The following is a 72,089-nucleotide window of genomic DNA, read 5'->3' as shown; positions in this document are numbered from 1 at the left end:
AGTGTGACTGGTCATTTTATTCACTTTTGACCACTGATTCATGTGATATATATTTTGTTTATATTTATTACACAACATTGTCCAGTTTATTACACAAGTTTTGATGTCTGTTATATGTTGATATTACAGTATGGAATGACACCATTAATGTTGGCGGCTTGGGGAGGACACCTGGAGGTAGTGATGTACCTGGTCACTCACGGCAGTCAGTTAGACAACACAGACACCACGGTAATGATAGATATAATCACCTTACTCTGACCAAACATCATTTTATACAGAATCTACACAAAATCATGTTGTTAATCAGACAGGTTTAATGGACAACAAATATTTGTTAGAATTATATAAAGTGTGGTCTCATTTTATTCGTAACACAGAACTGAATCAGATAGTTGAGGTTTTATTTTGTTTCCTGACGAAAAATTATTTTGTAAACATCTGATTTTAATGAGAAGTTGATGAGAACAAGTTGTGTTAACATCTTTAGTCAGATAATGTTAATTCTACAGATCTAATGTAAAACATCTTTTAAAAATAACAAATACTTGACAGAATTATATAAAGTGGGGTCTCATTTTTCTTGTCTCTTCGTACTGAATCAGAATATATAACTCGTTTTAATGTTTCTTGAAAAAAAGTTTTTTTTTCTCACTTTTGTCATTTTACGTAATCATTGTTTATCAGACAGATTTAATGGACAACAAATATTTGATAGAATTATATAAAGTTGGGTCTCATTTTAATTGTTTTGTCCAGCTGAGTCCATTGATATAAATATTGTTTATGTTTCTAGAAAAAAGTTATTTTTTTAACCTAACAGTTCTGATGGAAGTTCTGACATCTCACAATAAAACATGTTGTTTATTTGTTGTTTTATGTAGAATATAAATAAAAGTGTGACTGGTCATTTTATTCACTTTTGACCACTGATTCATGTGATATATATTTTGTTTATATTTATTACACAACATTGTCCAGTTTATGACACAAGTTTTGATGTCTGTTATATGTTGATATTACAGACTGGAAGGACACCATTAATGTGGGCGACACAGGGAGGACACCTGGAGGTGGTGACTTACCTGGTCACTCACGGCAGTCAGTTAGACGCTACATCCAAGGTAATGATAGATATAATGACCTTACTCTGATCAAACATCACTTTATACAGAATCTACACAAAATCATTTTGTTAATCAGACATGTTTAATGGACAACAAATATTTGTTAGAATTTTATAAAGTGGGGTCTCATTTTATTCGTAACACAGAACTGAATCAGATAGTTAAGGTTTTATTCTGTTTCCTGACGAAAAATTATTCTGTTAACATCTGATTTTAATGAGAAGTTGATGAGAACAAGTTGTGTTAACATCATTAGTTGGATAATGTTAATTCTACAGATCTCATGTAAAACATCTTTTAAAAATAACAAATACTTGACAGAATTATATAAAGTGGGGTCTTATTTTTCTTGTCTCTTCGTACTGAACATGCTGAATCAGAAAATATTACTCGTTTTAATGTTTCTTGAAAAAAAAATTTTTTTTAACTTTGATCATTCTACTGAATCAACATAAAATCATGTTGTTGATCATACATGTTAAATGGTCAACAAATACTTGTTTGACTTATATAAAGTGAGGGTTGCTATTATTTGACTTGTTACACTTATATAATTAAGAGTTTATTATTTTTTTACCTGTTTTGTTTCACTGAATTAGAAAATATGCATTGAATTTATATATCTTAATCTACCATTTAATAGTTTATACACTAATATAATTGGATATTTTCTTACCCGATGTTATATTTCTTACATTTGGTAAATTGTTTGACTCCTCTCATGATTTTGTTATCACACACTATTAACATGTTTATATTTTTATATTGTTATAGCATGGAGAAACAGCTTTACATCATGCTGCTGAGTATGGACAGATTGATGTAACAAAATGTTTAATAGATCAAGGATGCAGTCCTTGGGTGAAATCAAAACAGGTAACATTCAGTTTTATTCTTATTAGATAGATAGATATTTTATTCTCCAAAAACTAAATACAAGCCAACAGAGAAAGTACAATTACAATATAAATACAAATACAAATAGTTGAGGGTAAACAGATGCAGATAAAATATAATAAAGTACAACTTTATGATGAAATACCTGTATAATAAACAGGTTAAACTAAATATGAAGAAATCAGTCTGTGCTTAACGTTTACATGGAGGGACTAACCTTTCTATTAATACACTTAATGAATGAACACAGTTTTCTTAAGGAGGCTCACGGGTATAAGATTTTCAGAAAAAAATTAAACAATAATTTTTCATTACAAATTTCATTTATTACCTTAAGTAGTAATTACTTTATCATTATGGTACAAGAATCATTCCAAAAAATCAATTCTTGTTGGCCTCAGGTGACTTTTAAAATGTAGATATCATTGAAAAAGCTCCAAATTATTTCCCTTTGGTGCAAAAATGCCATTTTTAACCGGATTTTTGTGACAAAAATTTCGGTTACTGATTTGGGGATGTACGGCGGGCGGCCAGTCGGGCGTGCGGGCGGCAATCAAATGTTGTCCATGCATTAACTCATGAACCGTTCAACCAAAGCTTTTAAAATTTTAATATGTTGTTACTGACAACTAAATGAAGGTCAAGTTCAATAACAGCAATTTTTACTTTTACCGTTCAGGAGTTATGGTTCTTGAAAGATTGAAAAATGGAGTTTCCAGTCGTGTCCATGCATTTACGCATGAACTGTTCTACCAAAGCTTCCCAAATTTTAATATGTTGTTACTGATGACAAAATGGAGGTCAAATTCAATAATGACCATTTTGACTTTTACCGTTCAGGAGTAATGGTTCTTGAAAGATTAAAAAATGGAGGTTCCAGTCGTGTCCGTGCATTTACGCATGAACTGTTCTACCAAAGCTTCCCAAATTTTAATATGTTGTTACTGATGACAAAATGGAGGTCAAGTTCAATAATGACGATTTTGACTTTTACCGTTCAGGAGTTATGGAAGATTGAAAAATGGAGTTTCCAGTCATGTCTGTGCATTTACGCATGAACTGTTCTTCCAAAGCTTCCCAAATTTTAATATGTTGTTACTGATGACAAAATGGAAGTCAAGTTCAATTATGACGATTTTGACTTTTACCGTTCAGGAGTAATGGTTCTTGAAAGATTGAAAAATGGTGTTTCCAGTCGTGTCCGTGCATTTTCTCATGAACCATTCAATTCAACCAAAGCTTTCGAAATTGTTATATGTTGTTACTGATGACAAAATAGAGGTCAAGTTCAATTATGACGATTTTGACTTTTACCGTTCAGGAGTAATGGTTCTTGAAAGATTGAAAAATGGTGTTTCCAGTCGTGTCCGTGCATTTTCTCATGAACCATTCAACCAAAGCTTTTGAAATTTTTATATGTTGTTACTGATGACAAAATATAGGTCAAGTTCAATAATGACGATTTTGACTTTTACCGTTCAGGAGTAATGGTTCTTGTGATATTGCCAGGACACAAATAAATGTTAATAAATCCGGTTTGCTGTTGTTGTGACAGCCTCTTGTTTGGCATTAAAATAGAAATATCTTAAATTTAATCATTGGCGACCTATATTTTTTATTGTTGTTTTCGAAAAAGCTGTACATAAACTAAATAACTGTAAAATTTAAGCGATTTCTGTAATTTAGTTCTTTTTTTATTTCGATATTACAACTATTTCCACTATTAGGTCAACAGAAAAAAGGACATTAACAAAAATGTATACTTCTTTCGAAGGCAGATTGTGAGCGTAAATGAACGGTGACCCCATTTTTTTAAAATTAAAAAAATGATTTAGACCCGCGAGCCCCCTTAAAACTGATTATTTTTGTCGAGCCTGCGACTTTAATCTCAGAAAGTTCGGCATAGGGATAGTGATCAAGCAGTGGCGGAGGCGTTAGCTAACTTCTTAAAAGCTTTATATTTTAGAAAGAGGAAGACCTTGATGCTTCATACTTTGTATATGGATGCCTCATGTTACGAAGTTTCAGCCAGTCACATGTCCAATGTCCTTGACCTCATTTTCATGATTCAGTGACTACTTGAAAAAAAGTAATTTTGTAATTTAAATTCTCTTTTATAAGTAATAGTATAACTACATTTGTTATACTCGTACCTTGCAAGGTCCTCATGCCCGTCAGACAGTTTTCACTTGACCTCGACCTCATTTCATGGATCAGTGAACATTCAACAAGGTTAAGTTTTGGTGGACAAGTCCATATCTCAGATACTATTGGAAGGACTGTAAGGTGTACATGTCCAACTGGCAGGTGTCATCTGACCTTGACCTCATTTTCATGGTTCAGTGGTTATAGTTAAGTATTTGTGTTTTGGTCTGTTTTTCTTATACTGTATGCAATAGGTCTACTATATTTGGTGTATGGAATGATTGTAAAGTGTACATGTCTAGCTGGCAGGTGTCAATTGACATTTTCATGGTTGAATGGTCAAATATAAAAAAGAAGATGTGGTATGATTGCCAATGAAACAACTGTCCACAACAGACCAAAATGACACAGACATTAACCGTACGGCCTTCAACAATGAGCAAAGCCCATACTGCATAGTCAGCTATAAAAGGCCCCGATAAGACAATGTAAAACAATTCAAACAAGAAAACTAACTGCCTTATTCATATAAAAAAATGAACGAAAAGTTAAGTTTTTGAGTTTTGGTCTTTTTTCTAATACTACACAATGTATATACAATAGGTCAACTATATTTATACCCCATGCAACGAAGTTGCGGAGGGAATATTGTTTTTGACCCGTCCGTCCGTCCGTCCGTCGGTCAGTCCGTCCGTCCGTCAGTCCTGTTTCTTGTCATCGCAACTCCTCTCAAACCACACAACAGAATTTCACGAAACCTTTTCAGATTATAAGGACATACTATGTAGTTGTGCATATCGACAGGAAATTGCGATTCAATTTTTTTTCTAGGAGTTACACCCCTTTGAAATTATTTAATGTAATGTACTACTGCAACAGTTTGTCATCGCAACTCCTCTCAAACCACAAAACAGAATTTCGCGAAACCTTTTCAGATAATAAGGACATACAATGTAGTTGTGCATATCGACGGGAAATTGTGATTCAATTTTTTTTCTAGGAGTTACGCCCCTTTGAACTTATTTATTTTAATGTACTACTGCAACAGTTTGTCATCGCAACTCCTCTCAAACCACACAACAGAATTTTACGAAACCTTTTCAGATAATAAGGACATACTATGTAGTTGTGCATATCGACTGGAAATTGCGATTCAATATTTTTTCTAGGAGTTACGTCCCTTTGAACTTATTTACTTTAATGTACTACTGCAACAGTTTGTCATCGCAACTCCTCTCAAACCACACAACAGAATTTCACGAAACCTTTTCAGATAATAAGGACATACTATGTAGTTGTGCATATTGACGGGAAATTGCGATTCAATTTTTTTTTCTAGGAGTTACACCCCTTTGAACTTATTTACTTTAATGTACTACTGCAACAGTTTGTCATCACAACTCCTCTCAAACCACACAACAGAATTTCACGAAACCTTTTCAGATAATAAGGACATACTATGTAGTTGTGCATATCGACGGGAAATTGTGATTCAATTTTTTTCTAGGAGTTACGCCCCTTTGAACTTATTTACTTTAATGTACTACTGCAACAGTTTGTCATCGCAACTCCTCTCAAACCACACAACAGAATTTCACAAAACCTTTTCAGATAATAAGGACATACTATGTAGTTGTGCATATCGACTAGAAATTGCTATTCAATTTTTTTTCTAGGAATTACGCCCCTTTGAACTTATTTACTTTAATGTACTACTGCAACAGTTTGTCATTGCAACTCCTCTCAAACCACACAACAGAATTTCACGAAACCTTTTCAGATAATAAGGACATATTGACAGGAAATTACAGTTCAATTTTTTTTCTAGAAGTTATGCCCCTTTGAACTTATTTGCTTCAATGTACTTCTGCAACAGTTTGTCATCACAACTCCTCTGAAAACACACAACAGAATTTCATGAAATTTTGTAGATAATAAGGACATACTATGTATATTGAAATTATTATTCTATATTTTTTCTTATGCAATTTTTTTTCTTATACTTATTTAATTTCTCCAATGACAATGTGGGGACATGGGGTATGTGAGCATGCTCACTAAGGTTCTTTAATATGTGTATGGAAATGTTTTATGATCAATATGTCAGTCGCGTAGGTTTTATTTGACCTTGACCTTATTTTCAGGGTTCATTGCTCAGTGTTAAGTTTTTGGGTTATGGTCTGTTTTTCTTAAACTATAAGCAATATGTCAACTATATTTGCTGTATGGAAGAACACACCCTACACCAATCCTAAACTACTGACACAACTACCATCTCATCATACTCCAACAACACACCCTACATCAATCCTAAACTACTGACACAACTACCCCAGGAGTAGATTACCTTAGCCGTATTTGGCACAACTTTTTGGAATTTTGGGTCCTCAATGCTCTTCAACTTTGTATTTGTTTGGCTTTTTAACTATTTTGATCTGAGCGTCACTGATGAGTCTTATGTAGACAAAACGCGCGTCTGGCGTATAAAATTATAATCCTGGTACTTTTGATAACTATTTACACCACTGGGTCGATGCCACTGCTGGTGGAGGTTTCGTCCCCGAGGGTATCACCAGCCCAGTAGTCAGCACTTTCGGTTTTGACATGAATATCAATTATATGGTCATTTTTATAAATTTTCTGTTTACAAAACTTTAAATTATTCGAAAAACTAAGGATTTTCTTACCCCAGGAGTAGATTACCTTAGCCGTATTTGGCACAACTTTTTGGAATTTTGGGTCCTCAATGCTCTTCAACTTTGTATTTGTTTGGCTTTTTAACTATTTTGATCTGAGCGTCACTGATGAGTCTTATGTAGACGAAACGCGCGTCTGGCGTATAAAATTATAATCCTGGTACTTTTGATAACTATTTACACCACTGGGTCGATGCCACTGCTGGTGGACGTTTCGTCCCCAAGGGTATCACCAGCCCAGTAGTCAGCACTTCGGTTTTGACATGAATATCAATTATATGGTCATTTTTATAAATTTTCTGTTTACAAAACTTTAAATTATTCGAAAAACTAAGGATTTTCTTACCCCAGGAGTAGATTACCTTAGCCGTATTTGGCACAACTTTTTGGAATTTTGGGTCCTCAATGCTCTTCAACTTTGTATTTGTTTGACTTTTTAACTATTTTGATCTGAGCGTCACTGATGAGTCTTATGTAGACGAAACGTGCGTCTGGCGTATAAAATTATAATCCTGGTACTTTTGATAACTATTTACACCACTGGGTCGATGCCACTGCTGGTGGACGTTTCGTCCCCAAGGGTATCACCAGCCCAGTAGTCAGCACTTCGGTTTTGACATGAATATCAATTATATGGTCATTTTTATAAATTTTCTGTTTACAAAACTTTAAATTATTCGAAAAACTAAGGATTTTCTTACCCCAGGAGTAGATTACCTTAGCCGTATTTGGCACAACTTTTTGGAATTTTGGGTCCTCAATGCTCTTCAACTTTGTATTTGTTTGGCTTTTTAACTATTTCGATCTGAGCGTCACTGATGAGTCTTATGTAGACGAAACGCGCGTCTGGCGTATAAAATTATAATCCTGGTACTTTTGATAACTATTTACACCACTGGGTCGATGCCACTGCTGGTGGACGTTTCGTCCCCAAGGTATCACCAGCCCAGTAGTCAGCACTTCGGTTTTGACATGAATATCAATTATATGGTCCTTTTTATAAATTTTCTGTTTACAAAACTTTAAATTATTCGAAAAACTAAGGATTTTCTTACCCCAGGAGTAGATTACCTTAGCCGTATTTGGCACATTTTTTTGGAATTTTGGGTCCTCAATGCTCTTCAACTTTGTATTTGTTTGGCTTTTTAACTATTTTGATCTGAGCGTCACTGATGAGTCTTATGTAGACGAAACGTGCGTCTGGCGTATAAAATTATAATCCTGGTACTTTTGATAACTATTTACACCACTGGGTCGATGCCACTGCTGGTGGACGTTTCGTCCCCGAGGGTATCACCAGCCCAGTAGTCAGCACTTCGGTTTTGACATGAATATCAATTATATGGTCCTTTTTATAAATTTTCTGTTTACAAAACTTTAAATTATTCGAAAAACTAAGGATTTTCTTACCCCAGGAGTAGATTACCTTAGCCGTATTTGGCACATTTTTTTGGAATTTTGGGTCCTCAATGCTCTTCAACTTTGTATTTGTTTGGCTTTTTAACTATTTTGATCTGAGCGTCACTGATGAGTCTTATGTAGACGAAACGTGCGTCTGGCGTATAAAATTATAATCCTGGTACTTTTGATAACTATTTACACCACTGGGTCGATGCCACTGCTGGTGGACGTTTCGTCCCCGAGGGTATCACCAGCCCAGTAGTCAGCACTTCGGTTTTGACATGAATATCAATTATATGGTCCTTTTTATAAATTTTCTGTTTACAAAACTTTAAATTATTCGAAAAACTAAGGATTTTCTTACCCCAGGAGTAGATTACCTTAGCCGTATTTGGCACAACTTTTTGGAATTTTGGGTCCTCAATGCTCTTCAACTTTGTATTTGTTTGGCTTTTTAACTATTTTGATCTGAGCGTCACTGATGAGTCTTATGTAGACGAAACGCGCCTCTGGCGTATAAAATTATAATCCTGGTACTTTTGATAACTACTAACACCAATAAAATACTACTGACACAGCTACCATCTCATCATGCTCCAGCAACAAACCTAACACCAATCGTACACTACTGACACAACTACCATCTCATCATACTCCACCAACACACCTAACATCAATCGTACATTACTGACACAACTACCATCTCATCATACTCCACCAACACAACTTACACCAATCCTACACTACTGACACCAATAATACACTACCAGCTCATCAACCATCTAATTATACTCCAATTACACATGTAATTGTATCAGTAGTGTAGGATTGGTGGTAGGTGTGTCAGTAGCATATGATGTAGTAAATTATAATCCTGGTATCTTTGATAACTAACTCCAATAATACACTACCAGTTCATCAAAACATCTAATTATACTCCAATTACACATCTAAGTCCAATAAAACACTACCAGCACATCAACCATCTAATTATACTCCAATTACACATCTAACACCAATAATACACTACCAGCACACCAACCATGTCATCATACTCCACCAACACACCCTACATCAATCCTAAACTACTGACACAACTACCATCTCATCATACTCTACCAAAACACCCTACATCAATCCTAAACTACTAACACAACTACCATCTCATCATACTCTACCAAATACACCCTACATCAATCCTAAACTACTGACACAACAACCATGTCATCATACTCCACCAACACACCCTACATCAATCCTAAACTACTGACACAACAACCATCTCATCATACTCCACCAACACACCCTACACCAATCCTACTTTACTGACACAACTACCATCTCCTCATACTCCACCAACACACCCTACACCAATCCTAAACTACAGATACAACAACCATCCCATCATACTCCACCAACACACCCTACATCAATCATATACTACTGACACAACTACCATCCCATCATACTCCACCAACACACCCTACATCAATCATATACTACTGACACAACTACCATCTCATCATACTGTACCAACACACCCTACATCAATCCAATTACACATCTTAACACCAATCATACAGTACCAACACATCAACCTTCTAATCATACTCCAATTACACATCTAACTCCAAAAATACACTACCAGCACATCAACCATCTAATCATAGTTCAATTACACTTCTAACACAAATTCTACACTACCAGCATATCAACCATCCAATCAAACCTTACCATCATAACTACTATCTAATCACATTCAACCAACATACCTTACACCAATTATATACTACTAACAAAGCTATGATCTAATCCTACTCCAGCAACACATCATACACTACCAACACAACTACAATGTTATACTTTACCAACACACTTGATACCAAGCATTCACTAATTAATCAATTAGCCAATATATATAAAAAGTATAAAACAAAAATAGTGTTGCCCACATATTTCAGGCTTTTATAATGCAGATACAGCACAAACAAGAAAAATGACATATATTACAGTTTTCTTCATGTGTCATTAATATTATATTGAAAAGAGCACAAACAAGAAAAGTGACACTCCACAGTAACATAATATGTTAGCCTTTTATTTGTGTGTCATAGTGGTTGTCAATGAAGCACATTATAGAATAATGATATTATTATTCATGTGAATCGAACACAAAGCACAAAAAATGATACTCTGCAGTAACATGTGTCAGCCTTTTACTCATGTGTCATAGTGGTTGTCATAAAGCTAGTAGTAGAATAATAATACTCTCATTGTCAATGTGAATCGAACAAAAATCACGAATAATAACACTCCACAGTAACATATGTAAACTTTTTACTCATGTGTCATAGTTGTAAATAAAGCACTTACTAGAATAATATTACTGTCATTGTCAATGTGAATCAAACAAAAATCACGTGAGTAAAGAAACAATCCCAGCTGTATTTTGCAGAATGTATTTTAATATAACAGTTGTACCAGTAATATGAGATTTTTCATATGTTCCAAATATGTAGAGTTAGTAAAATCCCTTACACTCTGTTGTTACTTATTACAAGTTAATGACACAGACAAAATTAAGTGTAGTTTCCAGACAGATTGTTGAATTATCATAAAGATAGATTGATTTCTCGTATTTTTTTTGGTTTTAATGTGATATTTTACATACTGCAATAATTTCTTTAACAGTAAAATCTCAAATACTATTCATTGATTTCTTTATAATGTTACTTCATATTTGTTGTTGGTTTAGGTTCACTGTTCTTTATGTCAAGTATAAATAAGACTATTCTGCATTGTATAAATAAAATTGATGCAACAGTTACCTATTACTTTATTGCATTATACATGTTATAAAGGTAACATTAGTGCATTAATTTACCTATTATTTATCGTTTTGAATTATACAGGTAACATTAATGCAACAATTACCTATTATTTATCGTTTTACATTGTACATGTTGTATAGGTAAAATGTATTCAACAGTTTTACAGTTTTTGAAATAAAAAATATATATGTGTATAATTTGATTGTATTTCAGGGTGAGACTCCTTATGATCTGGTAACAATATCAAGATACTGTTCTGAAGAGAAAAAGAAAGAAGTGATAGACTTCCTTAAGGTAAATAGTCTTGTCTTACTTTAAAAGATATTTACAGATTATGAGAGACAAAACAGACTTGGTACAAAGACATTACAATTAAACATTTGCCTGTAGTTTTCAATGTCATTGTAGTAATTTTTGTCAGTTAACAATGTAAGTTAGATTTATGAGTTTGACTGTCCCTTTGGTATTTTTCGTCCCTCTTTTTTTAACAATTCCAAGCTTGTTGCCTGATATACATGTTGGCATATGTGAAAGACAAATGTTTAAAATCTGTGTTTTCATCTGTTGGATGTCTCTTATTTTTAGCTCAACTGGCCCACAGGGCCAAGTGAGCTTTTCCCATCACTTGGCGTCCGGCGTCATCCGGCATCGTTAACTTTTACAAAAATGTTCTCCTCTGAAATTAATGGGCTAAATTTCACCAAACTTGGCCACAATCATCATTGGGGTATCTAGTTTAAAAATTGTGTCCGGTGACCTGCCAAACCAACCAAGATGGCCGCCATGGCTAAAAATAGAACATAGGGGCAAAATGCAGTTTTTGGCTTATAACTCAAAAACCAAAGCATTTAGAGCAAATCTGACGTGGGTAAAATTGTTTATCAGGTTAAGATCTATCTACCCTGAAATTTTCAGATGAATCGGACAACCCATTGTTGGGTTGCTGCCCCTAAATTGGTAATTTTAAGGAAATTTTACTGTTTTTGGTTGTTATCTTGAATATTATTATAGATAGAGATAAACTGTAAACCGCAATAATTTTCAACAGAGTAAGATTTACAAATAAGTCAACATGACCGAAATGGTCAGTTTACCTCTTTAGGAGTTATTGCCCTTTATAGTCAATTTTTAATCATTTTTCGTAAATTTTAGTATTCTTTTACAAAACTTTTCTCCTCTGAGACTACTAGGCCAAATTTAAACAAACTTGGCCACAATCATCTTTGTGGTATCTAGTTAACAAAAATGTGTGGCGTGACCCTGCCAACCAACCAAAATGACAGCCATGGCTAAAAATAGAACATAGGGGTAAAATGTAGATTTTGGCTTATTACTCTTAAACCAAAGCATTTAGAGCAAATCTGACATGAAGTAAAATAATCTATTAGGTCAAGATCTATCTGCCCTGAAATTTTCAGACAAAACAGAAAACCTGTTGTTGGGTTGCTGCCCCAGAATTAGTAATTTTAAGGACATTTTGTAGTTTTTGGTTATTATCTTGAATATTATAATAGCTAGAGATAAACTGTAAACAACAATTATGTTCGGCAAAGTAAGATCTACAAATAAGTCAACATGACCAAAATTTCAGTTTACCCCTTAAGGAGTTATTGCCCTTTATAGTAATTTTTTAACAATTTTCATAAATTTTTGTAATTTTTAGAATATATTTTCCACTGTAATTACGGGGCCAAGTTCATTATAGATAGAGATAATTGTAGCAAGAAGAATGTCCAGTAAAGTTAGATCTACAAACACATCATGATCACCAAAACACAATTTTGTCATGAATTTATCTGTGTCCATTGTGTAATATGCACATAGACCAAGGTGAGCGACACAGGCTCTTGAGAGCCTCTAGTTTTATATGCAAGTCAACATTTTGACGGGACATATTATGGGATACAAATGACCGGTGTCTGTCCGGCGTAAACATGTCGCACCATAACTTGAGAACACCTTATTTAAATTTCATGAAACTTAATATAGTTGTTTCTTATGATGGTCAAATGATCTGTATACTTTTTGGTGAAAATAAGATTTAAACTTTATGAGTTATGGCACTTTGTAACTAAAACAGTGGTGTGATTCTTTTCACATGTAGCACCATATCTCAAAAACGATTCTTGATTATTGCTTGATTATTGCTTAAAACTTTACACACGTCTTAGTTACATTAATCTTAATATCTGTTTATCACTTTTTGGTGATGATTCAAAATTTCATAGTATTTTGTAAAAAAGGGGGAGGTTTTTTTTACATGTTGCGCCGTATCTCAAAATTAATTTATGATTATTGCGTAAAACTTTACACACCTCTTTGTTATATTTATCTAAAGATCTGTATACTTTTTGGTGATGACTCAAAATTTTATTTTGAGTTATAAAGTATTTTGTAAAAAGGTTCTGTTGTAAATAAACTATTTTCATATTACTGACTCTTGACTCCGGATATATGTTCCATTTTTGTCTCGCCTGTGACGAAAGTCGTAGAGTGAGACATGGGTATTACTATCCGTTGGCGGCGTAAACTATTTGTATAAAACTTTATATTTCAGAAGGTAGAAGACCTGGATGCTTCATACTTTGTATGCAGATACCTTATGTTAGGAAGTTTTCCTCTGTCATATGTCCATTGTCCTTGTCCTCATGTTCATGGTTCAGCGACTGCGTGAAAAAAAAATGATTTTTTTGTTATGTGAATTTCTCACTTATGAGTAAAAGGATAACTATATTTGGTATATGGGTTCCTTGCAACGTCTACATGTCCGTCAGATAGGGGTCACCTGACCTCCATCTCATTTCATGGATCAGTGATCAAGGTTAAAGTTATGTGATTAGGTCCATTTCTCGGATACTATAAGCAGTAGGTCAGCTATGTATGGTGTATAGAATGATTGTAAGGGGTACATCTGACCTTGACCTCATTTTCACGGTTCATTGATCAATGTTAAGTCAACAATACTTGGTGTATGGATTAATGATTGTAAGGTGTACATGTCTGACTGGCAGGTGTTATTTGTCCTTGACCTCATTTTCATGGTTCATTGGTCAATGTTAAGTTTTAGTGTTTTGGTCTGTTCGTCTGTGCGTCTGTTCAGGTTAAAGTTTTTGGTCAAGGTAGTTTTTGATGAAGCTGAAGTCCAATCAACTTGAAACTTAGTACACTTGTTGCTTATGATATGATCTTTCTAATTGTAAATCCAAAATAGACTTTTGACCCCAATTTCACGGTCCACTGAACATAGAAAATGAAAGGGGGAGTTTCATGTTAAAGTTTTTGGTCAAGGTAGTTTTTGATGAAGCTGAAGTCCAATCAACTTGAAACTTAGTACACTTGTTGCTTATGATACGATCTTTCTTATTTTTAGGCTTTTGGAATTTTTGTTATGTGAATTTCTCACTTATGAGTAAAAGGATAACTATATTTGGTATATGGGTTCCTTGCTACGTCTACATTTCCGTCAGATAGGGGTCACCTGACCTCCACCTCATTTCATGGATCAGTGATCAAGGTTAAAGTTATGTGATTAGGTCCATTTCTCAGATACTATAAGCAGTAGGTCAGCTATGTATGGTGTATAGAATGATTGTAAGGGTTACATCTGACCTTGACCTCATTTTCACGGTTCATTGATCAATGTTAAGTCAACAATACTTGGTGTTCGGATTAATGATTGTAAGGTGTACATGTCTGACTGACAGGTGTCATTTGTCCTTGACCTCATTTTCATGGTTCATTGGTCAATGTTAAGTTTTAGTGTTTTGGTCTGTTTTTATAATACTATAAATAATAGGTCAACTATGTTTGGTGTATGGAATGATTGTAAGGTGTATATGTCTGTCTGGCAGGGTTCATCTGACCTAGACCTCATTTTCATGGTTAGTTGGTCAGTGTTTAGTTTTCCTGTTTAAGTCTGCTTCTTAGATATTATAAGCAATAAGGTCAACTTTATTTGATGCATGGATGATTGTAAGGTGTAAATGTCTGTCTGACTTGGTTTATATGACCTTGACCTCATTTTAATGGATCATTTATTATTTTAAGTTTATGTGATACTTGTAGTGAAACTTTATCTTTAAGACTATCAACATAAAACCAATCATGGTTAGTAAAGCAGGCGAGACATTTCAGAGGTGCACTCTTGTCAGAATTATTCCGTTTTACTTTTCTAAAAACCATTAATACTTATATTGGGTGAATGCCCCCCAGACTAGGCAAGTAAGTCTGGGTCAACAGACCCTTTGTCTATAATTTTGAAAACCATTATAAAGAGAAAATCTGACAAGAGCTTAAATGTTCAGGATGTTGAGCTCTGCCTATTGTCTATACTTGTCAAAACTGTCAGATGACTTCTTGTAGGATTTATTGCCCTCAAATGACAAATTTAACCATTTTTTTTATTTTTGCCTACTATCTTGAAAACTATAATAGATACAGCGGTGAAGATGATGAACAAGACAAGTTCTACAGATAGGTCAACATGGTCAAAATTGTCTATAGACTCCTTATTAGAGTTATTGCCCTTCGCTGACCAATCTTTCCGTATTTATGCCCCACCTACAATAGTAGAGGGGCATTATGTTTTCTGGTCTGTGGCTCCGTTCGTCTGTTCGTCTGTGCGTCCGTTAGTCTGTGCGTCTGTTCAGGTTAAAGTTTTTGGTCAAGGTAGTTTTTGATGAAGCTGAAGTCCAATCAACTTGAAACTTAGTCCACTTGTTGCTTATGATATGGTCTTTCTAATTTTAAAGCCAAAATAGACTTTTGACCCCAATTTCACGGTCCACTGAACATAGAAAATGAAAGGGGGAGTTTCATATTAAAGTTTTTGGTCAAGGTAGTTTTTGATGAAGCTGAAGTCCAATCAACTTGAAACTTAGTACACTTGTTGCTTATGATACAAACTTTTTATTTTAAGGCCAAATTAGACTTTCACCTCAATTTCACGGTCCACTGAACATAGAAAATGAATAGGGGAGTTTCAGGTTAAGGTTTTTGGTCAACGTAGTTTTTGATGAAGCTGAAGTCCAATCAACTTGAAACTTAGTACACTTGTTGCTTATGATATGATCATTCTAATTTTAAAGCCAAGTTAGTCTTTTGACCCAATTTCACGGTCCACTGAACATAGAAAATGAAAGAGGGAGTTTCAGGTTAAAGTTTTTGGTCAAGGTAGTTTTTGATGAAATTGAAGTCCAATCAACTTGAAACTTAGTACATATGTTCCCTATAGTATAATCTTTCTAATTTTAATGCCAAATTAGATTATTACCCAATTTTTACAGTCCATGGAACATGGAAAATGATATTGCAAGTTGGGCATCCGTGTACTTTGAACACATTCTTGTTTGCCTTCTATCTTAAAACTATATTAGACAGATACAAAATTAGCTAGACAAAAACGATCAGCAAAGCAAAATCTACAATGAAGACAATATGGAGGAAATGGTCAGACGACTCCTTTTTGGAGTTATTGCCCTTAAAAGATGATTTTCACCTTTTTTTGCGTTTTGTCATAAATGATAGAAAATTATAATAGATAAAGATACACTTTTAATCACAAAATGATCAGCAAGTCAAGATCTACTTACAATTTAAATTTTGCCGATATAGTTAAGTAGACTGACTCTTTATAGGAGTGATTGCCCTTAAATGAGAATTTTTTTTATCTTCCTTTTTGTTTTGAGCAAAAACTGAAGAAGTTAGATAGAAAGTAAACAGGCTAAATGATAAGCAATACAAGATCATCTAAACTGATTTTTGTCGTGAATTCTATTCTTGTCTGCAATGTTGGAGAGTGTCAGTTGTTGAATATGCACATAGACCAAGGTGAGCGACACAGGCTCTTTAGAGACTTTAGTTAAAAGTTATCTAGTAAATAAATCTAGTTAATCCTGCAGCCATATTAATTTTTATGGAAGGAGAAGTATTTAGATATATATTGAAATTCTCAAAACAGAAAGAGTTGTTCAACATGTTCAACAAGAAAAAAAAAGATATATATATATATATATCTGTCATTTGTGGATAGATGTCTTATTGGCAGTCTTACCCCAGATATCTATAGTTTTATACCATATTCATTATATATGTACCGGTATTAGAATATTCTTATTAGTATATTAGTAATACTTTATAAAACAAATTCTCTTAATTATAAAATAAATATGTCTCCTGTCTTACACACTTGATAATATATAAATTAATGCATAAATATATTGTCTTAATTTTTTCTTCACTGTAAAAAGTTAAGAAGACACTTTAAATATCACTATTTTGAACTAAATGTGCATACACACTTATTCAAAATGGTGGAAATTCTAATGCAATGTACTTACCAAAAGATGTTTCCATAAATATTTGTTAAAACATCAATCTTCCTAAATCCAAAAGTCATGCCATCAGAAGAATACACTGCACTATTCAATGTCTATACAGTTATTAGTAAACATTCATTGTAAAATTCTTATTTTATTCATGATAGCTAGAAGACATCTTTGCTTGCCATGTGCATGCTCAAGCCCAGTACAAATTTTAACTTTGATTGAGGTTTTTTAGGGTATTGTGACAGTGTGATCCCTTTAACATTTGCTCCTAATAATAACTATTTTAATTACCAAAATCTTGAATATTTGATCTTATAATAAAAAAATACTGTTTGTTTTTTTATTTTTATGTTATGAGTTATAGTTAAGTAAATACCTGAAGAAAAATGTATAAAAACATGTGCTTCCCTTAATTTTGCCTAAAACTCTGTGTACATTTACAATACAATTGTCTTCTTGTACTTTACACATGTACACAGAGATAAATTGAAAACAGATGGACCACATAACATTGATATCACCAGCTCATATTTCTAATTGCTCAACTTTTGCTCAACTTTTGCTCAACTACATGAAAAGTTAAATCAAAGATCAATTGCTCAACTTTTCTTCAACTACAGAAAAAAAAATCAAAGTCTGGATGCTCAACTTTTGCTCAACTATATGAAAACCAAAGATCAATTGCTCAACTCTTCCTCAACTTAATGGCCATGTTCAGTTGAGGGCCAGTTGAGCGACATCTATCAAACATACAGTGCTTGGCAAGGTTTGAGTTGAGCTATTAAATGGAGAATGGAAATGGGGAATGTGTCAAAGAGACAACAACAGCAGAAGGTCACCAACAGGTCTTCAATGCAACGAGAAATTCTCGCACCAGGAGGCGTCCTTCAGCTGGCCCCTAAACAAATATATACTAGTTCAGTGATAATGAACACCATACTAAACTCCAAATTGTACACAAGAAACTAAAAGTTAAAATAATACAAGACTAACAAAGGCCAGAGGCTCCTGACTTGGGACAGGCGCAAACATGCGGCGGGGTTAAACATGTTTGTGATATCTCAATCCTCCCCCTATACCTCTAGCCAATGCAGAAAGGTAAACGCATAACAATACGTATTAAAATTCAGTTCAAGAGAAGTTCGAGTCGGATGTCAGAAAGAAAGCTGCTCAACACCTAGCCCTCAACTATTTTGCTTAAAACAGCTAGCCCTCAATTGGCCCTCAACTTTTTTTTTCTGTAGGGGTATTAAACTATTTGACAAGTTTTCACATGGGACATGATAGTCTATAGCATATTTTTCTTTTGTAGACTGTCATGTCAAAGACATCCCCAGAAGTAACTCCTGACGCCCATTTACAGGAACCTGCAGCACCAGTAGTTGAAGGTAATTATCTAATGTTAATCATTCAGATACCGGCTGAAATGATTTATAATTACTTGTTTCTAATATACGGATATTTGTTGTCCCAAGTACATCCATACTTTTCTGAGAGTATTGCCACAGTGGGATATAGCTGATCTGCCTAAGACAAGTAAATGGATGTTTTAAGTTCTGCCTACAATAGTAGAGGGTCATGATGTTTTCTGGTTTGTGCGTCTGTCCCAGTATCAAGTTAAAGTTTTGAAATAAACATGTAGTTTGTGATCACATCAACTTGAAACTTAGTTAATATATAACTCAAGCAATTGAATATTTGATTAAAATTGAGAATGGAAACGGGGAATGCGTCAAAGAGACTTCAACCAGATCAAAAAGCATTAAACAGCCCAAGGCCACCAATTCGTCTCGAACACAGCGAGAAAATCCCACACCTAGAGGCTGCTTCAGCTGACCCCTAAACTTTAATGTATACAAGTTCAGTGAAAATTGATGTCTCACTAAAATAAACTATCAGTATTCACAAAGTGTGGATTAATAAAATAAATTAAGTAAAAAGACAGGATATCACATACTTATGTATTGAAGGGTTTCTTTGCAAGTACAAACTGATGGACGCCACTAGTGGATCAATAATTGTTCTCATGGACGTTTGGTAAGATTTTTTGCTCTATCTGCAATTTCATGTTTACTGTTTTTAATGGATTTGTGTTTGTCTTGATGTTGATTCTAATGCGAATAAGAGGAAGTTGAATTGCTGAAAACCAGCTATCGGCTTAACTGGATTATACAGAATAAGTAGTTTTTTGGCATATTAATGCATTGACACATAGACAGACAGACACATTGATCAGTTGACCTATTAAAAAATCGACATATTAATCAATTGACATATTAAAACATTGACAGATCATCATCTCAAAATTGAGGTATCAAAAGAGTTTCAAATTCAAACATTGACACAGACATATTGACACATTGACCAGTTGACAAATTAACATATTGACATATAAATACATTGACAGTTCTAAAGCTTTTTACACATCAACACCTTGAAAGATCAACACTTAAACAGACTCATATACTGACACATTGACATATCCACACTTAGACAGATCAACACAATAACAGACTCATATATACATCGACACATTCAGGCCTCTACAATAACTTTTTTTTCAACTTGTCCAGTAGGACAAGTGCATACCAAAACTTACCTGTCCGAATGAAATTGTTACTTGTCCAAAATGTTTTAACTAAAAATAACCTTTTTACATTCTAAGTTGATTAAAGGAACAAAACGGATTTAAATAATAGAATAGAATTTGATGAATTTCTTTTGAAAAAGAATCAAAAATATGAGTCAAGTACAACTGAATCTAGTCATGTCACAGGACTTAGGTTCTAGTTTTCACCAATGCCAGTCTCATCAGAATTTAAACATTAGGCACCATCTGATAGGCCTGTACACTCATCATTGCTCATTGGAATTGTATCCTGTTTTTTTTTTAGTTGAAAACAGTTTTATTCAAATGCAATCAATAAAAAGAAGATGAGGTCTGATTGCCAATGAGAGAATTCATATGGTATTTATTATAAAAGAACATAATAAGGTAAGAAAATGAGATACTGCTTTGTCTTGGTCCCAAATTGTCTCCTGTCTTGCCAAACTGTCTATCAATCATGTCTACTAAATATGTGTCCTACGGTGCCAAACTGTCTTAAACTTCGAGCTAAACCTGTCCAGGTGACGAACTGTACTATAAAGTTACCTTATCTATAAAGCGCAGCATTGATTCGGATAGGTAAGACTGGTTTCCGAGAATAGTATACTTTTGACCTGTTAAAAAGTACCTGACAAAGAACCAGTTAAAAATTATCGATTGCAAGTCGAAGAAAAAGGTTTTGCATTTCAATAGACAGAATACAGAAACCACGTGACAGAAACATGTCAAATTAATATTTGTTTTGTTTGTTTGTTGTTTATAATTATACTTTGTTCATTAAAGTTTGATGAAGTTTTTTTTCTGCAGACAAATTGTACTTGTCCCAACGGACAAGCTTGATACAGCTTTTACTTGTCCGACCTTTTTTCCCTCTGGTATCGGACAATTGGACAAGCGTTAGTGTCGAGGCCTGCACATTGCTATATTGACACACTGACAGATTAACACGTTTACAGATTCATACATCAGCACATTGACATATCGAAAAACTGACAGGTCAACACAAAACAGACTCTATCAATTGGCATATTGCTTCACTGACAAATCAAGACATAAACATATTCATACATCAGCACATTGTCATATTGACACACTGACAGATTAGAAAAAATAACAGACTCATAAATCGACTCATTGATATATTGAAACACTGACAGATCAACACATCAACTGACTCATACATCAACATTTGATATATCAACACATTGACAGATCAATACATGAACAGACTCACACAACAACACATATACATATTTACACACTAACAGATTTAACACATCAACACGTTGACATATTGATACACTGACAGATCAACATATTAACAGACTGGTACATCAACACATTTACACTTTGACACACTGACAAATCAACATATAAACACACTTAAACATTAAAAAGTTGACATATTGACACACTGACAAATCGACATATAAACAGACCCATACATCAAGACTCGGACTTCTCTTGAACTGAATTGTAATGTGCGTATTGTTATGGGTTTACTTTTCGACATTGGTTAGAGGTATAGGGGGAGGGTTGAGATCTCACAAACATGTTTAACCCCGCCGCATTTTTGCGCCTGTCCCAAGTCAGGAGCCTCTGGCCTTTGTTAGTCTTGTATTATTTTAATTTTAGTTTCTTGTGTACAATTTGGAAATTAGTATGGCGTTCATTATCACTGAACTAGTATATATTTGTTTAGGGGCCAGCTGAAGGACGCCTCCGGGTGCGGGAATTTCTTGCTACATTGAAGACCTGTTGGTGACCTTCTGCTGTTGTTTTTTCAGTTGGTTAGGTTGTTGTCTCTTTGACACATTCCCCATTTCCATTCTCAATTTTATCAGCACATATACATATTGACACATAGACAAATTTAACACATTAAAAGATTCACACTGACAAATCAACATATTACAAGACTCGTACATCAACACAATGACATATTGAACAGACACATTTACAAATTGACACACTGACAGATCAGCATATTACCAGACTCTCACTTCAACAAATTGACATATCCACACGCTGACAGATCAACATATTACCAGACTCCCACTTCAACAAATTAACATATCGACACACTGACAATTCAACACTTTAACACACATATATCATCACGCTGATTGATCAACACATTGACAGGCTCATACATCAACACATTGACATATTGACACGCTGACATATCAACATATAACCATATTCATTCATCAACACATTGACATATTGACACACTTAAATATCAACATATAACCATATTCATTCATCAAAGCATTGACATATTGACACACTTACATATCAACATATAACCATATTCATACATCAACACATTGACATATTGAAACATTGACATATCAACACTTTAGCACACATACATCATCACGCTAATAGATCAACACATTGATAGACTCATGCATCACCACATTGACATATTGACACATTTACATATCAGTTCATTACTAGAGTCAAACATCAATACATTGACATACTGACACACTGACATATCAACACATTCCCTGTCTCAAACATCAGCACATTGGATATTGACACACTGACATATCAACATATTACCAGACTCAAACATCAATTCATTGACATATTGACACACTGACATATCAACACATTCCCTGACTCAAACATCAACGCATTGACATATTGACAAACTGACATATCAACACATTTCCTGACTCAAACATCAACACAATGATATATTGACACACTGACATTTCAACACATTCCCTGACTCAAATATCAACACATTGACGTATTGACACACTGACATATCAACACATTCCATGACTCAAACATCAACACATTGACATATTGACACACTGACATATCAACACATTCCCTGACTCAAACATCAACATATTGGCATATTGACACACTGACATATCTACATCTTACTAGACTCAAACATAAACACAATTACAGATGAACACATTAACAAACTCATACATTGACACACTGACATATCAACACATTCCCTGACTCAAACATCAACACATTGACATACTGACATACTGGCATATCAACACATTCCCTGACTCAAACATCAACACATTGACATATTGACACACTGACATTTCAAGACATTCCCTGACTCAAACATCAACACATTGACATATTGACACACTGACATATCAACACATTCCCTGACTCAAACATCAACACATTGACATATTGACACACTGACATATCAACACATTCCCTGACTCAAACATCAACATATTGGCATATTGACACACTGACATATCAACACATTCCATGACTCAAACATCAACACATTGACATATTGACACACTGACATATCAACACATTCCCTGACTCAAACATCAACACATTGACATATTGACACACTGACATATCAACACATTCCCTGACTCAAACATCAACATATTGGCATATTGACACACTGACATATCAACACATTCCCTGACTCAAACATCAACATATTGGCATATTGACACACTGACATATCAACACATTCCCTGACTCAAACATCAACATATTGGCATATTGACACACTGACATATCAACACATTCCCTGACTCAAACATCAACATATTGGCATATTGACACACTGACATATCAACACATTCCCTGACTCAAACATCAACACATTGACATATTGACACACTGACATATCAACACATTCCCTGACTCAAACATCAACATATTGGCATATTGACACACTGACATATCAACACATTCCCTGACTCAAACATAAACATATTGGCATATTGACACACTGACATATCAACACATTCCCTGACTCAAACATCAACATATTGGCATATTGACACACTGACATATCAACACATTCCCTGACTCAAACATCAACACATTGACATATTGACACACTGACATATCAACACATTCCCTGACTCAAACATCAACACATTGACATATTGACACACTGACATATCAACACATTCCCTGACTCAAACATCAACATATTGGCATATTGACACACTGACATATCAACACATTCCCTGACTCAAACATCAACATATTGGCATATTGACACACTGACATATCAACACATTCCCTGACTCAAACATCAACATATTGGCATATTGACACACTGACATATCAACACATTCCCTGACTCAAACATCAACATATTGGCATATTGACACACTGACATATCAACACATTCCCTGACTCAAACATCAACACATTGACATATTGACACACTGACATATCAACACATTCCCTGACTCAAACATCAACATATTGGCATATTGACACACTGACATATCAACACATTCCCTGACTCAAACATCAACATATTGACATATTGACACACTGACATATCTACATCTTACTAGACTCAAACATAAACACAATTACAGATGAACACATTAACAGACTCATACATTGACACATTGACAGATCTACACATTAACAGACTGAAACATTTACATATTGACAAATTCACACACTGACAAATCAACACATTAACAGACTAAAATATTCACACGTTGACATATTGACACATTGACATATCAACACATTCCCTGACTCAAACATCAACATATTGGCATATTGACACACTGACATATCAACACATTCCCTGACTCAAACATCAACATATTGGCATATTGACACACTGACATATCAACACATTCCCTGACTCAAACATCAACATATTGGCATATTGACACACTGACATATCAACACATTCCCTGACTCAAACATCAACACATTGACATATTGACACACTGACATATCAACACATTCCCTGACTCAAACATCAACATATTGGCATATTGACACACTGACATATCAACACATTCCCTGACTCAAACATAAACATATTGGCATATTGACACACTGACATATCAACACATTCCCTGACTCAAACATCAACATATTGGCATATTGACACACTGACATATCAACACATTCCCTGACTCAAACATCAACACATTGACATATTGACACACTGACATATCAACACATTCCCTGACTCAAACATCAACACATTGACATATTGACACACTGACATATCAACACATTCCCTGACTCAAACATCAACACATTGACATATTGACACACTGACATATCAACACATTCCCTGACTCAAACATCAACATATTGGCATATTGACACACTGACATATCAACATATAACCATATTCATACATCAACACATTGACATATTGAAACATTGACATATCAACACTTTAGCACACATACATCATCACGCTAATAGATCAACACATTGATAGACTCATGCATCACCACATTGACATATTGACACATTTACATATCAGTTCATTACTAGAGTCAAACATCAATACATTGACATACTGACACACTGACATATCAACACATTCCCTGTCTCAAACATCAGCACATTGGATATTGACACACTGACATATCAACATATTACCAGACTCAAACATCAATTCATTGACATATTGACACACTGACATATCAACACATTCCCTGACTCAAACATCAACGCATTGACATATTGACAAACTGACATATCAACACATTTCCTGACTCAAACATCAACACAATGATATATTGACACACTGACATATCAACATATAACCATATTCATACATCAACACATTGACATATTGAAACATTGACATATCAACACTTTAGCACACATACATCATCACGCTAATAGACATATCAACACATTCCCTGACTCAAACATCAACACATTGACATATTGACACACTGACATATCAACACATTCCCTGACTCAAACATCAACACATGTGTGTCAGGGAATGTGTTGATATGTCAGTGTGTCAATATGTCAATGTGTTGATGTTTGAGTCAGGGAATGTGTTGATATGTCAGTGTGTCAATATGCCAATATGTTGATGTTTGAGTCAGGGAATGTGTTGATATATTCCCTGACTCAAACATCAACATATTGGCATATTGACACACTGACATATCAACACATTCCCTGACTCAAACATCAACACATTGACATATTGACACACTGACATATCAACACATTCCCTGACTCAAACATCAACATATTGGCATATTGACACACTGACATATCAACACATTCCCTGACTCAAACATAAACATATTGGCATATTGACACACTGACATATCAACACATTCCCTGACTCAAACATCAACATATTGGCATATTGACACACTGACATATCAACACATTCCCTGACTCAAACATCAACACATTGACATATTGACACACTGACATATCAACACATTCCCTGACTCAAACATCAACACATTGACATATTGACACACTGACATATCAACACATTCCCTGACTCAAACATCAACACATTGACATATTGACACACTGACATATCAACACATTCCCTGACTCAAACATCAACATATTGGCATATTGACACACTGACATATCAACACATTCCCTGACTCAAACATCAACATATTGGCATATTGACACACTGACATATCAACACATTCCCTGACTCAAACATCAACATATTGGCATATTGACACACTGACATATCAACACATTCCCTGACTCAAACATCAACATATTGGCATATTGACACACTGACATATCAACACATTCCCTGACTCAAACATCAACACATTGACATATTGACACACTGACATATCAACACATTCCCTGACTCAAACATCAACATATTGGCATATTGACACACTGACATATCAACACATTCCCTGACTCAAACATCAACATATTGACATATTGACACACTGACATATCTACATCTTACTAGACTCAAACATAAACACAATTACAGATGAACACATTAACAGACTCATACATTGACACATTGACAGATCTACACATTAACAGACTGAAACATTTACATATTGACAAATTCACACACTGACAAATCAACACATTAACAGACTAAAATATTCACACGTTGACATATTGACACATTGACAGGATCATACATCAATACATAGACATATGGACACTCTTGCACATATTGAACCACAAACATATTGAACAACTCATACATTAACACATTGACATATTGACACACTGTCAAATCAACACATTAACAGTCTCTAACATCCACAAGTTGACATTACGACACATTAACAGGATCATACATCAATACATAGACATATAGACACTCTTGCACATATTGAACAACAAACATATTGAAAAACTCATACATTAACACATTAACAGATTCAAACATCAATGCATTAACACACTGTTATATCAATACATTAACACTCATACATCGACACATAAACATATTGACACACTGACATATTAACTAAAATTTCAGACTCATACATACACCTTGACATATTGGCACACTAACAGATCAACAAATTAACAGACTTGTACATCAACATGTAAACATATCAACACACTTATAAATTAACACATTAACAGATAAATTCATCCACACAGAGATATCGACAAACTGACATTTTAACACATTATCATGCAGACTCATACATCGACACAGACATATTGACACACTGAAATTTCAACACATTAAAATATTCATATATCAACACATTAACATATTGAAACACTAACAAATTAACACATTAACAGACTTCTACATCATTACACCAATAATTCAATACATAAACAGGCTAATACATAAAAACATAGACATAAAGACATTGTGACATATTTAACGCATTGACATATCGAAAAGATGACATATCAACATATTAACCAACAAATGAGGAGAAATTATCTATGAGTGTTTGTATGGATAGATTTTTTTTTTCACAACATGAACAAATCAAAACTTTCCAATTTTATAAATTTTTTTTTAGATTCCATCGGAAAAGGGCAACAGTCTGCCATGTTAAATCGTTTATTAGGGAAGGGCAGCTATGAATCTTTTGATATGAGATGCATGGTAACTGGCCAATTTTCTGTTGGGAAGTCGACTCTTGTTAAGCTGTTAGCTGGAGAAATTATACCTGATGGTCGACACCCGACAGATGGGATTTCTCTGGTAGAAGGTCGCTGTGGCCTAGATATTCTTACAAAAGAGTGGATTCTTGTTGATTCAGGTGAGAAAGGGCATAAGTACAAACATCTGACCACATTTAAAAAAACTCTATTGCATGGACTGCACTATAAGCAGAGATGTTATAGCACTGATTTAAATTAGTTTCACATTGTAGCCATTTTTGTTTGCGCCTTCTTTTCACGCACCATATTAATTCAATACCAAATCTTATTTTTGTATGAAAATCTTAACATCATTACTAATCTTATTAGAAGGATGTTAAGGTTTTTATATTTTGAAATTGAATTTAAATGTTAAAATTATGCAATGATACAAAAAAGAAGATGTGGTATGATTGCCAATGAGACAGCTGTCCACAAAAGACCAAAATGACACAAACATTAACAAATATAGGTCACCGTACGGTCTTCAACAATGAGCAAAGCCCATACCGCATAGTCAGCTATTAAAGGCCCCGCTAAGACAATGTAAAACAATTCAAACGAGAAATTTACATTTATTTTCCATAATCAATAATGTCATTAATCAATCAGTTAAAATATGACTCTCTCCTAAAAATATGTTAATAGCATTATGTAAACATGGTAAATGTTACACCTGATAAGATATGATTCTTATCTTAATTCTGATTTTTCTTACATTCTTCACTTCGTTTTGACAGCCTGCAGCTGTTTTGGATTTGATTTGCCTGATGTATTAAATATAATTTCAGACTCTTACAATGCCCTGGATGTTGTGTACCATAAGGTTTTAATGACCTCTCTGGAAGAAGAGGAGGAGAGTGAACTTACCAAAAAGTTCATCAAAGCTTCAGATACAAGCCCAACTGGTTATGCCAAAGCTACACTTTCCTCTTTACCCTCAGAACAGTCTGCAGCAGCACAATCTCTAAACGTGCCACACACGGTAAAACAGATGGAAAAGAAAATGAGAACAAGAATGACAAAAGAAGAAATAAGAAAGAAAATGGAAAAGTTCCTCAAAAGTGGAAAGTATAAGATGAAAGTTGGACGTCTTATCTTCTGGGATTTTGGTGGACAATATGTTTATCTAACAACACATCAGACCTTCATGACGTTCCGGGCATTGTTTCTTGTAGTATTTGATGGAAGCAAAGATTTGCATGAACAGGTCCCTGATGTGATGTGTTTTCCAGGGCAGCACATGACGCCAACGCCAGCAGGTAATGTGCATGTTATTTACACTCAGATAATGCAAACAGGATACATTTCTATAACAGCAAGGTGATAATTAAAAAAAAACAATTGAAATTGTCTAAATATTTAAGCCAATCTAAATATTTACGTAACTTGTTTACATTGCCACTTTGAGCTTGTTACAAACTACAATATTAACCTCAATATGTCTCACATTTTGAAACATTGATATGAGGTAAGACAATAATATTTATCAAATATACCAGGTTTAAATTTTTGTACGTCCGAAAGTGTTTTGTATACACAAAAATCATCATTTATTGTGATAAAGCTTATTCCTGAAAATTTCTTTAGATTTTGAATGAGTGAATTCTCACAAAAAAGGAGCTGATGATTTTTTTGTTGCATTTATTGACAGGCAACATCATATTTTTAAACGACTGCAAAAAGTTTTTGAGGTCGTATATTGTAATGACGTTGGTGGTGTTGTTGTCGTCCGAAGACACATTGGTTTTCGCACAATAACTTTAGTTTAAGTAAATGAATCTTTATGAAATTTTACGATCAATACAACAAAAGAAAGGTGGGGATAGATTTTGGTACTAACAGTTAAGGAATTAGAGGCCAAAAATAAGCATTGTTGTAACTTCCAGACAATAACTTGTTTGTTAGTGTATGGATCTCTCTGACATTGTACCACAAGGTTTTTTTGAAAAGTTTTTAGAATAGATTTTTAAGGTCTTTTACCACATTCATTTTGTGTCAGAAACCTATATTATTTCAAAAATTTGATCACAATCGAAATTCAGACAGCATCAAGCTTAAATATTGTGTCCAAATTTACCCAGATTTCATATCACAAAGGGAATGCTGGGATTCATTCTGGGGGTAATTGCCTCAAAACTTTAGGAATTAAGGACCATAAAAGAAGCAAAAAAAAACCAAGCATTTTTCTAGTTTCATGACAATTACTTGTTTGTAAGTGTATGAATCGTGCTGAAATTGTACTACAAGGTTCCTTATCACAAAGGGGAAGCTGGAATTGAGTTTGGGGGTAATTGCCCAAAACGTTTAGGAATGAAGGGCCAAAAAGGGGCAGAAAACATGCATTTTTCTAGTTTCCAGACTATAACGTGTGTTCAAGTGTATGGATCTCTCTGAAATTGTACTGCAAGGTACCATACCACAAAGGGAAGGCTGGGATTGATTTTGGGGGTAATTGCCTTAAAATGTTTGAAATTTATTACAAGTTTTTTTGAAAAGGTTTTAGAATAGATTTTAAAGGTCTTTTACCACATTTATTTTGTGTCAGAAACCTATATTATTTAAAAAATTTGATCACATTCGAAATTCAGACAGCATCAAGCTTAAATATTGACTCCAAATTTGCCCCAACTGTTCACGGTTCGACCTCTGCAGTCGTATCAGAATGCGCTCAGCAAGCATTTAATTTGATAAAGTAGGGATTTGGTCCATTTTGAAAAGGCAAATAATTAATATATCTGAAGCTGTTTCACTGAATTATAGACCCTCTTAACCTTAAATTGTCCACATTTTGAGTTAGAGCTAATGGATATCTCAATAATTTTGACACAATTTGTACCAAAAGTAGTACAATGTACACTATACTATACAAACCTTTTTGGATAGAGCAGGTGGGATTTTTTTAAATTGCATTTTTGTGTTTAAAAGAAATGCACTATGATAATTAAAAAAGCAAGATAGCGGTTAGAACAAACACAAAATCCAAGGGCTGTTCCATAAAATCTTACACAGGACCTCAACTTCAACTGTATTTTGGTGGTGTGAAATATGAGTTTGTATAAGTTTGAATTGTATGCAGGTCTTAAGCGTTGTTTCCTTTTTTAGCTAACCCGACCTGACAGGTCTATTGAGCTTTTCTCATCACTTGGCGTCCGTGGTCCCACGTCTGTCATCTGTAAACTTTTACAAAAATCTTCTTTTCTGAAACTACTGGGCCAAATTTAACCAAACTTGGCCACGATCATCATTGGGGTATCTAGTTTTAAAAATGTGTGGCGTGACGCTGCCAACCAACAAAGATGGCTGCCATGGCTTAAAATAGAACATAGGGGTAAAATGTAGATTTTGGCTTATAACTCTGAAACCAAAGCATTTAGAGCAAATCTGACATGGGGTCTAAAAGTCAATTGGTCAAGATCTATCTGCCCTGCAATTTTCAGACAAAACAGAAACCCGTTGTTGGGTTGCTGTCCCCAAATAAGTAAAATTAAGAAAATTGTAGAATTAGTAATTTTAAGGAAATTTTGTAGTTTTTGGTAATTATTATCTTGAATATTATTATAGATAGAGATAATAGCAATAATGTTCAGCAAATTTAAAGTAAGATCTACAAATAAGTCAGCATGACAAAATTGTCAGTTGACCCCTTAAAGAGTTATTGCCCTTTATAGTAATTTTTTAACAATTTTTAACAATTTTTGTAAATTTTTGTAAATTTTTAGAAAATATTTTCCACTGTAATTACTGGGCCAAGTTCATTATAGATAGAGATAATTGTAGCAGCAAGAATGTTCAGTAAAGTAAGATCTACAAACACATCACGATCACCAAAACACAATTTTGTCATGAATTTATCTGTGTCCATTGTTTAATATGTACCAAGGTGAGCGACACAGGCTCTTGAGAGCCTCTAGTTTTAATATGTTTCCTTTAACTATGCGCTAATGAAATAGTCTGAAGAACAAATACAACAATATAAAATAAACATATACACTGAAACAGTTGTCACTTTTTGACAGAGAATCCAACTTAAAGGAAGACTATTATCATGCAGCTGTTTAAATAAATGAGGTTGATAAAGTACCTGTTTAAATAAATGAGGTTGATAAAGTACCTGTTTGAATAAATGAGGTTGACAAAGTACATGTTTAAATAAATGAGGTTGATAAAGTACCTGTTTAAATAAATGAGGTTGATAAAGTACCTGTTTAAATAAATGAGGTTCATAAAGTACCTGTTTAAATAAATGAACTTTATCAACCTCATTTTTTAAACAGCAATTCAGCCTAATTTTTTATACTTTTTTTTATGACAGATTTTGATTTTATTTTCTAGTATTCTTGCAATATTGGGTCAATTCCATCCTGACCTATTGTAAGGTTGTATATGCAGGCATTCCGAAGATCTTGTTTGTTGCCACTCACAAAGACAAAGTACCAACGGTAAGTGATCTAATGTTAGATATATAGTAGTAAATCATTGCCATTTGAAAAACTGCTTCATAAGAGCTCTAATGCTTACATATTGATAATACGCTGATATGTCTTAACTTGACCAAACTTCGTGTAAAGCAACAAGATCCTAATTGATTTGCGGGTAATAGACTAAAGTTCAGATTACAGGGCCTATAACTAGAGTTGAATATCTGAAGAACCACTTATAGATAAGAATATGATATTTGGTTTGCATTTGTATTAATATTCAATTTGATATATCTCATTGTCATGGAGATACTTTGTCGTGTCACTCTCGGCCATGGTCTATTGACTATAGAAGAAAGAAAAACAACACGTTTAATAATTTATTGCGTTCGAAGCGGTTTTCTGCATTTACCTTCGTCTGGAACGCTCAAAGCCAAACATTTGAAATCCAAAGATGGATTTGTACCGAAAGTTGTTGAAGAGCTATACGTCCAAAATAACTAAAATAAATATAACAATTGCTCAGTTTAAATGTTAAAGTTGTATTTCAGTCAGTTTTATTTCAACAAATATTTTGACAATATGAAAGTTTAGCATTTAGTGGTACTGCACCAGATGAAGGTCTAAACAATAAATGTATCTTCAGTGATGTCAGAGGCCAAAATATTTGAAATTCCAAATACAAATGTTGTTGAGTTGGTGAAATAAAAAATGGGGACAGGGAATGCATGAGGAAGATTCATGCTTTGTCTTAAAATAAGTTAATTTTTTATCAACAAACAAATTGAACTCAAACAATATCCATATGTTCATGCATATACTCTCTTGACCTGTTTAAGATTGATTTCTAACTTATTAAATGTGACTTGTTTTGTTGACTTGTGTTTCTTTACTAGGCCATGTAGGTAGAGAAGGTGAATTAACAAACAAAAATATCAAAAGAAAGGTTTTCTTTCAAAAGACCCTTTTTATTTTATTCCCCTTGGAATGTAAGATTTAACAACTGATAACAGTTTCAGTCTGTTATTTTTGAATGTATAACATGTATAAGATCTAGTTAAAAAGTGTAAAATTAACCTGTAAGAGAAGATGCATGTCATTTGAAAATTTGAGATAAATCTAATTATAGTACGCATTGGAATATTCCACCATTGAAGATGCATATAAATCATCAGGTGTGCGATACAGTATCTGTACAGTGTATTATTCTGTCAACTTTTTATGTTTAACAGGAGAATGTTGAGACCAGACGTGAAGAGCTTAACAGAGGAATTGAGGAGTTGTTTAAAGACCACGAGGGGAAACATCATCTGGTCCTCAGACCTCTAATATTTGTCAATGCAAAAAATCAAGATGAACCAGAAATAGAAGTTCTGATGAAAACAATCACAGAACTTACATTCAACCACCCATGTTGGGGTGAAAGAATGCCCAATGCTTGTGTTCCACTAGAGCTGGAGATCGCTGAATTAGTGGCAGAAGGAAAACAAATTATGTCATTGGCTGAAGTTAAAGAATTAAATGTTATCAGCGAGGTGTCTGTCCTGTCTCCTGAGCAGCTGACTGATTTCCTTCATTATCAACACTCTCTTGGAAAGATTGTTTATTTTGATACCCCACAGCTAAGAGATAATGTTATCATAAGTCCCCTTCTTATGGTGGAAGTTATGAGATCATTCATTACAGGTGTGTATGTATTTTCATTGAGTAGATGATATTGCTGGTAAAAAACCAACATATACCAAAATATTGTTTATCAGCCATTTTTAAGAGTACTGGGGACTGTCGAACGGTGCCCAATACACATTTTGTTGTTGGTTTGTCAGAACTTTTATGTACAGTTAGTCAAAATTGATCCCTTTTTAATCACAGTGTTAATATTTGTGAAGTGCAGACAATTATTGTATTCTGTTGTTTGAAATTTGAAAAGATTTACATGTTTTGTAAAAACACAATTGCCAATTTTGAAGAAAACAAAAATGTTAGTTTAAACTGAAACAGACATTTAATATGCATAAAGGTTTAGGTATAACTATAGAACTACATAGTTTCCTAATATAAAATATATTAAAACGATGGTAAAAAAAGTTTGAGAATGCAAGTATTCCTATCCTGGTTTGAATTAATTACCAACACAATTATTATTTTGAGACAATGTGTCGTTGTTCTATTCATACTGCAACTCTTATAACTGTGAAAAGGAAGTAATGTTGGCCAATATGTAACTCTATTCACTTTCTGGTTGTATTGGGGGAAAAAACTCATCCTGAAATCTAAACCTCAACAATGGAACATAAATTCCTTGTAAATTAATATCATATTTGTCTGTTAGAATGACACTTCCTATGATTAATCCAGTGATCGGCTGTTGAACTATCATATACCATTTCTGTGAAATAAAACTAAAAATTTACCCAGCCAAAGAAATGGAATGTCTTATTTCGATCAAGTAAAAACCTATTAAAAAAAATACGTTTGAATACTAGAATACTAGAATACTAGTAGTAGTAGACTTTATCCCGAAAACAACTGAACAAATTAACATTAAGGTAAAATCAAAGACAGCAATTGACTGACAAGATGTCATCATGGGTTACTAGGCGAATGACATTTTACAAAATGCCTCTTAGCTAAGGACTTTAATTCACCCACCTGACATACGGCTTTATTATATATCATTCGAAAGCTAATTATCCATACTTTCTGTTTTGCCCGGTCGTAAAATAATCGTACAGTGCATTTTCTATTAAATCAAGGTTAAAGGTCAAGAATAAACATTCAAAATGTTTGCGATAATTAAACAAAAAGCCATTTTCTAGTTCTTGTATGATAAAATTTTCAAAAAAAATCATATGAACATAATATAACGTGATACATTAATTTCAAATCAAACAAAAATTAAAAGGTAGGTTGCTCAATATTTCCGAAAAATTGATATTCTTAAATCCTAAAAAAATGAAAAAAATTCTCAAAAAAGCAAAATATATCTTGGGGGATCGATATTTGTATTCTCAAACATTTAAGGGGGTACCCAACACTATACCCCAAAAAATTCCTGTCGTTTAATTTTTCTTAATTTTTTTTTCATTGATAAACTAGGCCAACCTTAACATCTTGTAAAAATTTTAAAAGATTTGAACCATAGGTTTAAAAGATTTGGCAATTCAAATATGGCATCTTTTACATACTAGTATCGGCCAAAATTGGAAGTTTCTGAAATATGGGTATAGGGTTGAATTTGTAAAAAAAAAATTAATTTAATCCTAAATTGACAATAGCATAGCTAATAATGATAGCTGAGGAGAATATTAGTTCACTGATACCCCATTCTTGTAAGTTTTTTATTCCGGTTAAAAAAAATTGTAAGAACTTTAAAAGGGGGTATCAGAATTAGCCCCGGAAAGTGAAGGCTGTGCTTCTAGTATTTGAAGAAGAATTTTTTTTTTGAAAAAAAATGTGTCGTTTAATTTTTTCATAAACTAAGCATTTGGAGTGATATACAAGTCGGTTGTTCTTGCAAAATTTTTTTAAAATTTGACCGTTAGAATTTTTGGAATTTAAGTTTATATAAGGCCCCACCCTCAAATTGGTTCATTAAATAAGAGCAAAATCTATTCAAAAAGTACATAATGGCCATAATTTTGTTTGTCTTTTGAACTAGGCCTTGGCTATTTGGCATGTGGATGTATCATCACAGGGTTAAGTGTCTGACATCATGATGACCTTTGTGTGATCTTCAAATGTGACCTCAAGGTCAAATTTATGGGTGTTTTTCCGTGAAAAACACAACCATGTAGGCCATAACTTCTTTGCCCTTTGACCTAGGCCTTACATCTTTGGCATGTGGATGTATCAATGCACACGGAATACATAATGGACATGTAGTCACATAGAATTGTTTGAAAAGGGAATCGTTTCTATTGAAGCGCAGTGTACGTACTTAAATACTCAACAGACAGCGAAGTGAAAACTTTCTAGGAATCAAACAATAGGAGGAGTTCTGCCAAATAACTATATATATACCAAAAAAGGGACAGACGGACAGGGGTAAAAAAAATCAACGCCCCCCCCAAACCGACAATCAGTTGCAGGGGGAACAAAAGGATGTAATTGATGTTTGATTTGAGATTCGAGCTGTTGAAATTAAAGGCATGACACACCAAAAGTACACATGATACATAGGCAAAAGCTTTAAAGTTGGCAGATGCTTAACATGATCAAGATTTCAATTTATTGGTCGTTTGGCCATAATATACGATTCAAAACATAACGTCAAAACCATTGGTGCAAAGAATTACGGCTTATGAGAGATGAAACAGAGCTGACTGTGCAAAATCCTTATACTGTTAAATCAAGTTCGTTAAACATAGACCATTATTTAGTATTTCTGCAGAGGTTTATAAATATGACAATTAGATACAACTGATCTTTAGTTAAAAGCACGGCAGTTACATGTTTCACATTATTTTTGGGCCCCTTATTATGATAGAGAATGATTACTCTATTCGGTAATAATCTTGAATTGAGACTTGAAAATAAACATTTTCACTTGTCACTTGCAATAACATCACACTTTCTTTTTTATATTTATTTCAAAATTGTATTTGATAAAAAAAAAATCGGAAAGATACACAAACATGACAATGGAACAACAAAAGAAAATAGCAAATTTTGCTATCTCTTCGAAATTGAAGTTTGATAAAGCGAAAATAACATGTTCTATTTATATCATACATGTGTGTAGTTTCAGTTTCAACTATGATTCTAAATATAGACTTTACTTTCCCTAAAATTGCGGACGGAATAGAAGACACCCGTTAATTTTCTACACATGTCAAGATAAAGGTTGGAAAAAGATACTAGAAAGATAAAGTTTTCTTAGATGAATTAAGAAAGCAAAAATATGTGTAATGTTTTTTGGACTGAATGAGATGGTTTTTTTTTCTTTTTGCCTTTTTCCGTGACATTTAAATGATGCACTGGTGGTTGAGTATCCCTCTGGGTATCTTCAAACTTTTTTCATGAATATAAATAATTCAATAAAATATTCAATTGCACTTTAAATAATATGACAGCAATTATAAAATCATGAAGTAGTCGTAATCTTTTTTATATTACTGTACTACTGTACATGTATTTCTAAGGTCATAGTGTATTTTATTTAAAAATACTAGTTTCATTTAACAAAAAAAAGTATGAGAAGTCAATTAAGATAAGAAGATCTACGAACATAAACATTGTGAAATTGTCCAGGGATTCTTATTTATTTGGTTAAAATTTTATTGTCGGAGGGAGCTACCATTTGAGAGAAGGGTACGAGGGGTCCTGATCCCGAAATCCCGGCTTAAAAACATGAAATCCCGAGGTCACGAATTTAGATAAATTTAAATCCCGACATCCCAATATCCGAAAATAGAATTTTGGATCTCGAAAGGGTCAATCCCTAAATCTTAACATTAGAAACACTCGATCCCGGAGTCCCGATAAAGGTCATATCCACCCTCATTTGAGGAGGGGGGCTTGGATGAAATTTGAAAAAGGCAAGACAGGCTTTGGAACAAACAAAGGCAGGATCAGTAATTTAGCATAACAGGATGACAATTTATGAAAACAATTTCAGTAAACTAATGAAATTACAGGTCCGCAAAGAATGAAACATAAAAAATGCAGGACAATATAATCACAAGTTCAACTATAAAAAAAAATGCGGGACAAAGTTTTATAAATCCTAGCCTGCCCCCCCCCCCCCCCCCCCCCCTCCCCAAAATCAAATTGTAGAATCCTTAGACATTTTGCACTTTATTTCATTTTATTAAAACCTACATGTAGGCATTGCCAAGTAAAAAACGAAAACGGTTATGGTCCCTTCTCTTTCTGTTTCCCTCCTTTTCAAACGTCTTTGTTTTCTTTTGGTAAATTCATTTCACTTTGAAATTTCCCTATTAAGTCTCATTGAAGGTTCATCTATTGAAAATGATTAACTTTAAATGATTTTTAAGGATTAAATGAATAACAAAGGGTGTACAGCTGGTCTTGGCAATAATGTAAACATTCTGATCATGATCTTTTAAAAGCTTGCATATTGCACATAATTTTAAAACGCAGCAATGAATCAGACTATGAGTAAGAGTTATCTTTTCTTAGGTGTTCTGTACCCCCTTAATAAATGTATGGTTTTTAGGTCAAGGAAAATTTTTGTTCTAATAATAATATGCATGTATTAGCTATTGTTCATGGAACAGCCTTCTATTTAAGTGTTTGCAGTTGATCAAAAATCTGCCAACTGCGAATAGCGATCATTTTGTTTTTAGGCAGTTAAGCTGCCTTATGCAAGTACCCTGGATTTGTGTTCTACCCAATAAATGCTGAAATATGTGTCATTGTTATCATCTAGCTGGCTACTATATTATTTATACTTTTCATTCTGGATTACAAAAAATATGACAAGAAAAACCTTAAATGATTGTCGATTTTCCCAAAAGTTTTGAAGTTGCATATAGGAAGTATAGCACATTAGGAATCCTTATGTAGTTTATTCTCCCCTGAGCTTTTGGCTAAGATGTCAAAGAACAAATGTATGAAATATTTAATCGCCGAAAATCTCTAAAGACAAGTAGTTAAGATTTCCCAAATTGCAAAAGTCGTAGGAATATTGTTTGTCGTCAATACGTAGTCAATTACGTCAGAAGTCTATTAATATAAGTTCAACTGATCAGGCTGTTGGCGGCAATTTTGAATAAGAAGATGAAATGTTCGTATCTTTTCAATTTGGACGCAGGGGTTCAAATTAGCGTTGGTCTGAGGTTTGTGACCTCCTACTTTTGCAGTCGGACTTTCTACTAGGTTACTAGCCACGCCCGACATGCCCGACGGACCTTGAAAGAAAATAAAAAAAATAACTTTGCAAATATTTTGTACACCAATTTTAATGTCAAAATCCAATACAACGTGACAGCTGGGAACAGTTTATCTAACAATATATATGTTCCTGGTAACAGTATAAATTTTCTTTATCAGTGATTAATGTTGGTAATGCATGTTAGATGTTTTTCAAGTTAAACATATTACTGCAATTTCAAGGGGTTTTTCTTCTCAATTTTGATAGGTCAGTTAAAATAGCTGGAAGTTTCTTATATACAAAAAAAAATGTGGTATGGTTGCCAATGATACAACTATCCACAAGAGACCAAAATGACACAGAAATTAACAACAATAGGTCATCGCACACCCTTCAACAATGAGCAAAGCCCATACCGCATAGTCAGCTATAAAAGGCCCCGTTAAGACAATGTAAAACAATTCAAACGAGAAAACTAACGGCCCTATTTATATAAAAAAAATAACAAAAAACTAATTTGTAACACAAAAACAAATGACAACCACTGAATTAAAGTCTCCTGACTTGGGACAGCCACCAAATGTGCAACTATATTATATGATACCTGAATGTAAGCAAATCATTTGATATATAGGTGGAGTCCATTGGGCCACTCTACCTCCTCCTGTTTGATAACTTTAAAACGGATGAGATCCCCACCCCTCAACCATATACATTCATGTATGAGACTAAATAACTAATCAAATGAAATATAGGGGAAGTCCCTAGGGTCACCCCACCCCCTCATATTTTAGAACATGGAAACAGTCGAGATCCCCACCCATAAACCATATTTATTCATGTATGGGACAATATAAATATAATCAAATGAAATATAGGGGGAGTCCCTGGGGTTCACCCCACCCCTCCTGTTTGAGAACTTGGTAATGGTCGAGATCCCCACACCTAATCCATATATTTTCATGTAGGGGACAATATAACAAATCATATGAAATATGTAGGGGAAGTCCCTGGAGATCACCCCACCCCTCATATTTGAGAACTTGGAAACGGTCGAGATCCCCACCCCTAAACCATATATATTCAAGTATGGGACAATATAACATATCATATGAATTATAGGTGGAGTGCGTAGGGCCACTCTTCCCCTTCCGGTTTGAGAATTTGAAAACGGTTGAGATCCCCAATCTTAAACCATATATAGTCATGTATGGGACAATATTGCAAATTAAAGGAATAATAAGGGGTCCCTAGTATGTAAACCCTCCTGTTTGAGAACTTTGGAAACATTTGAGATTCTCATCCCTAAACCATATTTATTCATGTATGGGACAATATAACTAATCAAATCAAATATAGGGGGATTCACTGGGGGTCACCCCACCCCTCCTGTTTGAGAACTTGGTAATGGTCATGATCCCCACCCCTAAACCATATATATTCATGTATGGGACAATATAACAAACCATATGAAATATAGGTGGAGTTTGTGGGGCCACTCTATCCCTTTCTGTTTGAGAATTTATAACAGTCGAGATCCACCATCTTAAACAATATATATTTATGTATGGGACAATATTACAAATCAAATGAATTATAAGGGGGTCCCTATGGTCACTGTACACCATCCTGTTTAAGAACTTGGAAAAAATCGAGATCATCACCTCTTAACCATATATACTCATGTATAAGGCTATATAACAAATCAAATGAAATATAGGGAAAGTCCCTGTGGTCACCGTACCCCTCATGTTTAAGAACTTGGAAACAGTTTGGATCCCCAACTCTAAATTAAATGAAATATAGGGGGAGTCCCTGCAGTCACCCCACCCATCCTGATTGAGAAATTGGAAACAGTCGAGATCCCGACCTTTAAATTAAACCATATAAGAATAAAAATAAGAATAAGAACTATCATTTAGGTTGGTTCCTTTGGTTCTGAGAAAGCGGGCGGACAAAATTAGGTGGAAGAAAAATAATAATAGGGAAAAAGAAACAGAGGAATAGCAATATGTCACCTGACATTGTCGATCGGGTGACATAATAAGAATATTTTATTTCCAATTGAAGGGCCCTATAAAGAGCTTTCGTGACATTACATACAAGTAATATATTCATATATATTTATGAGAACTAATCAAATGAAATATAGGGAGAGTCCTTAGGGTCACCCTACCCACTCCTGTTTGATAAATTAGAAACAGATGAGATCCCCACCCCTCAACCATATATATTCATGTATTGGACAATATAACATATCAAATGAAATGTAGCGGAAGTCACTGAGGTCCCAAACCCCCTCCTGTTTGAAAACTTGATAACGGTCGAGATCCCCACCAATAAACCATATATATTCATGTATGGGACAATATAAAAAATCAAATGAAAAATAGGGGTAGTCCCTAGGGTCATCCCACACCCTCTTGTGTGTGTTTTGAGGACTTGTAAAAGATTGAGATACCAACGCCTAAACCATATTCATTCCTGTTTGTCATTTCAAAAATAATTGAATGACATACAAGGTCAATCTCATAGGCGACACATATGCATATCACTTTGCTAGACCCTAACACCTGTCATTTTCTTCCAAACTTAGACATCATGGACTTGGGGTGAAGGTGGGAGTCATTTACATTTACTATGGACAGGTCAGTCAGACCTCACCATTGATCCCTGTAGTAGTAAACATTTGTCTGATTTGTGTCTCATAACTTTTGTACTGTACAACACAAACTCAGTTTTCTCTCCAGGGAAGCAAGTCCATTCATACTTTTACAAGCTCGTACTAAAGTCAACTTGAACTACTAACAGTCAACTAATACGAACAATTACCATCAACTAGAAGAACTGCAATCATTGCAAATTTGTACCACTGCTGACTTATGAAAGACTCATGACCATTCGTGGTCATGTGCGTTGCTATTGAAAACCTTGATAAAATATGAATATTTTGCCTTAATGATTAATTCATTAAATGAACATAAATGTACAATTATATAGGAATGTTTAATGTTTGTTCTTTTAAATCTTTAAAAACAAGTCGAAGCAACATTGCCACAATTTTCATAATTATGTTTGCCTTGGTTTTTGGTCAACTGCCTACAGTGCTAACAGCGCTTTGATTCTATGTTTAGATAGCACATCGCTAATTGTCAATATCGGGGAGGAGAATAATTTTCCATAATAAAAGAAGAGGTATTTAAAGTTGAAAAGAAAAATACGAGCTAATTGAGGTAAAACTTTGTTTATTTGCGAAGTCAGAATTATTTACCTTTTTAGCTCACCTGGCCCGAAGGGCCAAGTGAGCTTTTCCCATCACTTGGCGTCCGTCGTCCGTCGTCGTCCGTCGTCGTCCGTCGTCGTTAACTTTTACAAAAATCTTCTCCTCTGAAACTACTGGGCCAAATCAAACCAAACTTGGCCACAATCATCATTGGGGTATCTAGTTTAAAAAATGTGTGGCGTGACCCGGTCAACCAACCAAGATGGCCGCCACGGCTAAAAATAGAACATAGGGGTAAAATGCAGTTTTTGGCTTATAACTCAAAAACCAAAGCATTTAGAGCAAATCTGACATGGGGTAAAAATGTTTAACAGGTCAAGATCTATCTGCCCTGAAATTTTCAGATGAATCGGTCAATCGGTTGTTGGGTTGCTGCCCCTGAATTGGTAATTTTGAAGAAATTTTGCTGTTTTTGGTTATTATCTTGAATATTATTATAGTTAGAGATAAACTGTAAACAGCAATAATGTTCAGCAAAGTAAGATCTACAAATAAGTCAACATGACCAAAATGGTCAGTTGACCCGTTTAGGAGTTATTGCCCTTTATAGTCAATTTTTAACCATTTTTCGTTAATTAAAGTTATCTTTTACAAAAATCTTCTCCTCTGAAACTACTTGGCCAAATTAATCCAAACTTGGCCACAATCATCTTTGGGGTATCTAGTTTAAAAAATGTGTGGCGTGACCTGGTCAACCAACCAAGATGGCCGCCACGGCTAAAAATAGAACAAAGGGGTAAAATGCAGTTTTTGGCTTATAACTCAAAAACCAAAGCATTTTGAGGAAATCTGACATGGGATAAAAATGTTTTTCAGGTCAAGATCTATCTGCCCTAAAATTTTCAGATGAATCGGTCAATTGGTTGTTGGGTTGCTGCCCCTGAATTGGTAATTTTGAGGAAATTTTGCTGTTTTTGGTTATTATCTTGAATATTATTATAGATAGAGATAAACTGTAAACAGCAATAATGTTCAGCAAAGTAAGATCTACAAATGAGTCAACATGACCAAAATGGTCAGTTGACCCGTTTAGGAGTTATTGCCCTTTATAGTCAATTTTTAACCATTTTTCGTAAATTAAAGTAATCTTTTACAAAAATCTTCTCCTCTGAAACTACATGGCCAAATTAATCCAAACTTGGCCACAATCATCTTTGGGGTATCTAGTTTAAAAAATGTGTGGCGTGACCTGGTCAACCAACCAAGATGGCCGCCACCGCTAAAAATAGAACATAGGGGTAAAATGCAGTTTTTGGCTTATAACTCAAAAACCAAAGCATTTTGAGGAAATCTGACATGGGATAAAAATGTTTATCAGGTCAAGAACTATCTGCCCTGAAATTTTCAGATGAATCGGTCAATCGGTTGTTGGGTTGCTGCCCCTGAATTGGTAATTTTGAGGAAATTTTGCTGTTTTTGGTTATTATCTTGAATATTATTATAGATAGAGATAAATTGTAAACAGCAATAATGTTCAGCAAAGTAAGATCTACAAATAAGTCAACATGACCAAAATGGTCAGTTGACCCCTTTAGGAGTTATTGCCCTTTATAGTCAATCTTTAACCATTTTTCATAAATCTAAATCTGGCCATTCAACCAAGATGGCCGCCACGGCTAAAAATAGAACATAGGGGTAAAATGCAGTTTTTTGCTTATAACTATGTAACCAAAGCATCTAGAGCAAATCTGACAAGAAGTTAAATTGTTAATCAAGTCAATATCTATCTGCCCTGAATTTTTTAGATGAATTGGACAACTGGTTGTTGGGTTGCTGCCCTCCAATTGGTAATTTTTAAAGAAATTTTGCCGTTTTTGGTTATCTTGAATACTATTATAGATAGCGATAAACTGTAAACAGCAATAATGTTCAGCAAAGTAAGATCTACAAATAAGTCAACATGACCTAAATGGTCAATTGACCCCTTAAGGAGTTATTGCCCTTTATAGTCAATTTTTAACAATTTTCATTAATTTGGTAAATTTATGTAAATTTTTACCAAATATAGTTCTCTGTTACTAATGGGCAAAGTTCATGATTGTAAGAAGCAAAATTGTTCAGTAAAGTAAGAACTTCAAACACATCACCATCACCAAAATACAATTTTGTCATGAATCCATTTGTGTCCTTTGTTTAATATGCACATAGACCAAGGTGAGCGACACAGGCTCTTTAGAGCCTCTAGTTAAGTAAAGTTGAATTTGCTACTAAATCTTGGTAACATGGAAATAAGTAACCATCGTTTGGAAACACTTGGTTGTCTTTGGCGTGATATAAAGGAACTATATATAAGGCTGTTGTTTTTTGTTTGTTTAAAAATTTGCTAGACATGATAAATGTGTTATGAAGTTTAATCTCGTTATTAGCTCACCTGGCCTAAAAGGCCAAGTGAGCTTTTCTCATCACTTGGCGTCCGGCGTCCGGCGTCGTCATCGTCGTCGCTAACTTTTACAAAAATCTTCTCCTCTGAAACTACTGGGCCAAATTAAACCAAACTTGGCTACAATCATCATTGGTGTATCTAGTTTAAAAAATGTGTGGCGAAACCCGGCCAACCAACCAAGATGGCCACCATGGCTAAGAACACAGGGGTAAAATGCAGTTTTGGCTTTTAACTCAAAAACCAAAGCATTTAGAGCAAATCTGAGATGGGGTAAAATTGTTTATCAGGTCAAGTTCTATCTGCCCTGAAATTTTCAGATGAATCTGACAACCCGTTGTTGGGTTGCTGCCCCTGAATTTGTAATTTTAAGAAAATTTTGCTGTTTTTGGTTATTATCTTGAATATTATTATAGATAGAGATAAACTGTAAACAGCAATAATGTTCAGCAAAGTAAGATTTACAAATAAGTCAACATGACCAAAATGGTCAGTTGACCCTTTAGGAGTTATTGCCCTTTATATTCAATTTTTAACCATTTTTCGTAAATCTAAATCTGGCCATTCAACCAAGATGGCCGCCACGGCTAAAAATAGAACATAGGGGTAAAATGCAGTTTTTTGCTTATAACTATGTAACCAAAGCATCTAGAGCAAATCTGACAAGAAGTTAAATTGTTAATCAAGTCAATATCTATCTGCCCTGAATTTTTTAGATGAATTGGACAACTGGTTGTTGGGTTGCTGCCCTCCAATTGGTAATTTTTAAAGAAATTTTGCCGTTTTTGGTTATCTTGAATACTATTATAGATAGCGATAAACTGTAAACAGCAATAATGTTCAGCAAAGTAAGATCTACAAATAAGTCAACATGACCTAAATGGTCAATTGACCCCTTAAGGAGTTATTGCCCTTTATAGTCAATTTTTAACAATTTTCATTAATTTGGTAAATTTATGTAAATTTTTACCAAATATAGTTCTCTGTTACTAATGGGCAAAGTTCATGATTGTAAGAAGCAAAATTGTTCAGTAAAGTAAGAACTTCAAACACATCACCATCACCAAAATACAATTTTGTCATGAATCCATTTGTGTCCTTTGTTTAATATGCACATAGACCAAGGTGAGCGACACAGGCTCTTTAGAGCCTCTAGTTAAGTAAAGTTGAATTTGCTACTAAATCTTGGTAACATGGAAATAAGTAACCATCGTTTGGAAACACTTGGTTGTCTTTGGCGTGATATAAAGGAACTATATATAAGGCTGTTGTTTTTTGTTTGTTTAAAAATTTGCTAGACATGATAAATGTGTTATGAAGTTTAATCTCGTTATTAGCTCACCTGGCCTAAAAGGCCAAGTGAGCTTTTCTCATCACTTGGCGTCCGGCGTCCGGCGTCGTCATCGTCGTCGCTAACTTTTACAAAAATCTTCTCCTCTGAAACTACTGGGCCAAATTAAACCAAACTTGGCTACAATCATCATTGGTGTATCTAGTTTAAAAAATGTGTGGCGAAACCCGGCCAACCAACCAAGATGGCCACCATGGCTAAGAACACAGGGGTAAAATGCAGTTTTGGCTTTTAACTCAAAAACCAAAGCATTTAGAGCAAATCTGAGATGGGGTAAAATTGTTTATCAGGTCAAGTTCTATCTGCCCTGAAATTTTCAGATGAATCTGACAACCCGTTGTTGGGTTGCTGCCCCTGAATTTGTAATTTTAAGAAAATTTTGCTGTTTTTGGTTATTATCTTGAATATTATTATAGATAGAGATAAACTGTAAACAGCAATAATGTTCAGCAAAGTAAGATTTACAAATAAGTCAACATGACCAAAATGGTCAGTTGACCCTTTAGGAGTTATTGCCCTTTATATTCAATTTTTAACCATTTTTCGTAAATCTTTATCTTTTACAAAAATCTTCTCCTCTGAAACTACCGGGCCAAATTAAACCAAACTTGGCAACAATCATCATTGGGGTATCTAGTTAAAAAAAAATTGTGGCGTGACCCGGCCAACCAACCAAGATGGCCACCATGGCTAAAAAAAATGCAGTTTTTGGCTTATTACTCAAAAACCAAAGCATTTAGAGCAAATCTGACAGGACTAAAATTGTTTATCCGATCTAGATCTATCTGCCCTGAAATTTTCAGATGAATCCAACAACCTGTTGTTGGGTTGCTGCCCCTGAATTGGTAATTTTAGGAATTTTTTGCTGTTTTTGGTTATTATCTTGAATATTATTATAGATAGAGATAAACTGTAAACAGCAATAATGTTCAGCAAAGTAAGATTTACAAATAAGTCAACATGACCAAAATGGTCAGTTGACCCCTTTAGGAGTTATTGCCCTTTATAGTCAATTTTTAACCATTTTTCGTAAATCTTAGTAATCTTTTACAAAAATCTTCTCCTCTGAAACTACTGGGCCAAATAAAACCAAACTTGGCAACAATCATCATTGGGGTATCTAGTTTAAAAAATGTGTGGCGTGACCCGGCCAACCAACCAAGATGGCCGCCATGGCTAAAAAAAGAACATAGGGGTAAAATGCAGTTTTTGGCTTATAACTCAAAAACCAAAGCATTTACAGCAAATCTGAAATGGACTCGTTTATCAGAACTAGACCTATCTGCCCTGAAATTTTCAGATGAATCCTACTACCTGTTGTTGGGTTGCTGCCCCTGAATTGGTAATTTTAGGAAAAATTTTCTGTTTTTGGTTATTATCTTGAATATTATTATAGATAGAGATAAACTGTAAACAGCAATAATGTTCAGCAAAATAGGACCTAAAAATAAGTCAAAATGACCAAAATGGTCAACTGACCCCCTAAGGAGTTATTGTCCTTTATAGTCAATTTTAACAATTTTTATTAAAATTTGTAAATTTTCACTATTTTTCTACTGAAACTACTCACAGTTGACCAAGTTCATTATAGATAGAAATAGCAGCAAGAATGTTCAGTAAAGTAAGATGTGCAAACACATCATCATCACCAAAACACAATTTTGTCATGAATCCATCTGCGTCCTTTGTTTAATATTCACTTAGACCAAGGTGAGCGACACGGGCTCTTTAGAGCCTCTAGTTGATTAGTCTAATGTAAGTTCAACACACGCTATTAAAACACAAACGCAGGTAATTGTGTATGTAAAAAACATTATTAGTAGCTGTGTTATTAAATAAATGAAAGATTGAATATCCTTCCTGACCTCACAAGATAATTCGCTGTTTTAGAAAGTGTTCGTTTTAATGCTGTGCTGTGTTTTGTGGACTGTTGTTCGTCTGTTGGACTTTTATTTTATTTTGTTCATGGTTTTATCTAAGTTTTTATGATTCATGGTTTGAGATTGTCCCTATGGTATCATTTTACTTTAAAGACATTAAGTTGCAGTAATAAAAATGGCCAAAACATCGCCTTACAGTAGAGTACAGAGACTGCGTGCACAAAGATGAGTTTCACAAACGTAACGTCTACAAATTACTAAATGCCTTAACGATGCATTTTCCCCCAGAAAACAAAAGCGTAACAAAAACACTGGACACTTAGTTTATTACATAATTTTAAACATAAATGTTAAACATATTTGTTTTTTTCGAACAACAAAAACACAGCAAATGCACATTCTAGAAATCTAAATGAATATATGCTGAGAGCAGTGTAATAGAAATAATAAGCGACTATGTCGTGGACCCTGTTTAGAATATACCGTTAAAACGTCATTTCTTTAAAATGTAACATAATAGCTGGACATTTAAACATTTCAGGTGTTCAGCCTGGACTATCGAATCATTCAAATTTTGCAGATTTTTAAAAACCTCTTGTTATGCACATTTGGAATATCAAGTCATTTCGAAATAAGAAAATAGCAAGTACATATCTTTTTTTACTGATTCTTCCATTCTCCAATATTTATCCTTCCAAATGACCACTTCTTACACATATTTTATGCTTATTTAATGTTACAAGTTTCACATATTTTTGCCGTTTTCTTCATGTTTCATTTCATACTTTATAGATTTAATTTTAATAACCTTTTTAATAATGTGGATTTTAATTGCTACATGTAGCTTTCATCATATAAAAAAAACCAAAAAAACTTCCTATTTTAAATATATGTTAAACACGGTTGTATAAAGCTACTTTTGGAAGCACATTTTATAAAATTCTTCTTTTTCGATGAATGTATGCCTTTTAGCAATGTACAATGCAGTTTAAGCAGCCAAAAAGACAAGCTTTCTAATGTGTATTCCGGTATTTTAACTCTCTGAAATTTCAATTTTCATTAATTTTATGTTGTATTTATTTTTGACTATATTTTCAATATCTTTTTTGTGAATGACATAATACATGTAATAACGGATTATATAAATAAAAGGTCTTTTCACTACAACAATGTTCATTAATGAAATTACAAATCAAGCAATAAGAAAAGTCGAAAGATGTTTATTTAAGTCTGGCAGATACAATGCACATTGCAATATCGCAGATCGTTACCCCATAATTTCAAGCAATAGTATGCATATCTTTTTTTAAATTTAAATTTTTCACACACTTTAGAATTTGTTTCTTCCATCTTACATTGACCACATACAATTTTTAAAAAAAGGAAGAAGATTGCGGTTTTTATACGACCGCAAATTTTTAAAAAATTTTCGTCGTATATTGCTATCACGTTGGCGTCGTCGTCGTCGTCGTCGTCGTCCGAATACTTTTAGTTTTCGCACTCTAACTTTAGTAAAAGTGAATAGAAATCTATGAAATTTTAACACAATGTTTATGACCATAAAAGGAAGGCTGGTATTGATTTTGGGAGTTTTGGTCCCAACATTTTAGGAATTAGGGGCCAAAAAGGGCCCAAATAAGCATTTTCTTGGTTTTCGCACTATAACTTAAGTTTAAGTTAATAGAAAGCTATGAAATTTTGGCACAAGGTTTATGACCACAAAAGAAAGGTTGGGATTGATTTTGGGAGTTTTGGTTTCAACAGTTTAGGAATTAGGGGCCAAAAAAGGGCCCAAATAAGCATTATTCTTGGTTTTCGCACTATAACTTTAGTTAAAGTAAATAGAAATCAATGAAATTTAAACACAATGTTTATGACCACGAAAGGAAGGTTGGTATTGATTTTGGGAGTTTCGGTCCCAACAGTTTAGGAATAAGGGGCCAAAAAGGGACCCAAATAAGCATTTTTCTTGGTTTTCGCACCATAGCGTTAGTATAAGTAAATAGAAATCTATGAAATTTAAACACAAGGTTTATGACTATAAAAGGAAGGTTGGTATTGATTTTGGGAGTTTTGGTCCCAACAGTTAAGGAAAAAGGGGCCCAAAGGGTCCAAAATTAAACTTTGTTTGATTTCATCAAAATTGAGTAATTGGGGTTCTTTAATATGCCGAATCTAACTGTGAATGTAGATTCTTAATTTTTGGTCCCGTTTTCAAATTGGTCTACATTAAGGTCCATAGGGTCCAAAATTAAACTACGTTTGATTTTAACAAAAATTGAAACCTTGGGGTTCTTTGATATGCTGAATCTAAAAATGTACTTAGATTTTTGATTATTGGCCCAGTTTTCAAGTTGGCCCAAATCGAGGTCCAAAATTAAACATTGTTTGATTTCATCAAAAATTGAATAATTGGGGTTCTTTGGTATGCCAAATCTAACTGTGTATGTAGATTCTTAATTTTTGGTCCAGTTTCAAAATTGGTCTTAATTAAAGTGCAAAGGGTCCAAAATTAAACTAAGTTTGATTTTAACAAAAATTAAATTATTGGGCCTCTTTAATATGCTGAATCTAAACATGTACTTAGATTTTTGATTATGGGCCTAGTTTTCAAGTTGGTCCAAATCAGGATCTAAAATTATTATATTAAGTATTGTGCAATAGCAAGTCTTTTCAATTGCACAGTATTGTGCAATGGCAAGAAATATCTAATTTCACAATATTGTGAAATAGCAATTTTTTTTTTAATTAAGAGTTATCTTTCTTTGTCCAGTATAGTAGGCAAGAAATATCTGCAAGATTTTTTTTAAATTGGAGTTATCTTTCTTTGTCCAGAATCAACTTAAATCTTTGTTATATACAATATACAATGTATATTCACTTTTTACTACCAACTGATAAGTTTAAATAATCTTTACCATTCAGTGATAACAAGCAGTCTTTTTTACATCTTAATATTTTATGATGTATTTAAATGAGTAGTAATTGTTGCAAACTCCATTAGAATATTTTAATTGAAATTAGTTTTGGAATAAGGGAAAGGGGGATGTGATTAAAAAATTGGGTTCAATTATTCTCATTTGAAATTTCATAAATAAAAAGAAAATTTCTTCAAACATTTTTTTGAGAGGATTAATATTCAACAGCATAGTGAATTGCTTAAGAGAAAACAAAAAAATTAAGTTCATTTGAATACATTCATTCTGTGTCAGAAACCTATGCTGTGTCAACTATTTAATCACAATCCAAATTTAGAGTGGAATCCAGCTTTGAATGTTGTGTCCATACTTGCCCCAACAGTTCAGGGTTCAACCTCTGCGGTCGTATAAAGCTACGCCCTGCGGAGCATCTGGTTTGGCAACTGTATGAGTTGTTATTATTTGCTGTTTGATTAGACGTAATCATAATTATAGGAAATTGATGACTTCAAAAACTTCCTTAAAACTTATTACAGGATTTCACCTAGTTTTGAGTAATGAGCAGTTGAATCAGAAACAAAAATTTGGGTTTTCACTCATTCTGTTAACTTTTACTCGAATTTCAGGAAGCATGTGCTGTCGATCCAAAACACGCTTTAAATATTTAAAAATGCGTTTGATAAATGGCTGTTAATCTCTCTGCTAAAAGTTTAAATTGTTTGCATACATGAATTTTTTATATAGAAGTCAGAATATGCAATCAATCTGACATCTTGGAAAATATGCAATTATTCGTCCTTGACCTTTGATCTTGATTTGACGGAAATTGACTGTACGAATTGTTTACGACCCGGCAAAACAGATAGAACAGATGCTTACCTCTCAAATGAAATACAAATTAGCCGTGTGTTAGGTGGGCTCATTAAAAAAATAATTTTATGGTTAAAGTCATTCAACTATACTGCCATACAATATCTTTTGTAACTCTGAAGTGAATCTTGGCATAACATATTGAGGTAAATTTCATAATATTAACACATTCGCCATCACTGGCATCATAGTTATACGAATGTTTTCTACCAAATATATTGAATATTTACAAAAGTTGAAATTTAAGCATTGCTAAGAGAACAACAACATATTGTTTTAAAATATATAGTTTTCATTGTGACACTTTGTAGACCTATGTTAAGATGATGAATTTAAAAACAAAATCAGTCTATACATTAAGATGGACGACCAACAGCTTTACAAATGTTGTTAGGAAATACACTTTTCTACATATACCCAATGGACTTTCTTCTCGTTTACATTTTTGCATAGTGTTATTCTTCATTTTGTTTATAATGGTTGGTGATTTCCCTTAAAGACATAAATAGATGTAGCATTTTGTTCTTTTAACCAATGAATGACTTTTAAAAGTTTTTTTGAAATGTAAAATAAAAAAAAAAATTATAACCCGTATCTGGCTTCAAATAAACAGTCACTCTTACATTAAAAGAATGATAATTAAACCTTAACAAATCATTTAGAAAATGCAAAGGGCTGTTATGGATGTTATAACTAAATAAATTCATTTTTTATCACGAGAAGGAGCATTTGTTATTACCTTTGGTTTGGTTGAAAAATACATTCAGATTGCATTCCACCATTGCCATTTATTTTGCTCGTACAGAAAACATTATTTAAAATATATACGCGATTTTTTGGGGGCAATATTTTTCAAATTGGGAAAGAAATTAATTTTTGAATACAGAATAAGGAAAGTTAATTTGTACTGAAATAGGACATATAATTAGATTATTAAGACTAGTTATTTTTCTGGTGCTGATCTAGGTGAGATATATAGCTTTTATAGAGAAGTAATGCCTTTCAATATAAATATATTTTGACATTTATTTCAAGTCTTAAGATTATATTTGTATTCCTATTTCCATAGATGTTGTATTCTGGCCAAAAGAAGATAAAACAAGGAAAACCTTCAAAAAGATGTCTGAAAATGGAATGATACAAAAAGAAGACCTCTACCAGATTTGGGAGCAAGAAGAATTTTGTCAAATTTTACCATTTAAAGAGTACATATTTAATATACTGATACACCTTGATATTATATCAGAGCAACGTAGATATGATACTAATACGGGAAGTCGGTTACCAGTGGAAAACTTCTTTGTTCCCTGTATGCTTACTAAAAGAAATGATACAAGATTCATGACCTACGAATGTACACCAGAGAAAACCATCACTGTAGCTTTTGTTTTCAAAGGGACAATTATACCACCAGCCTTACCGAATCGTCTCATTAGTGCATGTCTAAGTATGTGGACCGTGAAGACATATGAAGGAAAAAAACTCCTGTTTTCAGGATTCGTTGGTTTATCATTTGATAAGGCACATACTATTGTTGTCTGTGTTGAAGGTAACAAGATATTGCTCTACATAGTCCACAAAACCTCCAATGGACTGATTGTACCAGATATTGCCACTTGTATCAAGGAATGCATGTTCACAACATTAGAGAGAATCTCAGAATTCTATCAGTCCACAGTCCATGTCTCCTCTATCAGTCAAAAACTACCCTTTCACATTGAATATGCATGCTCCTGGTTAGAATGTCATATCCCCGAAGAGGCAGCATTCACAACTGATGAATGGATCTGTGATAAACATAAGATTGTACATACTAAAGACAGTTGGAATATTTGGAATCAAGATCAGGTATACATCAATCATGGAGCTTGTATTCTAAATGATTTTACTTTTTTCATTAGTTCGTGTCTCTGCTAAGTTTTTATCTGCAGTATTAAATATGCAAAGTTTTGGTTGTAGTTAGAAAAGTAAAATCATAAAAATACTGAACTAGGAAAACTCAAAACGGAAAGTCCATACTCAAATGACAAAATCAAAATCTCAAACACATCAAACTAATGAATAACAACTGTCATATTCCTGAATAGGTACAAACATTTTGTCATATCGAAAATGGTGGATTCAACCTGTTTTTATAGCTAGCTAAACCTCTCACTTGTATTATAGTCGCATCGATTTCCAATAAATTGGCAACGATGTGTGAACAAAACAATCAAACATAATAGATAAAAATGTCAAAAATAGGGGTACAGCTGTAAACATTGTTTTATAATCTTAATCACTATAAACACAAACAAAAATGTTACAAAGAAGCACAAAAAGTCATATAGACAAAGCACATTAGCAAAAATGAAATGAAAGAATGCAAACATATCCTAGAAAAGATTGTTAATGCCCTTTTGCGACACCTTTAACCTTTTTCAGTTTTGTAGAATTAAGTGATGGATACTAATGTTTTATATTTAAATAGTCAATAATCATTGCTTTCAATCATAATTAATCGTTAATTATTCTTATCCTGATACGTTATTCGTGCTTTTGTTTCTTCTTATAACATAATACATTCCATATTGAGGCTTTTCAAATAATCTATAATCTTAACAGCATCAGTATGTACTTCAGTTAGAAAAAAAAACACATGTAGCATATCTTTATACCACTATTGTCATAAGTGTATGTTGATGGAGTAATATCTTGTTTCAGACAAAAGAACAATGTGAAGTGGACTGTACAGGTAAATAGCATTAAACTGTTCAATACAATGGTTCAACCTAAAGATGGGCTTCTACAGTTTAGCTTTTATAGTGTCAAAAACATGCGAGGACTTACAGTTTATGTTAAATAATCCGTTGACGAATACACATGTTCATATTTTGTTATGATATCTTTTAGAAAGTTTCAAAATTAGGGTGTTGTGCCGTATTTTATAGTTCAAACATTGACAAACAATATTATGAGTGGGATATCAGAACAAACTGTTAATTTTCTTTTTGATCTTTTCAAATTTTTCATGTTGATACCTTTTATGGTTGAATTTACAGTATGAGCAATGATGAGTGTTTCTTATTGTTGAAGGTCATACAGTTACTTATAATTGAATTCATCTTTGTTATTTGAGTTCTGGAAGATAGTTGTCCTATTGACAATCATGAGACATCTTTTTTTATACCCCCAAGGTTGACTGGGGAATAGAAATAATCAAATATGGACACTTGGTCTTCTTTAGACCGGCAGTAAAACGATTGTTACAGTGAAAATAATAAAGCATGCAAACCAAGATTTAAAATGCCTTGCTTGCCAACTTTGTTTGGTTGTTTGCACAGACATTGTACAAATTTCAGGGATTCTACATAATCACTGATTATACAAATTCATTGTAACACATATAGCTAACAATTAGAAACGATGAGAATACAAATAGAAATGATACAACATTTCACAAAAAATAGAAATGTTAAAACATTTCACAAAAAATAGAAATGATAAAACATTTCACAAAAACAACAGGACCCATCTAAATACAGGATTTAGATCAGATGACAGTGTTTCCACTCAAATCAAATGCGCAAGATACCAGGGGACATTCACAACTTATAATTGTAGATAAACTGACTTGAATAAGTGTTTTTGTTCTTTGAATACCGCATTGTTATTAGACAATACAGTAACTTATGTGGGCAATTGTCTATTTAAACTGAACACTTGTATTTACCACTAAAATACAAACATATTTAAAGATTATCGTTGATCATCTCAACGAGATTGATTTTCTTGCTTCAGCCGATACAGCGAAAGTGAGAAAGGCAATCGAGTTGAGATGACCAATGATAATCTGTATATCTCTTTTACCTATGACGGCGCTGTTAATATCATTGAAAACGGTACGTATGCCCATAGTGTCTATCGATAATTTTTCATATCACTCTGCTGTGCTGAGACAGGAATTTATCAGTCAGTAAAATGTAAGGAAAATTTCGTCAAATAGCGATAATGATATATATCCAATTGATATACAAAGTGTTCACTTGTATCAGTAAAATACATATAAATTCGTTATAACTGATATTTCAAACTACGAGTACCATACGTATATTTTTGTTTCATCTAAAAAAGCAACACTAAATTTAGAATCTTATACTATTTAGCAGATCGATCAGGGTTTGATTCTCTGTATAAGAAGTATATTGTGTGCATTCTTAGGTTTACATGACGGTGCGTTGAATCAGATACCGAGTGATATTGAACTTCAAAGATTTGCATCAGCTTGTGACGAAACCACCATACGTGAATTGGCCATACATCTTGGTATGACGTTTAAAGCATGGGAAGAACTTCAACGGAATAACCCTGATTATATTCAGATTGTCAAGTACAGAATTCTGGTCAACTGGAGAGAAAAAATTTCAGGAAGATTCATCAACATAGCAAAGGCTTTAACAGAGATGAAACTAACTACACACGTGTTGTGTCAGGTAAAGTAACATACATGAAACTAACTACACAAATGGTGTGTCAGGTAACGTAACAGAGATGAAACTAACTACACATATGTTGTGTCTGGTAAAGTAACAGAGATGAAACTAACTACACATATGTTGTGTCAGGTAATGTAACAGAGATGAAACTAACTACACATATGTTGTGTCAGGTAATGTAACAATCATGAAACTAACAACACATATGTTGTGTCAGGTAAAGTAACATACATGAAACTAACAACACATATGCTTTGTCAGGTAACATTGCATATATGAAACTTATAACAACACACACATTGTATTTGTCAGGTTAGTAGCAGAGATGATTAGGGATCATAGATTTATTCTTACGAGGAAGCTCCAAGCATGCTCGGAGGATGCTTGGAGCTTTTTAAGAAGGCTCTTTGGAGTTTATGTGACAATAATTATCATGATCCAGTAAGATGTCAATCAAATCTATGATAAGGAAAGTAGAGCATTATAGAGGAAGCTCAATGAAAACCTGTGTAAACATCTGGTCTATTAAAATAAATCTTGCATTAATTTTACAAAACTAAAAATTAGATGAAAAATTGTTCATTATATAATTAGTACCGTACAATGCTTGAAAAGAAATATGAAGTTTTCACTGAAAGAATATGTTTTTGAATGTTTTGAAACCTTCCTTCTGAAACTACTGGGCCAAATTTAACCAAACTTGGCCACAATCATCATTAGAGTATCTAATTTAAAAATTGTGTCCGGTGACCCGGCCATGGCTAAAAATAGAACAAAGGAGTAAAATGTAGATTTTGGCTTATTTCTCTAAAACCAAAGCATTTAGAGCAAATCTGATGAAATAAAATAGTTTATCAGATCAAGATCTTAATGCCCTGAAATTTAAAGATGAATCGGACAATCTTTTGTTAGGTTGCTGCCCCTGAATTAGTAATTTTGAGGAAATTTGGCCATTTTTGTTTATTATCTTGAATATAATAATCAATAGAGATAAACTGTAAACAGCAATAATGTTCAGCAAAGTAAAATCTACATATAAGTCAACTGACTAAAATGGTCAGTTGACCCCTTAAGGAGTCCATGCCCTTTATAGTCAATTTTTAACAATTTTCGTAAATTTCTATAATCTTTTACAAAAATCTTCTCCTTTGAAACAACTTAAGAAAAATTTAACCAAACCTGTCCACAATCATCATAAGGGTATCTTATTTTAAAATTGTGTGAGATGATCCCGCCTGCGAACGAAGATGGCCGACATGGCTAAAAATAGAACATAGGGGTCAAATATAGTTTTTTGGCTCATATCACTGCAACCAAAGCATTTGGAGTAAATCTGACAGGATGAAATTGTTCATTAGGTCGAGATGTATCTGCTCTGAAATTTTCAGACCATTCAGGCAACCCGTTTTTGGGTTGCTGCCTGAATTGGTAATTTTAAGAAAATTTTGCAGTTTTTGGTTATTATCTTGAATATTATTATAGATAGAGAGAACTGTAAACAGCAATAATGTACAGCAAGGTAAGACTTTAAAAATAAGTCAACATAGCCAAAATGGTCAATTGACCACTTAAGGAGTTATATCCCTTTATAGTCAATTTTTAACAATTTTCACAAATTTTGAAAATTTTTACAAAATATTTTCCACTGTAACTACTGGGCCAAGTTCATTTTAGATAGAGATAAATGTAAGCATCAAGAATTTCAGTAAAATAAGATCTACAAACACTTAACCATCAACAAAACACAATTTTGTCATGTCTCCATCTGTGTCCTTTGTTAAATATGCACATAGACCAAGGTTAGGGACACAGTATCTTTAGAGCCTCTAGTTTTATATTTCATTAATTTGACAGTTGTTGGAAATTAACCCTTCATTTCATTGCAGAAAAGTTTTTTGGAGTGATAAACATGTATCTTGGGAGTTCCAAAGCAATACAAAACTATATTTTGTTAACAGGGAAACAAAGGGGGAGATAGTTTGATTGGTTAACTTCTATTGATGTTTATACTTATGAATTGAATGCTTCTGTTTGTAAATTTATTGGGGTGTAAATGCGTTGAACGAAGTATATTTTGCATGAAGCCTTTCATTCTAAAAATGTTCCCACAGTCAACGCTTTTACAACCCTATGAAATTACTAAAAGAAGCGTTCAATACTTATAACTAATTTGTTTTGCTATGATAATAAAAACATGATTTTTATCAAGTCTTTCTTTTATTTACCTGTGCAGTAAATAAAGAAGATGTGGTGTGATTGCCAATGAGCACTCTATTGTGAAAGCTTGTGTCATCATGAAATTTACATTTCAATTTGTAATGGAGGTTAATTTCAGAATGACGCGAAATTGCTGTTAGCCAATCAAAATAACGTATTAAAATGAAACAAACATGTAATATAATTATTTTCTTATATGCACTGAAAAGTTATTTTGTATGTTTACTGTAGTACATGACCGGATAAATCTTTACTCATGTAAAGCATTTCTTTATTTAAAACATAGATAAATTCTGCTCATTTCTTTTGAAAATACTTATTAAACAAAGGCTAATAAGGGAAATAAATTCTACTGTAGTACTGGACAGGATAAACCTTTACTCATGCCAAGTACTTAGATAAAAGATGATGTGATAATAGTGCCAATTAAATATCCATATTTCTTTACTTAAAAGAAAGCTAAATCCGTACAATTTGAAAAAACCCAAACATGACATACTAGAGGGAAAACAATGGTGGTAATCCCCCTTTAAACCAGGCTTTAAATAATGAATAATTACAACTTTTCCTAAAGTAGGCGTAATTTTCTTTAAAAACTAAAAAAACATAAAACCATTGTTAAGTTAGGTCACTTAAGCAAGTAATTTTCAAAATAACCTATACAAGAATAATGTTTCAAATATTACTGCTATATTATAAATAAGTAACTTCTGTTATTTTTATAGGTGTCCATTCATACAGGTTTAACTAGCTTTAACAAATGATTACAAATATCTGGTTACTTTCCCCATGAGATATAACACTATTTGAATCCTCCTAAAACACTAATTGCCTTTCTGATGCAATACTTCTTGGTCAAAGATTGGTCTCTTTGAGCAATAAAATATTATTTCCCCTAAAAATCTTATCTTAGAGATAGACAGATAAAAATAGATGTAACCTTGTGATTTTATGACGAAGTTATTCATAACTTGTAATTTTGATAAAAAAAAAATTAAAACAAATTGTTCCTTAAATAAATGTTAAGTACCAAGTTTTTTAAAGATATATAAAATAATTTAAAAAAGTAATATTTTTGTCATTTTGTCGTTTTATTATATATAACTATGAGCTGTGGTAGAAACTTTGTGTTATGCCACAATTAATATCGGCATTACACAATCAGGGAATATCAAACTCAGTGGTATCTCGGATCTATACAGTACTATTCTCTTGTTATTATTTTTACAACTAAAAGTTCCGCTTGATTGGCTTTTTAATTCAAGATTCGGTATACTGTTTTGCCCAAGTTGAGTTGTGGTTTGTAAGATCCTTTAAACATCCCTAGAGGAGATTCATAGATACATTCAGATTATATCTTATAATTCAACTAAATCTGTTATTTGAAAAACATAGGTATTGTTAACTAGCGATGCTCAAATAGTTGTAGGGTAAACTGAAAAAAACCACCGAGATATAGTATGAACATCGATTTTCCTACACATGTAACTTCCTGACATCCATTAATGGATTTGATTTACAAACTAGATGCTAATTTTTTTTTTCTAATTTTGCCAAACAGTAAATTGTCATTAATGTATTTAATGTTTAATACTGTTCGCCAACACCGGTATGGGTATAGCGTTTTTCAGTATGTGCGTCTGTCCTTTTAAGTTCAAGATTGCTATCTATCAAGTTGTAGTCATATCAACTTGAACCTTGAAAATATATTTGTTAATATATCTAATTTACTAGAAATCCTTTTTGTAGGTGAAAAGAATCCGAAAGGGAAAATGCAGTAAGTATTTTAATGACTTGTTTGTTAAAAGATAACAATGAAGGTAGCACTACAAGTTGTCTATTTTGTACACTTATGGGCGACAATGTGTGAATAAAATTAATATACATAGTTATATATAAAATATCTGTTATAACTGTTTCAAATTTTCATACATTTCTCAATCTTCTGGTTTAAAATATTTCAAACTAAAATTGCCAAAAAACTGTGTTGCAATGATAAAGAAATTACAGGTTTAATGGATTACATTAGATTTATGAACTGTATAAGTATATTCACTGGTAACATGTCCATTATTTTGTTCTATCTTTCTTATTTGACTTGATACAAGATGCATGGGCAAACATTTGTGAACAAATGAATGTTTTTGTTGTCAAATTTTCTAAATGTTTGGTATATTTTAATACCATTATTATTCAATATTCGTTCTTTTTTCCTTTTTCTGTATTCTTAATGTCTGTTGCCCATCATTCTCAAGTCAGACAACCCATCTTTATCATGAAATATGTCATAAGATTAAGACACAGAACAGTATATTGTCCTTTTTGTTGTGTTGCAAGCTTTAACAAATATGTATTTGTTTGAAAAGGGAAGTGACAAACATAGTTAATTTCAATTGGAAACCAGTGCCAGATATCATACATCATTGGGTTCTAAGATAAATATTGGTCATGAATGTTGTTTGAAAATATAAATAGTGTTTTGATGAAGGAAAATAACAATGGACATCCCTATAAAAAAAAACCTATGCATTCATTTACCTAGTCCCCATACAGCACTGTTTGTTCAAATCTATTACAAACGGCATCCTTCAAGAGGAATGATTTTTTGTCGATCTGCATTTTGTTTGAAAAACGAGTATAATAAAGCGAGTATAATTAAGCGAGTATAATAATGCTGTGTTATAATTCAGTAATGAACTGTGGATAGATTTGTTGGATAATAATTTTCGTGGATATCGTGGGAACAGTGAAACCACGAATTTAAATTTTCAACGAAATACAAGTTTTTAAAGAACTGTTTGTAGACTTCGCAAAACCAGGAATTCAAATATCCAGCAATATGCAAGTTTTCTTTAATCTCTGAAAAATGGTACCCACGAAAAAAAAATGATTCCACAGAACATATACATGGACTTAGTTACTGACATTAACTAATACACTTACAGCAGCTATATCTGACTAGTCAACGTTTTCTGTGGAATGCTTTTCACATATTTTAATGAAGAAGTAAAAGCTGTTGAGAATCAACATATTTACGCATTGTAAGTTTTTGTTTATTAATGCAGTTACACTTTTATGAATTATGAATTTTGTGTGTTAGATTTTGTGAATTAATGTGTCTATACAAATATTTAATTTTTACAGATATTAGCGAAGAATATTTGGATTTGATTCCAACAGATGAAATATTGGATGAACTATCACAAGTTATAGGAGTGGTATCCTTCCAACTGGGTATAGAATTAGGATTATCTATAACATCTTTAGATACCATTCAATACAATAATGGACGGAATTTAGTCGCACAATGCAAAGATATATTATTCCAGTGGAGAGAAGATCAAAGAGTGAAGCCAACAATTGGTGTTTTGGTCCAAGCTCTAGTTAATATTGAAAGAGGTGCTTCATGTTTGGTGGAAATAATTAAAACAGTAGGTGTGAAGAAATACATTCCACACGAGAAAAAGGAGAAGGAGGGAAAGGTTAAGACACTTTTGAAAAGATTTAATCCTTTTCAAAAGAGGAAAAAGTAGCAGAGCTTTTGCTTAGTATAACTAACCAAAACATATGCTAACCAATTTTTTGGCTGTATGTACATTTGAAAGAAAAAAAACTGTTCTAATACACTCCAATCGTTAGTAATAATTGTAGAAACTGAATATTTGTGTTTACAAATCCCTTATTCCATTTAATATCTAAACAGTGTTATGTCAGTATGTGTTCTATTTTTTTAAACTTTATTCTAAATTTGTTCACACTTTTTTTACGTCCTGCTCGAAGATATTGACTTGATATTTGTTTACACAATGACAAGTTATAAATCAACTTTATATTTTGTTACAGCACAATTACTTTAAAACAGACTATGTATTGTTATGCACTACTCTCATAATGCTTGATGTCATCACTTTTCATATGCAATTAACATGATTAATAAGATTAAGTTTACATTGTTAATTTGGTCATCCCATATGATACTATACTGATACTTTTTATAGATGAAGTATCAGCTACATTTTTTTTTAAAACCAACCTTATAATTTGGTACTCTACACAAGACTCCGTTGTGTAATTTTTGCAATATTTAAATTATGTAAGATATTTATATGCAAAATGCAAGTTTTATTTGTATTAAGATTATAGGTTGCATTTTGTAAATACAGCTGTTTCTCAAACCACGCTTCTTTTTGGGAGATAAAGAATATTCATAGAGACATAACTTGGGATTTTTACCAGTAAATATACACATGCATATTGTTAGTCCCCTACCGGAAAAGTCGAAGGGGACTTTAGGTTTGCACTCCGTCCGTCTGTCCATTCCACACTTTTTTTTCTTCATGCTTGAAGATATTGATTTAAAATTTGATATATAGTTTTATCATGACAAGTAACAGATCAAGTTTGAATTATGTTCCGGTGTGATGATTTTGTGCAGAGTTTGTGTCCTTGGACTTAAAAAAATCACTTAAATAATTAATTTTCTGCACTTTTTTTTGTTATGCTTGAAGATATTGGTTTAATAATTGGTGTATAGTTTTATCATGACAAGTTAAAGATAAAGTTCGAATTTTGTTCCGGTCTGATGATTTTGTGCAGAGTGATAATCAGTTTTCCACACTTTTTTTCGTCATGCTGGACTATATTGACTTTATATTTGTTATTTAGTTTACACCATGACAAGATATAGATCAATTTATCATTTTGTTCCAGTAAAATGAATTATTTACCGGTAAGGGACTATGTATTGTCATGCAATACTCTCATAATGTTTGTTTATATTGAAATATGTGGTAATCCTGCAGATAAGGTAGGGGTAGTTAAGAATTTAGTGTTAGTTTAAACTTTTAGAAGTTCGGGGCATATACACGTTAAAAATATGCAGCACAGCCCAAATTTTTTACCTTTGAAAAAAATAGAAATGCATATAAACTTTCCATTCTAGGATATGATTTTTTTCAAAACTTCATAGAAAAGTGGTGCAGTTTTAGCCGTAAAAGAAGTTCCTATGGGAAATTGCATTGTCAATATTTACAGAAATGCAACCTTTATTGGGCGAAAAAAGAGAACATACAAAATTTAACCACATTTGGTTTGTCTCACAGATTTTTAATGAAATTTACCCAAATATTAAGTTTTATAAATACCCTAATTTGAAAAAACCCTTGGCATTGACTTAGATGACTCAGCATAAATTCACAGTTTACAATATGCATAGTTTACTTAAAGCCATGAATGCAATAAAAATCATAATATAGGCATATTTGTAAGTTAAATTGTTAAGAAGTGCTTATATTTACTTTTCGCTGTCATTGAAAATCATAGATCCTTCCTCAATATTATTGGTTGAGAGTTTTTGTCCTGTCGATAACCCAAAAGTAAACCGTAACAACTAAATCTGCTTTTTTGTCACAACGACATAAACAATCCAAACTAGAAACACAAAAAATATCTCAACAAAACTTACACTAGTGTGTCCTATCCCCAATATATACTAGATATTCCATATTGCTAGAAACAGCAGACTAATTTAGGAAATTTGAGGTCCCTGGGGCAAAAAACAGAGAACATTGCCTACATCCTAGGTCATAAAACAAATAATTTAAAGTGCAAATGCTATGATTTAATTATCTAAAACGTCTTTAAATTGACCATTTGAGGAAGAAATTGTGAACTTTCATTAACACATAGGCATACAATAAGATGTGGACTGGAGACAGAGGCCCTTTATTGCTTGCTGTTCGGTGTGAGCCTAGGCTCCGTGTTAAATACCGTACCTTGATCTATAATGGTTTACTTTTATAAAGGTGACTTGGAAGGAGAGTTGTCTCATTGGCACAGTTCATACCACATCTTTCTATATCTATGAATTGTTTTTATGTGTACATATATTTTGATATTTATTGTGTCATTGTTACATATGTTGGACGAATGTATCATGTAAATAAAATCAAAACCTTTATTTTGTTATCTGCATCATATTTGTTGATTTTTTGTTGGAATTACAATGGGTACCAAAAGGTGCACCACTACTAGCCAACTTGTATTCATATAGAGCAGATCTATACAGAACCATCGTAAAGATAGAAAAAAAAGTTTTTTAATTTCACTTTAAGAAATAAAGATGATGGTTTGTCACTCAATAACCCAAATGTCAATGAATGCGGGACAACTCAATTTTTTATGCCCCCGTCATTGCGGAAGGAGCATTATATTTTACCCTTGTCTTACTGTACGTCCCGAAATTGGTTTCCGTTCTTTAACTTCAGTTTGCCTCTACCAAATGTTATGAAACTAATACACAATGCTTATTACCACAAAACACAAATAAAGTTTTAATTGTGATGGTGTCACTTTCACCGTTCTTAAGTTACAATGTATGTCCCTTTACACATCTACAAATTGCTGAAATATTCATGAAGGCATTTTGTACATTTGCTTACGTTTTGTTCAATGATTTAAAAATATCTGATATCTGGGCAATTGTTTGATAAGGGACTTGTAAAATATACAATGATATTATGTAGTTGCAAAGGAACCTTTATTTTCATCAGGTTTTCATCTTTGAATGAATGTTTCGACTGATAATCATTGGATAACTACAGTATATTGCTTTCATTGTTTGAAAAAGATCTTACAGGGTCCAGTTTTTAGTAGGCTTAGTGCTGCTCAGTCAAGTTTTTATACGACCGCAAATTTTGAAAAAAATTTCGTCGTATATTGCTATCACGTTGGCGTTGTCGTCTGCGTCGTCGTCGTCGTCGTCGTCGTCCGAATACTTTTAGTTTTCGCACTCTAACTTAAGTAAAAGTGAATAGAAATCTTTGAAATTTTAACACAAGGTTTATGACCATAAAAGGAAGGTTGGTATTGATTTTGGGAGTTTTGGTCCCAACATTTTAGAAATTAGGGGCCAAAAAAGGCCCAAATAAGCATTTTCTTGGTTTTCGCACTATAACTTTAGTTTAAGTTAATAGAAATCTATGAAATTTTGACACAAGGTTTATGACCACAAAAGAAAGGTTGGGATTGATTTCGGGAGTTTTTGTTTCAACAGTTTAGGAATAAGGGGCCAAAAAAGGGCCCAAATAAGCATTATTCTTGGTTTTCGCACAATAACTTTTGTTTAGGTAAATAGAAATCAATGAAATTTAAACACAATGTTTATGACCTCAAAAGGAAGATTGGTATTGATTTTGGGAGTTTTGGTTCCAACAGTTTAGGAATCAGGGGCCAAAAAGGGATCCAAATAAGCATTTTTCTTGGTTTTCGCACCATAACGTTAGTAAAGGTAAATAGAAATCTATGAAATTTAAACACAAGGTTTATGACCATAAAAGGAAGGTTGGTATTGATTTTGGGAGTTTTGGTCCCAACAGTTTAGGAAAAAGGGGCCCAAAGGGTCCAAAATTAAACTTTGTTTGATTTCATCAAAATTGAATAATTGGGGTTCTTTGATATGCCGAATCTAACTGTGTATGTAGATTCTTAACTTTTGGTCATGTTTTCAAATTGGTCTACATTAAGGTCCAAAGGGTCCAACATTAAACTTAGTTTGATTTTGACAAAAAATGAATCGGTTGGGTTCTTTGATATGTTGAATCTAAAAATATACTTAGATTCTTGATTATTGGCCCAGTTTTCAAGTTGGTCCAAATCTGGGTCCAAAATTAAACTTTATTTGATTTCATCAAAAATTGAATAAATGGGGTTCTTTGATATGCCAAATCAAACTGTGTATGTAGATTCTTCATTTTTGGTCCCGTTTTCAAATTGGCCTACATTAAGGTCCAAAGGGTCCAAAATGAAACTAAGTTTGATTTTAACAAAAATTAAATTCTTGGGCCTCTTTGATATGCTGAATATAAACATGTACTTAGATTTTTATTTATGGGCCCAGTTTTCAAGTTGGTCCAAATCAGAATCTAAAATTATTATATTAAGTATTGTGCAATAGCAAGTCTTTTCAATTGCACAGTATTGTGCAATGGCAAGAAATATCTAATTTCACAATATTGTGAAATAGCAATTTTTTTTTAATTAGAGTTATCTTTCTTTGTCCAGAACAGTAAGCAAGAAATATCTTTTTTCCAGGTTTTTTTTTAATTGGAGTTATCTTTCTTTGTCCAGAATCAACTTAAATCTTTGTTATATACAATATACAATGTATATTCACTTTTTACTACCAACTGATAAATTTAAATAATCTTTACCATTCAGTGATAACAAGCAGTTTTTTTTTACATCTTAATATTTTATGATGTATTTAGATGAGTAGTTATTGTTGCAAACTCCATTAGAATATTTTAATTGAGATTAGTTTTGGAATAAGGGAAAGGGGGATGTGATTAAAAATTGGGTTCCATTTTTCTCATTTGAAATTTCATAAATAAAAAGAAAATTTCTTCAAACATTTTTTTGAGAGGATTAATATTCAACAGCATAGTGAATTGCTCTAAGAGAAAACAAAAAAATTAAGTTCATTAGAACATTCATTCTGTGTCAGAAACCTTTGCTGTGTCAACAATTTCGCGGGTATGTTAAGGCATTTTTTTCAGGGGCAAATAACTCTTGTGATGCTCATGAATATTAATGAGTAACGTTGCGTCTCCATAGTGACGACGCTGTCCGCTTCAGTTCTCTGGTCGTCAATCGATCTTGTATTTTGATCTTTTTATTGATAAACTATGTAGAATTAGATAAATAATGATAATTTGTTGAAAATAAAAATTATATGTCACATTATTTTTCAAGCCATAACTTGTATTGTATGAAAATCCTACTTGTCGATCTCGCAACGGAGGCGTGGCTTGTTTTCCTTATTTGGAAAACCGATTCAACAGGAAGCTTGAAATCCACATGTTTTGAACGGACGGATTTTTTTTGTTGCAAGAGGCGAATAATGGCCCATATACCCAAGGATTTCAGCTAACAAGTCGAATTGTACGCCATAACTTGACTATGAGTAAGTATTCTGTCGTTTTTTTTGCTTTTTTCTGTAGCCGACTATCTTCATTTTGACAAAAATCTACCCTTGAAGTTGAAATTCTCCCCCTTTTTTCCATCTGTTTTAGAAATTATCCCTGAACCAAGGAATTGCATAGTAAACTATGTATGAACTGTCTTAATTGCATGTCATTTTATGGTCCACAGTGTTTATGTGCAATTTAGGTGAAGTTTTAAAATACCCATGAGCTGTCCAGGAAATTTGTTATGCTATAGTTTCACTTGTTGGTGTAAAAAAAACATAAGCCCCCCCCCTTAAATTCGCCTCTGTTTGTCCTGTACCCAAGTGTAAATCTTATATATACAATATATACCCTTATTTTATTCTGTATGCTTCTTTGTACATATATACATGTTTTAGTTCTTTAATATGTATATGAATTAAAGGAGATGTAGGGTGTACATTCATTTGACTTTGTACATTTTTTGTGTACATAATCATATATTAAGAGACAGCTACAGAAGTTCTTTATGTTCAACATTTTGTACTACCAGAATAAGGTTTATTGTGTTGCTATACTTGTCAGTCTTTATGAAATGAGTAACATGTGTATAGGCCACACCAATTGTATTCCTTGTTTGACCAACCAACCCGCCCCCAACTATTTGTTTCATAACAGGAAATTTGTTATTTATTTTTTTATCACCCTTACTGCATTTGTACTGCATTTGGAAATGCAATCATGTCCATTTCCCACATCAATTTATGTAAATATTATAAAAAGATATTAATACTTGCTTTCAAATCACTGTCTTACCTGTATTTATTGTTTAAAAACTATAAGCACCCGACCACACTGTATAAATATATTGTGCAATTTTTTTATTAATAATTAAACCTATATATCCCAAGTGAGAGTACTACGATATAAATATATAACAGAAAAAAATGCCTGAACATTTGTTTCCTTCCCCTTACTTACAAAATATGTTCGTTGTCAGAATTGCAAATATATTGTATGCCAGCAGAACAAAACAACCCATACTGATTACTCGCTGCATGTGTATGTACCTGTGAGGATTGATTTGGGGGCTTGTCGTTCAGTAGTTTGTTGATTTGGTTCATAGCCTGTAATTTCTCAGTTTGTATATATATATATTAGATTGTTTGTTTTCTTGTTTGAATTGTGTACACTAGTTATGTTGGGGTCCCTTATGCCCTTATAGCATGCTTTTAAGTCTGGTTAAATTAATAGCCCTAGCCTGTGTAAAAGGCCAATAAATGAATTTGTAATTATCAGGTTGGGAAGAACCCTTCCTCAAGTAAGAGGTTATTTTACTGTTATAGAAAAGAAAAATAGAATAAAGCAAGGGTTTGTATAGTGCTACTATAAAAATCCTTGGAAAAGCTTAGAATGTTTTACTTAAAACAAGGAAAACTACATCATATTTGAAACAACTTTTCTAAAAGAGGCGTCCACACTTTCTGAATAATATAAAAGTAAATGATATTTTTCAGTTAATTAAACATGTTAAGTCCAGAAGTATAACAAAACATATGGACAAGTTTTGACCATTTAATACCAGATAGCTATATAGAGGGAGGGTAGGAGGGGTCCTGATCCCGAAATCCCAGGCTTAAACAAACTCGCAATCCCGAGGTCCTGAATTTAAAATAAATGAAATCCCCAAATTCATAAAAAAGAATTCCCGGATCCTGAAAGGGTCAAGGTAGCACACTCCACAGTTAGAAAATAAAATTAAAAATGAGCCCCAAAATGTTTTATCATCCCCTATTTCTGGATTTCTAACTGTTTCTGTTGTACATGTGCATATGTATGTAATCAGTATCTTCCATAGATTCAATTTTCCAAAGTTAAAAGGGTGAAAATTAATTCCTTTTATGTGTATCCATGGCAACATTCAGCATTTATTTACCATAAAATATTGCAAAAAGGGGGGTGAACATGTCATATATCCCCCCAAAATTTGGATCAAACTAGAATTTCAATGCTTTTGAGTGATACCTTTTTAGAAACTGTTTTCTTAAATCTTCCTAATGATCAAATAAAAAATGGGTGTCTTTCGCCTCATTTTTTCGTAAAATCCAATCACAAAGTTCGTGCGATAAAAAGTTGGAAAAAAACATTACAATAATTGCCAGACCAATGTATGGTATGGACATGCAAATACGGACTGTCATACAGAAAACAGCCTATATTACATACATAACATAACCTTGATGTTCATATAAACCCAATACAAAGGCTATTGTAATACTCAGCTATCCAAAAATGAATTTTATTGCACACTAGCTCTCATATTTAAAAAATCCACAGGGGCCAAAATGCGAAACTACACACCTAACTGTGGAGTGATACCTTAAGGTGAAATTTTTCCCCTCCTGCCTCAACTTTTTTTATGTTTTCTGTGTTCTACCCAATCCCAAAATCCTGAGCTTAAAAACACCGATCCCGGAGTCCTGATAAAAGACCTGTCCCCCTCTATATAGTTCTTTCAGAAAATATAAGGCGTTTTGTACTAAAAAGTGGGTTTTTTTTACAAAAAAATATATAATAACTATATATAATATTCTATAACATTGTGGGGTGGTTCCCAACTGGATTATGACTTTGATGGTGATTTGTCTCTTTGGCGCACATATACAACATCTATTATTCAATTATTTTTTGGTGTACAGGGAAAAACACGTCATAAATTAAAGAAATGTCAGGGTACAAACTTGTGATAAATCAAGCTTTAATATCATGAATATTGTCAAAATCTAATATTTTATGCTTCACCTAAAACAATTGCAACACTGGGTTGCTACATGTGTATATATGTTGTTTAATGCTTTTTTGGTATAGGCTTGGAAATTAGAACATTCACTGTTCTGAAATGTAATTGTATAATAATTTAAAAAAATAAGACGTAAAATAGATTTGTCGTTTCGAACTCTTATATGCATTCTGGCTAATATTTTCAAAAGTGTTCACCAAAAAGTTGTGATTGGCTTCACACGTACGAAATATTTGAATTCCATCCAATGATGTGACATTATTTTCATTTTGGTGTATGAACAATGAGATTACCATTTACCCATATAGTCCTATATATAGATTCGGGAAAAGGCGAATTACCTACCTGAACCTTTATGTTTCAAATCGGAGACTGGAAACATGCATACATAAATTTAAATTCATTTTGCTTTGACTTAAATTAAATTATCTAATATGAAAAAGAAGATGTGGTATGAATGCAAAAATGACAACTCTCCAGAAGAGAACAAAATGACACACAAATTAACAACTTTAAGTCACGGTAGGGGCCCTGAACAATGAGCAAAGACCATACCGCATAGTCAGCTATAAAAGACACCGAAACTACAATGTGAAACAATTCAACATGTTCAAATGAGACAGGCACATATATTTACATACACACATAATGTAGCGGAGTTATTTTTATTTTGCAAAAACTTGTTATTTTGATAGTTGGTGAGTATTTTACAAAATGTTAGGTGGATATTGTTAAGTTTTTAACACATCTCTTTTCACAAAAGTTTTGCATGTAAGTTTGGATTACAATATAATCATTGATAATTAGTCCTTCATATTTATATATGAAAAATATTTTTATCAGTAATACTGTTATACATGTACTGCATGCTTACTGGATTTTTTTTGTGTACACAATTGTCAATTGTTACTTTTTGTATTACAGGTTCAAGATGACAATGATGAGAACAAAAATGGAAAGGATACTTGCCTTACATTTACATTGCAATACATGACTCCAGGATATATGAACAGAAAACATGGACAACAATGTGTAATTCACAGCAACATAACTTTTTGAAATTGAGTAAAGATAACTTTCCAACCAGAAGTTCCACAGTGTGATCATGGTGATGTCAAACAGCATGTTAAAAATGATTAAAAACAATATAGTAAGACTCAGCTTGAAGGTGAAAGGAGGACCCAGTTTTTGACACCCACTTTTCTTGCCTGTTTTTTCTGGACAGAAAGAAAACCCTCCATTTAAATAGAATGCAGAAAGTGACTGTTAAATTGTAAAATTAACGGAACCTACAGAATGACAGATGGAAACATGTGTAGAGAAAAAACCTCATGTAATCTATAAAGTAATTCAACATCTTGTAGCAGCCTCGTAGAGATCGTTCCACAGCAGTAAAGGATGGTCAAAGGTGACCAGTTCTAATTTCAACATGAACACAGATATGTCAGACAGAGATTAATCTCAACAATTACAATTTGATTAAAAAGAATGTGTGCACATACATTTTATACATGTACGTTGTACAATGTTGAACCTGTATAGTGGAAAAATTACATGTGCAATTTATTACGGACAGAAGACCAACAAAACAGGGCTAAATGTTATAGATAACTGTAAATTTACATTATGTTCATAAGAACAGCAGTATCAACATTTGAACAGTAACATCATCCATAAATTTTTGTCAAGCATGTATATCAAAACATTAACTTGATTAAATATTTCTATTCATGCAATGTTCTTACATGACAATTTCATGAGCAATTAGGCCAGTTTGATTTCAGATTTTT

At 33.2% G+C, this 72,089-nt stretch overlaps 1 protein-coding gene across 1 annotated transcript; it reads left to right on the top strand.

The window, feature by feature from the left end:
* Positions 1 to 52,981: 52,981 nt before the first annotated feature.
* On the top strand, positions 52,982 to 62,087 carry LOC134718395 (uncharacterized). Its single transcript, XM_063580895.1, has 5 exons — positions 52,982 to 53,710; positions 54,566 to 54,596; positions 56,063 to 56,334; positions 60,304 to 60,331; positions 61,699 to 62,087. The coding sequence occupies exons 1-5, from the start codon at positions 52,982 to 52,984 to the stop codon at positions 62,085 to 62,087; spliced, it is 1,449 nt and encodes a 482-aa protein (XP_063436965.1).
* The last annotated feature ends 10,002 nt before the right edge of the window (positions 62,088 to 72,089 follow it).

This window comes from Mytilus trossulus, chromosome 5 (genome assembly GCF_036588685.1).
Source record: "Mytilus trossulus isolate FHL-02 chromosome 5, PNRI_Mtr1.1.1.hap1, whole genome shotgun sequence".
NCBI classification, from domain to species: domain Eukaryota; kingdom Metazoa; phylum Mollusca; class Bivalvia; order Mytilida; family Mytilidae; genus Mytilus; species Mytilus trossulus.
The sequence above is the reverse complement of the archived record's forward strand: the minus strand, read 5'-3'. Positions and strand labels throughout refer to the sequence as shown.

Bases quoted from the DNA above. Each gene is read 5' to 3' on its own strand.
- LOC134718395 (XM_063580895.1), top strand. From the start codon at position 52,982: ATGTCTGAAAATGGAATGATACAAAAAGAAGACCTCTACCAGATTTGG. The intron at 53,711-54,565 runs GTATACATCAAT...ATCTTGTTTCAG, and splicing joins ATATTTGGAATCAAGATCAG to ACAAAAGAACAATGTGAAGT. The intron at 60,332-61,698 runs GTAAGTATTTTA...TAATTTTTACAG, and splicing joins AATCCGAAAGGGAAAATGCA to ATATTAGCGAAGAATATTTG.